General features: G+C 36.6%; 1 pseudogene; it reads left to right on the top strand.

Moving 5' to 3' along the window:
- The first annotated feature begins 24,085 nt into the window (after nt 1-24,085).
- LOC113177699 (organic anion transporter 7-like) lies at nt 24,086-61,350 on the top strand (annotated as a pseudogene).
- The last annotated feature ends 10,739 nt before the right edge of the window (nt 61,351-72,089 follow it).

Here is a 72,089-nt window from a genome sequence, read left to right as displayed (position 1 = left end):
AATAAATAAAAAATAAAGGTGTTTATTCCAACTACAACTAAAAAATAAACATTAAAAAAGACGCATAAATAGGTGACCCCCAAATTTCTACCCCTTTCCAGGAAGGACACAAATATTTCTCTTCTTTATTAGCCAATCCTTTCTCCTTGTTCATTTACTTTGATGTTCAGGTGTTGAAAAGTTGATCCAGAAGCTTATTTTCCACATCTCCTATTTTGGCTAAGAACAAAAACCTGCTTTTCTGCTTAGTTGACACTTAGTATTATTTGTTCCATAATTCCAAGAAGGAAAAAGACCCAGTCTGGGGTTAAAATTTGGTAACAGATTTGGTTTCAAGATGATACATCATATGATCAACAAGATATTTCTGCTATGAGACCAACCCCCACTCCCCCAGGCCTCAGGGTGCCATCTGGAAAATTGAAAGACATCATAACAAACCCAGGGCACCTGACAGTGATTTGGAAGCCAGTGACACTATAAGAGCCTTCTTTCAACTTTTCTGACCTCAGGATACGAGCTTGGTTTCATATATTTCTGGTTATCATGTTTATCTACATATTCTGTTTTAAATGTGGTGTTTTCTTTTTGCTCTATTCAGGAAACTTTCTTAATCTATATGTATTAATCTTTTTTTTGTCACTGTGACCAAAATATCCAACAAGAAAAACTTAGAGGTTAATTTTATTTTGGCTCATAGTTTCAGAGGTCTCAGTTCACAGTCAGCTGACTCAGTTGCTCTGGGTCGTGATGAAGCAGAACATCATGGAGTAAGGGTATGGCAGAGGAAAGCTGTTCAGCTCATGGCAGCCAGGAAGGAGAGAAGGAGAGGGAGAGAGGAAGAGAGAGAGATGTTAGAGCCAAGGACACAATGTCATTCCCCACTTCCTTACTTCCTCCAGCCATGCCTCACCTGCCTACAATCAGCATCAACATCTGTTTTAATTTTAATCCATCAAATGAATTAATCTACTGAGTAGGTTATACTCCCATAATCTAATCATTTCACCTCTGAGCCTGGCTACATTCTCCATCATATGAGCTCTTTAGGGGACACCCAATATCTAAGCCACAATACTATCTGATCCTCCAGATCAGCTTTCCTGTGCACTGTTTTCCACAACTTATATACTTCAAAATCATTTCTCCTCTTTTACTGATTCTACTCTCTCTTTTTGCCCAGGCTCTATCTTTGTCCCTTTTATGAAGGACCTTAGTTCCCTGAGGGGAAGAATCTGGGAGACTCCTTTTGCCTGTATCTGCTTGCTCTGACCTTAATTGCAGTACTCTGGAAAAGAAGGGAAGGAGTGAGTTTTTATATAGTTTGGTGAAAAAAAATGGGATATTCTAACCCAAAAGAAAGAAAACCTTGTTACAATGCTTAAAAGTATGCTGAAATTGTGGGGGAACTCCATAAAGAAGGTGCAGCTGACACAGTTTTTAGAACTTGTTATTGAAATGGGAGGAAGGAAGCACGGGTTTAAAAATCTGGGAGAGACTTGGTAAAGAGGTGCTTATTAGGAATGTGGCCAAAGATTTAGACAAGATTTCTGTGGAAATTCTCCTTTATGGTCTTTAATATGAGATTGTCTCAATCCATCTCAGGACAGCATAAATTGGTCAGCTTCGGATCTGATTTTTGCCTTTAAGAATACAGTTAATGGTTTTAAACACCTAACAAAAAAGTCTTCAGCCAATCACACCTCTCCCTCCCTCATCAGATCTATCTAAATTTTTAAAGTTAGCACCACTTCAGCAGGGTCCCTTGACTATAAGGTCAGCAGGAGAGAACATTGGAGATTTCAGTTATTTCTTTGAATGAGCTGATTGGAACAATCCTAAACAGCTACTTAGATCATATGAAGCATTCCTTTTAAATGTCTTAAGGAGCTTAAGTCTGCCTGATCTATGTGTGGGCAAGGTTCTCTTTGTTCAGAGTTTGTTAGAAACTCTTACTAATGAAGTCTTACTGACTAATTATTGGATTATGCTGGCTAAAGCTTGTCTTTCAGGTGGTATTTAATGTAGAAATCTAATTGGATGGAGTTTAGTGAGGAACACATGAAAGAAATCGAGCTCATGGGGATTGATGTTACTCTGGAGATGTTCACTGGAATTGGACAATTTGCTGATTTATGGCATCAGTTAAATTTTGGTTTACAAACCTGTTTTCAAATAAGTATGTGTATGCTAAAAGGGCATGAAGAGAGTTGCCTATTAAGGGAGAGAAAAATGAATATCTCTCAGATCTGCAAAGGACCTGATGAGCTTTACACAGATTTTGTTCCTTGATTATACCAATCTGTAAATCACTTAATAGAAGACCCTGATGCTGATGAATTATTAGTTAAATAGTTGGCTTTTGAAAATGCTGATAAGACCTGCCAAGGGGCAGTCTACCCTCATAGAAAGAAAGGGACAGTCTCATGTTTTATCCACCTCTGTGCAGATATAAAAATTACAAATTCTCAAAGCATGGTAATGGCTGTAGCATTGAAAGAAAAATTTCAGTCTCCCTGGAAGACTAAAAATTCCAAAAGGGAGTGTTTAAACTCTGGCAAGGTTGGAGAGGAGGCCAGAGATTGCAGGCAAAAGCCAGGATAAGGAAATAAACCAGGGCTGAGTCTGCATTGTTGTGGTGGCAAGAATTGGGTCAGTGAATGCAAATTACAGTCAGATGTGAAAGGAGGATCTTTGATCCTTCAGTTGGGAAATGGGAAAAGGGGCCTACCCAGGGCCCCTCAGACAATGGGGTATCATTTCAGAGCTGCCATACATTACAGCCCAGCCTCATGTCTCTCCATCTGAGACCTTTACAGGGCCACAAGTGGGAGCATGGCATTGGACCTCTGTTCCATCACCAAATATGTGTATTAACTTGGAGATGGGGCCTCAGGCCATTCCTATGGGAATTTGTGGCCCTTTGCCCTCTGGCACAGTGGGACTTATATTGGGAAAAAGTAGTTTGACTATGAAAGGATTTCAAGTTGATCAATTCAGATTTTACCAGAGAGATAAAATTATAACTCAAATAGTTCCATTGTTCAAGTACATCCAGAGATTATTACCATAGCTCAAATTCTTCTTTTGCCTTATTATTCAAATTAATAGCTAATTTACACTAATGTAAAGCACTTATAAACAGATGGGTGTAAAGGTAAAGAAAAAATTTTACCAGATAAACCAAGAGGTGATAAAGATCTGGGTTGTCAGACAGGGCATACTGGACTCAATTGGTTAAGCAAGAGCAGTCCCATCTGGATTTTAAAATAAATTGAATGATAATTAAGGGTGTGATTGATACAGGATCAGATATGTCTGTTATTTTCACAAGGCCTTGACCTAAAAGATGGTATTACACAGGGCCCCTGCTGACTTAGAAGGTAGGGTCATATTTCTAAACCTGCAGATAGTGCTCAGTATCTTTAATGGCAGGATGCTGAAGGTAACAAAGGCTCTTTCAAACCTTATATCCTTGAGATATATCCTCCAGTAAATTTATGGAGCTGTGATGTAGTAAGCAGCATGGGATTTTTACTGATGTGTCCTACCACAGTGGTTACTTCTCAAATGCTTAATCAAGGATCTAGCCCCATTAGGGGGTTGGGAAAAAAACCAACAAGGAAGTTATTTACCTGTGGCACAATCCTTTTGACAAGGATGATATGGATTGGAGTATTTACCTAATCCATCTTTTTGGTAGGGACATTGATTTTTTTCTCTGTCCCAGAAAACAGCAGAAAAAATTAGTTGGCTGTCAGATGATTGTGTCTGGGTTGATCAATGGCCCCTTATAAGGGTGAAACTTCAAGTGGTTCATATGCTAATGCAAGAACAGCTTCAAGTTGGTCATATTAAACCTACTTTTAGCCCATGAAATACTCATTTTTGTAATAAAGAAAAAAATCTGCTAAATGAAGATTGTTACAAGATCTCAGAAAAATTAATTGGACAATGGAGTTAATGGGTGCTTTGCAGCCTGCACTTTTTTTTATCCTGCAATTATTTTTTTTAATTGTCATTTAATAATTATAGACTTAAAAGGTTGTTTTTTCACCATACCTTTACCCCCAGCCATTTGTAAGTGCTTTGCATTAGTGTTCCAGTTATTAATTTTAAGTAGCCAGTTAAAAGATATTGTTGGAAGGTTTTGCCACAGGGAATGGCCAATAGTACTACTTTATGTCAGACTTCTGTAGCTCAAGACATTGCTCCAGTGAAAGAGTAATATTATTAATATTATTATTAATATGAATGACATACTTTTGGCACATCCTAATTCAGATATGCTTTTAAAAAATGTTTGCTCACTTAGAAACCTCACTTATCACAGAGAGTTTATGCATAGCAACTGAAAAAGTACAAAAGGCTACTCCTTTTGAGTATTTAGGCAGCTTAATTGAAGGATGCATGATTCATTCACAGAATTTACAAATCAGAACTGATGTTTTACATAACCTTAATGCTTTTCAAAATTTGTTTGGGGACATCAATTGCCTGAGGGCCAGTCTAAAATTATCCACTGTAGATTTATTACCTTTGTGGCACTATTTTCAGTGCAACAACAACAACAAAAAAATTGGCTTTTGTAATCTTCAAATTCTTGGCAAGTAGCTTTTGATAATTTTCCTGGCCAAGTAGAAAATCATTATCTTCATGATAAGATTATTTAATTGGCTACTTTAGCCTTATTTATTTATTTTTACCATATGATTTATTTATTTTTTTTAGTCATACATGACAGCAGAATGTGTTTTGACGTATAATACATACATGGAATGTACATACATCAATCATATTGTCTATTCTATTCTGTTGCCCTTTCTATCCTCCCTACTCCTCCCCTCCTCTCCCATCACTTCTCTCTATACAATCTAATGTGACACACTTTTTTTTTCTTTTTCTCATTACAACATCATATATGTATTCTGTATAACAATGAGGGTCTCCTTCCATCTTCCGTGCAACTCCCCTTCTCCCTCTTTTCCCCTCCCACCTCTCTTCCCTATTTAATGGTAGTCTTCCTTTCATGCTCTTCCTCCCTATCCCATTTTGAGTCACCCCCCCTTATATCCGAGAAGACATTTGGCATTTGTTTTTTAGGGACTGGCTAACTTCACTTATCATAATCTACTCTAATGCCATCCATTTGCCTGCAAATGCCATGATCTTGTTATTTTTTAGTGATGAGTAATATTTCATTGTGTATAAATGCCACATTTTTAATCCATTCATCTATTGAAGGACATCTAGGTTGGTTCCACATTCTAGCTATTGTGAATTGTGCTGCTATAAACATTGATGTGGCTGTGTTCCTGTAGTATGCTCTTTTTAGGTCTTTTGGGTATAGTCTGAGAAGGGGAATAGCTGGGTCAAATGGTAGTTCCATTCCAAGCTTTCCAAGGAATCTTCATACTGCTTTCCAAATTGGCTGCACCAATTTGCAGTCCCACCAGCAATGTATGAGTGTACCTTTTTCCCCACATCCTCGCCAGCACTTATTGTTGTTTGACTTCATAATGGCTGCCATTCTTATTGGAGTGAGATGGTATCTTAGATAGTTTAATTTGCATTTCTCTGATTGCTAGAGATGGTGAGCATTTTTTCATGTATTGTTGATTCATTGTATATCCTCTTCTGAGAAGTTTCTGTTCAAGTCCTTGGCCCATTTGTTGATTGGGTTATTTGCTTTTTTGTTGTTTAACTTTTTGAGTTCTTTGTATACTCTAGAGCTCTATCTGATGTTTGAGGGGTAAAAATTTGTTCCTAGGATGTAGGCTCCCTATTCACCTCACATATTATTTCTCTTGCTGAGAAAAACCTTTTAGTTTGAATTCGTCCCATTTATTGATTCTTGGTTTTAACTCTTGTGCTATGGGTGTCTTATTAAGAAATTTGGGGCCTGCCCCCACGTGATGGAGATTAGGGCCAACTTTATCTTCTATTAGACGCAGAGTCTCTGGTCTGATTCCTAGCTCCTTGATCCATTTTGAGTTGACTTTTGTGCATGGTGAGAGAAAGGGATTCAATTTCATTTTGTTGCATATGGATTTCCAGTTTTCCCAGCACCATTTGTTGAAGATGCTATCCTTTCTCCATTGCATGGTTTTAGCACCTTTGTCTAATATAAGGTAGTTGTAATTTTGTGGATTGTCTCTGTGTCCTCTATTTTGTACTACTGGTCTATCAGCCTGTTTTGGTGCCAGTACCATGCTGTTTTTGTTACTATTGCTCTATAGTACAGTTTAAAATCTAGAATCACGATACCACCAATTTAATTCTTTCTGCTTAGAATTATGTTAGCTATTCTGGGTCTCTTGTTTTTCCAGATGAATTTCATGATTGCTTTTTCTATTTCTGCAAGAAATGTCATTGGGATTTTGATGGGAATTGCATTGAATCTGTAAAGTGCTTTTGGTAATATGGCCATCTTAATAATATTAATTTTACCAATCCATGAGCAAGATAAATCCTTCCATCTTCTAAGGTCTTCTTCTATTTCTTTCTTCAGGGTTCTGTGGTTTTCATTATATAGCTCTTTCACCTCTTTTGTTAAGTTGATTCCCAGGTATTTTATTATTTTTTTGAGATATTGTGAATGGAGTAGTTGTCCTCATTTCCATTTCAGAGAATTTGTCACTGATATACAGGAATGCCTTTGATTTATTGGTATTGATTTTAATATCCTGCCACTTTGCTGAATTCATTTACTAGTTCTAGAAGTTTCTTGGTTGAATTTTTTGGATCTGTTAGTATAGGATCATGTCATCAGCAAATAGTGCTAATTTAAGTTCTTCTTTTCCTATATTTATGCCTTTAATTTCTTTTATCTGACTAATTGTTCTGGCTAGTGTTTCAAGAACTATGTTGAATAGAAGCCGTGAGAGAGGGCATCCATGTTGTGTTCCAGATTTTAAAGGGAATGCCTTCAATTTTTCTCCATTTAGAATGATTCTGGCCTGAGACTTAGTGTATATAGCTTTTACTATGTTGAGGTGATTTCCTGTTATCCCTAATTTTTCTAGAGTTTTGAACATAAAAGGATGCTGTATTTTGTCGAATGCTTTTTCAGCATTTATCGAGATGATCATATGGTTCTTATCTTTAAGTCTATTGATATGGTGAATTACATTTATTGATTTCCGTATATTGAACCAGCCTTGCATCCCAGGGATGAATCCCACTTGGTCATATACATATCTTTTTGATATGTTTTTGTATCCGATTTGCCAGAATTTTATTGAGGATTTTTGCATCTAAATTCATTAGGGATATTGGTCTGAAGTTTTCTTTCTTTGAAGTGTCTTTATCTGGTTTTGGAATCAGGGTGATGTTGGCCTCATAGAATGAATTTGGAAGTACTCCTTCTTTTTCTATCTCCTGAAATAGATTGTAGAGTATTGGTATTAGTTTTTCTTTATAGTTCTTGTAAAACTCTGCTGTATATGCGTCCAGTCCTGGGCTTTTCTTGGTTGGTAGTCTTTTGATGGCTTCTTCTATTTCCTCACTTGATATTGGTCTATTTAGGTTGTTTATATCATCCTGACTCAATCTGGGTAGCTCATATGCCTTAAGGAATTTATTGATGCCTTCACTATCCTCTATCTTATTAGAGTATAGGGTTTCAAAATAATTTCTAATTATCTTCTGTATTTCTGAAGTGTCTGTTGTGATGTTGCCTTTTTCATTCCATAAGCTAATAATTTGGGTTCTTTCTCTTCTTCATTAGTGTGGCTAGTGGTCTATCAATCTTATTTATTTTTTCAAAGAACCAACTTTTAGTTTTGTTAATTTTTTCAATTGTTTCTTTTGTTTCAATTTCATTGATTTCAGTTCTGATTTTAATTATTTCTTGCCTTCTACTGTATTTGCTGCTGATTTGTTCTTCTTTTTCTAAGGCTTTGAAGTGTAGTGTGAGTTCATTTATTTGTTGGCTTTTCCTTCTTTTAAGGAATGAACTCCATGAAATGAATTTTCCTCTTAGTACTGCTTTCATAGTGTCCTGGAGATTTCGATATTTTGTGTCTGTGTTTTCATTTACCTCTAAGAATTTTTTTATTTCCTCTTTGATGTCTTCTGTAACCCTTTGTTCATTCAGTAGCATATTGTTTATTCTCCATGTGATGTAGGAATTTTTCTTATTTTATTATTGATTTCCAATTTCATTCCATTATGATCAGATAAAATGCATGGTAGTGTCTCTACTCCTTTGTAGTTGCTAAGATTTGCCCTGTGACATAATATATGGTCTATTTTTGAGAGGATCCATGTGCTGCTGAGAAGAAAGTGTATTTGCTTGATGTTGGGTGGTATATTCTGTATATATCAATTAAGTCTAAGTTATTAATTGTATTATTGAGCTCTATGGTTTCTTTATTCAACTTTTGTTTGGAAGATCTGTCCAGTGGTGAGAGAGGTGTGTTAAAATCTCCCATGATTATTGTGTTGTGGTCTATTTGACTCTTGAACTTGAGAAGAGTTTGTTTGATGAACATAGCTGCACCATTGTTTGGGGCATATATATTAATGATAATTAAGTCTTGTTGGTGTATGGTTCCCTTGAGCAGTATGTAGTGTCCTTGTTTATCCATTTTGATTAACTTTGGCTTGAAGTCTATTTTATTTGATACAAGTATGGACACCCTGCTTGCTTCCGAGGTCCATATGAGTGGTATGATTCTTCCTAACCTTTCACCTTCAGTCTGTGTATGTCTTTTCCTATCAGATGAGTCTCCTGTAGGCAGCATATTGTTGGATCTTTTTTAAAAATCCAGTCAACTAGCCTATGTCTTTTGATTGGTGCATTTAATCCATTAATATTTAGGGTTACTATTGAGATATGGTTTGTACTTCCAGTCATATTTGGTTATTTATGTTACTTAACATGGTTTGTTTTTCCTCTTTGATTAGTTTTCCCTTTACTGTACTACCTCCTGCTGTTAGTTTTAATTGTTATTTTTCATTTCCTCTTCCTGTAATGTTTTGCCAAGGATGTTTTGAAGAGCTGGTTTTCTAGCTGCAAATTCTTTTAACTTTTGTTTATCGTGGAAGATTTTTATTTCATCTTCAATCCTGAAGCTTAATTTCGCTGGATACATGATTCTTGTTTGGAACCCTTTTTCTTTCAGCGTTTGAAATATGTTGTTTCAGGATCTTCTAGCTTTCAGAGTCTGTGTTGAAAGATCAGCCATTATTCTGATTGGTTTACCCCTAAATGTAATCTGCTTCCTCTCTCTTGTGGCTTTTAAGATTTTCTCCTTATTCTGTATGTTGGTCATCTTCATTATTATGTGTCTTGGTGTGGATCTCTTATGATTTTGTATATTTGGCATCCTGTAGGCTTATAGTATTTGAATTTCTTTTTCATTCTTTAAGTCTGGGAAGTTTTCTAATATTATTTCATTGAATAGATTGCTCATTCCTTTGGTTTGGACCTCTATACCTTCCTGTATCCCAATGACTCTTAAGTTTGTTCTTTTTATATTATCCCATAATTCTTGATTTCTTAACATTCTTGCTGAGCTGTCTATGTTCTTTTCAAGTTGAAAAACTTTGTCTTCGTTGTCTGATGTTCTATCTTCTAAGTGTTTTACTCTGCTGGCAATACTCTCATTTGAGTTTTTAATTTGGTTTATTGTTTCCTGCATTTCCAGGATTTTTTTTTTAATATCCTCTATCTCCCCGTAGAGTTGATCTTTTGCTTCTTGGATTTGTTTATGTAATTCATTGTCAAAGTGATCTTTCATTGTCTGATTTTGCTGTCTAATGTCTTCCTTGAGACTCCAGATCATCTGAAGCATGTATATCCTGAACTCTTTATCTGACATTCCATCTGCTGCAGATATTACCTCATCTAATGTTGAATTGATCTGCATTGTTTGTGGTCCTTTATTTCGTTGTCTTTTCATACTGCTCACGTTTCTTTCTAGCTTTGTGAAACTGTTGTTAATGGTTTTCCCCTTATATATTTATATTGTTCTTGTATAGCTCCAAAATCCCTCTTTTGCGGAGAAAGACAATGTTAACAGTTCCCAATATCAACAGTACTTCATCTAAGCACAAGTTTTTATTATTTATACATTTATAGTTAGAATCTAAGTCTACAGATATTGGTTTTAATTATTATTTTAAAATATAGTCATTAGTTTCATAAAAGGCATACCATATCTGGTGGGATATAGAAAACTGAATTTCAGACGAAGGATGTTATACTTAGAGGGAAAGGAGTGAGGGTATGAGGTTAAACTAACTTAGCAACTTTGGAGAACTCTAACCAATAGACTTTATGGAAGAATTTATAGACTCAACCTCCTATTTGTATTTATATAGCTACCGTATATATAGATAGTACAAGTTAGGGGTTGAAAGTGGGATAGAGGGAATACAAATGAAGAAAAGAAAAAAAACAAGGTAGAAAAGAGAAAAAAGAGAGAATGAAAAAGAAAGTAAGAAAGAAATAAGGAAAAAATGGGGGGAAGGTGGGGCATATGCAATTCCTCTATATTATGTTATTTTGGTGATTCGGTTTTCATGCACAGTTCTTGGATTCACATATGTTGAGGTTGTGAAAGAGAAAGAAGAAAAGAGAGAAAGAGAAAAAAAAGTCTCTCAGAACTCTGTTTTCCTTTCTTCCAGTAGGTGGCATTGTATATTCCTAGCTTGAGCCTCTGTGTTCAGGGTGGTGGATATAGCCAGTGTGAAAGGATATGAGCTTCCACCTGTATCCTCCCTACTCTAGTCTCTGAGGTGGAAACTAGGTGCCTGTTTAGTTGTTGCTTTGCATTGATAGCTACACTCCCCAAAAGCTTGTGGGAAATATTCTGAGTTATCGCAGCTAAGGGTGTGGGAGTTGGAAACCAGGTACGTGGATCACCTGCAGAACCATGCTGGTAGCCATGCCCCCTTTGATGGGATTTAAGGGTTGATGGGCTTCCTCTGGACTAGTGCGGGGCAGGGTCGAGCTTCCTCTTCCTGTCTGGCTTGGCGCCGGGCCTCCTCCTCTGGCCTCGCCTTATTTATTTTCCAAAGATTTTATGTACTCAGCCAGTAGCTGGGGCAATCAGTGTTTACTTGCTGGCTCCAGCTCAGGGAAAGCTCCTTTCTATAGCCATGCTCATTGTAAAGTGGTGCAGACTCCCTATACTTCTGCATAGCAAGCAGAGATTCAAGCTCTTATTTGTGCCTTACTTCATTTTTCTAATGAGCCAATTAATATCTTCAGTGAAAGTGTCCATACAGTAAGAGTTTAATTCTGATTTTATCATCGTGATGAAGATATGTTTGGTAGACAAAATTAACTGATTTTGTTCAAGTAAATTTTTGAGTGAATAAAAGAATGTTAAGGGCTTATCTCTAATTATTTTTTATGGGTGACTAGATAAATATGAGTTCAGTTAATAAAGACATCAAGAAAATGAAGCAATAATAAGGTCCAGGGCCGGAAAAGAAGATAAAATCATTGATACTCTTGAAATATTCTAAATATATATTTTTTATTAATTTAAAATCTATTTTAATTAATTATACATGACAGTGGAATGAACTTTGATGTATCATGTATAATGGGGTATAATTTCTCATTCTTCCGGATATATATCCCACCAGTCATACAGTTACAAATGCACATAGGGTAATAATGTCTAATTCATTCTACTATCCTTCCTCCCCCCACACTCTCCCCTCCCTTAACTCCCTTCCATTGAATCTAAAGTAACTCTATTTTTTCCCTAGTGTCCTCCCTCCCATCCCCCATTGTGAACTAGCATCCTTGAATTAGAGGAAACATGGGCTTTTGGTTTTTGGGATTGGCTTATTTCATTTAGCATGATATTCTCTAGCTCCATCCATTTACTGGCAAACACAATCATTTCATTTTTTTTAAAGGCTGAGTAATATTCCATTGTGTGTGTGTGTGTGTGTGTGTGTGTGTGTGTGTGTGTGTATCACATTTGAAAAACTCATTCATCTGTTGAAAGGAACCTAGTTTGGTTCGGTAGTCTAGCTATTGTGAATTGAGGTGCTATAAAAATTGATGTGTCGGAATCATAGTAATATGCTAATTTTAAGTCATTTGGGTATAAACTTAGAAATGGTATAGATGGGTCAATTGGTGGTTCCATTTCAAGTTTTTTGAGGAATCTCCATACCACTTTTCATAATGGTTTCATCAGTTTGCCTTTCCATCAGCAATGTATGAGTGTACCTTTTTCTCCATATCCTCACCAACACTTATTATTGCTTGTATTCTTGGTAATTGCCATTCTGACTAGATTGAGATGAAATCTGAGGGTAGTTTTTATTTGCATTTCTTTAATTGCTAAAGATGTTGAACATTCTTTCATATATTTGTTAATTGATTGTATTTCTTCTGTGAAGTGTCTGTTCTGTTTCTTAGCCCATTTATTGACTGGGTTTTATTTTTGGTGTTAAGTTTTTTGAGTCCTCTATATATCCTAGAGATTAATGATCTATCTGAGGTGCATGTGGTAAAGAATTTTTTCCATTCTCTATGCTCTCTCATCCATTATTTTGTTTTCTTTGTTGAGAAGAAGCTTTTTAGTTTGAATCCATTCCATTTATTTATTCTTGATTTTACTTCTTGTGCTTTAGGAGTCTTGTTAAGGAAGTCAGATCCTAAGCTGACATGGTGAAGATTTGGGTCTATTTTTTTCTTCTATTAGGCACAGGGTCTCTGTTCTAGTGCCTGAGTCTTTAATCCTCTTTGAGTTGAGTTTCATTCAGGGAAAGAGATAGGGGTTTAATTTTATTTTGTTACATGTGGATATCCAATTTTCCCAGCACCATTTATTGAATAGGCTATCTTTTCTCCAGTGAATCTTTTTCATTCCTTTGTCTAATGAGATAACTATTTGTGTGGGTTTGTCTCTGTGTCTTCGATTCTGTACTATTGGTCTATGTATTTGTTTGGTGCCAATACCCACTATTTTTGTTACTATGGCTCTGTAGAATAGCTTAAGATCTGGTATTGTGATTTCTCCTGCTATTCTCTTCTTGCTAAGGGCTCCTTTTGCTATTCTGTTTTTTAAAAAATTTTTCAAATGTATTTCATGATTGGTTTTTCTATTCCTATGAATAATGTAATTGGGACTTTATCTTGAATTGCATTAAATCTTGCTTAATGCTTTTGGTAGTGTGGCCATTTTGACAATATTAATTCTACCTATCCAGAAGCTTGGGAGGTATTTCATCTTCTAAATTCTTCTTCAATTTATTTCTTTAGTGTTCTATAATTTTCATTGTAAAGGTCTTTTACCTCTTTTGTTAGATTGATTCCCAATTGTTTTATTTTAATTTTTGAAGCTATTGTGAATGGGGCAGTTTTCCCAATTTCTCTTTCAGTATATTTTTCACTGATGTATAGGAATGCATTTGATTTATGGGTGTTGATTTTATAACCTGCCACTTTGCTGAATTAATTTATGACTTTTAGAAGTTTTCTGGTGGGATTTTTTGGCTCTTCTAAACATAGAATGATGTCATCAGCAAATAGTGTTACTTTGAGTTCTTCTATGCCTATTCATATACCTTTAATTTCTTTCTTCTTTCTAGTTTCTGTGGCTAGAATTTCAAGGACAATATTAAATATAAGTGGTGCAAGAGGGCATCATTTTTGTGTTCCAATTTTTAGAAGGGATGCTTCCAATTTTTCTCCATTTAAAATTATGTTGACCTTGTGTTTAGTATAGATAGATTTTATAATATTGAGGTATATTCCTACTATCTCTAGTTATTCTAGTATTTTGAACATGAAGCAGTGCTGTATTCTGTCAAATACCTTTGTGCATCCATTGAGGTGAACATATGATTCTTGTTTTTAAGTCTACTGATGTGATGAATTACACTTATTGATTTCCATATGTTGAACCAACCTTGCATCCATGGGATAAACCCTACTTGATTATGGTGCAATGTTGCATTCCTCATGACTAAAACACTCACGATCACTCCAGGTGAACTGGGCTGCATGAAATAATCATACAAGAGACAGAGTTGCCTTTTTCTTTGGGGTCCTGTGACGGCTCCTCTGACCTGAGGGTGTCACAGAAAGAGAGCAAATGAGCATGTGCTGACCCCTTTTATTGAGGAGATGCCATTCAAATGAGGCAAGGGGTCAGGTTTTAAGGGGTTGAGTCTAGCTTCATGATGACTGCTGTCAGCAGGTTGACTTAAATCTAGGAAGGCCACACCCAAAGGCAGAGCAAGAGAAGGAGACACACAAAGGGAGTTTCTATGGAACATTCTATTCTAAACAGGCCAAAGGGGTTGTATTACAAAGGAATAGGAGAGTGTAGCTCAACCCCATGGTGACATGCCTACATCTGAAGACATGCCCTCAACTTCCTGAACTGGGACATCACCCAAGTAACTAGTAGTGATTGGTCAGAGCCTCTTGTTTCAGGATGGAAGGAGCGGGTCATTAAGAGTGGCTCCTCACAGTGCACTATCTTTTTAATATTTTGTTGTATGTGATTTGCCAGAATTTTATTGAGAATTTTTGCATCTATGTTAATCAGGTATATTGGTCTGAAGTTTTATTTCTTTGATGTGTCTTTGTCTGGTTTTAATATTAGGGTGATACTGGCCTCATATAATTGGTTTGGAAGGGTTACTTCCTCTTTTATTTCAAGGAATACTTTGAGGAGTTTTGGTGTTAATTTTTCTTTGAAGGTCTGGTAGACCTCAGCTGAGAATCCATCTGGCCCTGGGCTTTTCTTGATTGGTAGGATTTTAATGACATTTTTCTATTTCATTACTTGTAATTGATCTCTTTAAATCATGTATGTCCTCTTGATTCAGTTTGGGTAAGTAGTATGTCTCTAGAAATTTGTCAATGTCTTCAAGTTTTGCTATTTTACTGGAGTATACATTTTTAAAATAGTTTCTAATTATCTTCTGTATTTCAGGAGTGTCTGTTATGATATTTCCTTTTTCATCACATATTTTAGTAATTTGAGTTTTCTCTCTTTTTATTTTTATTAGCATGGCTAGAGTTTTATAAATTTTATTTATTGTTTCAAAGAACAAAGTTTTTGTTTTATCATTTTTAAAAATTGTTTCTTTTGTTTCAATTTCATTGATTTTAGTTCTGATTTTTATTATTTCCCATCTTCTGCTAGTTTTGGTGTTGGTTTGTTCTTTTTCTAGAGCTTTGAGTTGTAATATTATGTCATTTGTTTGTTGACTTTTTCTTCTTTTAATAAATAAGCTCAATGAAATAAACTTTCTTCTTAGCACTGCCTTCATAGTGTCTCAGAGATTTTGATATGTTGTATTGGTATTCTCATTTATCTCTGTTTTTTAAAAATTTCACCCATGATTTCTTCTGTTATCCATTCATCATTCAATAGCATGTTATATACACTCCAGGAGTTAGAGTAGCTTGTGTTTTTATTCTATCACTGATTTTTAATTTTATTCCATAATGATCTGATAGTATGCAGGGTGTTATCTTTATTTTTTAAAATTTTCTAAGAGTTGCTTTATGGCATAAAATGTGGTCTATTTTAGAGAAAGATCCATGTGCTTCTGAGAAGAAAGTATTTTCACTCACTGATGGATGAAATATTCTATATATATTTGTTAAGTCTAAATTATTGATTGTATTATTTAGATCTAGAGTTTCTTTGTTTAGTTTTGCCTGGAAGGTCTATCCAGTATTGAGAGAGGTATGGTAAAGTCACCCAGTATTATTGTTTTGTGATTGAGTTGATTCTTGAAGTTGAGAAGTGTTGTTTAATCTACATAGATGCTCCGTTGTTTGGGGTATAAATACTTATGATTGTTATGTCTTATTGAAGTATATAGTTCCCTTAAGGAGTATGCAATGTCCTTTTTTATCCCTTTTGATGAACTTTGGCAGAAAGTCCAGTTTATCTCATATGAGGATAGAAACTCCTGATTGTTTTTGTGATCTGTGTGATTAATATGTTTTCCCCATCCTTTCACCTTCAGTCTGTGGATGTATTTGCCTATGAGGCAAGTCTCTTGGAGAGAGCATGTTGTTGGGTCTTGTTTTCTAATCCAATCTGCCAGTCTATGTCTTTTGATTGATGAATTTAGGCCATTAACATTCAAGGTTATTATTGAGATATAATTTGTGTTCCTGGCCATTTTGGTTTATTTCTGGTTTTTACATTGGCTTAGTTTCTCCTTTGTTTAACCATTTCTTTAGATTTGTTCCTCTATTTGCTGGTTATCACTTCATTCCCATGGAATATTTTGTGGAAAATATTCTATAGTGCAGGGTTGCTAGTTGTGAATTCTTTTAACTTTTGTTTATCATGGAAGGTTTTTATTTCATCTTCAAATCTGAAACTTAATTTTGCTGGATATAAAATTCTTAGTCGGCATCAATTCTTTCAGAGCCTGAAATATAGTATCTATATTTCTAGCTTTGAGGTTCTGGACTGAGAAATTAGTTGAGATCTGAATTGGTTTTTCCATATATGTAATTTGATTTTTTTCTTTCATGGCCATTAAGATTTATCTTTATTCTATGTATTAGTTATTCTCGCTTTAATGTGTCTTGGTGTATGTCTGCTGTAATTGGATTCTGTAAGCTTCTTGTATTTGAGTTCCATTTTATTCTTTAGATTTGGGAGATTTTCTGCTATATATCATTGAAAAATAGTGTATTCTTTTGGTTTGTGTCTCTGCTCCTTTACCTATACCAATAACTCTTAAATTTGGTCTTTTCATGTTATCCCATAATTCTTGGATGTTCTGTTTGAAAGGCCAAGGTTCGTCGTCGGAGATTAAAATGCACACACACAAACAGCAGTGACAAAGATGAAGCACTTTACTGCAAGCTGGTTCTAGCTTATATAGAAAGTGAGAGTCAGTTATCTTACTTAAACCAGGAAGCTCCCGGGGCCAATCATAGTAAAGGTCAGGTCATCACCTTACTGTGCACGCACATCCGCCCTGCATAAGATTCACGGGGGGCACGAACTGTCCACGTGTACGGAAGGTGGGAGGGCCAATTAGAAGGTTTTCAAAACAACTTGTTATCCGCCCACTGGCAACTTGCCTGCAACCATGTTGCATTAGGGGCTCCTTATCTGAAAGGCCCTGGGGAGTTCTAGCTGCCCACTGGCAATTTGCCCACCACCATGTTTGAAAGGCCTGGGGAGTTCTCAGGGAGACTCCCAACATTGTTCATAGTTTTTTACTTTCTTCTCTGCATGGTCAACTCTGTTTTCAAGATTTTATATTTTGTCTTCATTGCCTGAGGTTCTGTCTTCCAAGTTGTCTAGTCTGTTGGCGATGCTTTCTATTGAATTTATAATTTGGTTTATTGATTCTTCATTTTGAGGATTTCTGTTTATTTCCCCCACTATCTCTAACTCTTTATTGAAGTGATCTTTCATTTCCTGTGTCTTTTTCTTTGATTTCATTCCTTATGCTATTCTTTAATTCACAGATCAATTTAACTATGTATATTCTAAACTCCTTTTCTGACTTTTTTTTTATTGTGTTGTCAGTGGATTCTGTCATTGTAGCATCTTGGTTTGTTTGGGGTACTTTATTCCCTTGTTTATTCATGTTGTTTTTGTGTTTGTCCATCTAGCTATATGGACCTAGGACAGCACAAATTCTACCTCATAGACCTCTAGTGTCACGGAAGTTCCAGCACCTTGTCTTTAAGGGGGGAGACCAACTCAACAGCACCCAATGCAAACAACACACAGCTCCAAACCCACTAGATTCTATCAAGAATTCCACAGTTCTCACAACACACAGAAACAAGTTTAATTACTGTCCACACTATACACAGCAAATTTGCCAAAATGTTCGCAATCCCAAATGTTGAACAAAGAGATAACAGAAGTGGTACAGGACATGATGCTTATGAGGGAGCAGAAGAAAAGCAAGAAGCAAAAATCTGTAGTAAGAGTGGAAGAAGAATTGACAGAGACTGACCACTAAGGGAGAAAAGAGAGAGAATCCAGGAAAACGGACAAGCAAGAGGAAAAATATATACAACAAAAAATTAAAAATATAAGAATACACAACAAAACTGCAAAATACCATCCATACACCACAGTTCTCAACAAAGTGATGCATGAAATATACCAGGTCCCCAAATCAGTAGAAATGCTAGAGAAGAGAAAAAAATCAAATCAACACAAAACAACAACAAAAACAAAACTCAATGGAAAACTGAACAACTAAACAGTTGTTCAGAGTTCAAAATTTTCTCAGTCCTATCTCTGATTTATGGGATTGCCTGGCCCACACAGACCCAGTCCCTATACCAACAATCTGGGATCAGATACCCCAGGCTTGGCCAAGTTGCAGTTCCAAGATCTCAATGCTGTTCCAATTAGCAGAGAGATCCCAGGAGGTGCACTCACATAGAGGAGAGACACTGAAAAGAAGACGGAAGATGGAGTCATCAGCACTCCCAACAGGAAGACTCCAGGTGCAGCCAACCCTGCAGCCATTCCAACACTAGACCTCTAGGTCCTAGCTGATGTCCCCAAACAGAGGCAGCTGGCCTTGAGATGATAGAGGTGGCAAACTGGTCGCACCCTGACCCCCTAGACCTGGCAGGTATCCCAAGATGGAGGTGGTTGCATGTAACCAAACTTGCAGACACTCTGGCAGCAGACCTCTGGTTGGTGGCAGCAGTGGGTCAGCAGCAGCAGTGGCACCCAGAGAACAAGTTGGTGGCAGCAGCACCTGTGATAGTGGCACCCAGGGAGAAGAGCTCCAGGTGACAATAGCAGCAGCTGTGAGGGACAGTGGCATAGGTGGTAGCTGGGTGGTAAAAAGACCTTCAGGCACCAGGAAGCTGCATGAAGAAAAGACCAAGTGGGGGCAGTGTGATGAGATGGCAGTGGTATAGGTGGCAGCCTTAGATATTTATTTTTGTCACAAACATGCATTCACAGACAAGGATATGTGCACACACACTAATAATATTGAAGTATAATTATTTATGTACCTCTCTCTTACCCATTGAATTATAAGTTCCTTGAAAATTGTCTTGTACTTACCACATTTCTGCTATTAGAACAGAAAAGAGGCTCATGAATACTATCTGAATAAATGAGCAAGCCAGTTAAAATGTGAGGATACCACTGGATGTACCCTCTGTCCTCCATCACTGTCATACTCCCACCACTCTAAGCAATTTTCTTTCAGTGGTAATTGGTGATATGATTTTAAAAGTCAATTTATTTTCATTTTCTTATATTTATTAGTGTGTATTAACTAAACAGAATAATGGGTTTTATTGTGACACTTTTACACATGCTTATAACACACTGATCTCCCGGACTAGGGAGATCCAACTCCCTAGCAGGCCTTCTACTTACATGTCAGTTTTTTCTTTCTTGATTCCACATGAGAGAAACATGTGATGCTTGCTTTAGTCTGACTTATTTTGATTAACATAATGATTTTAATACCATCAATTTTCCTACAGATGACATAATTTTATTCTTCCTTATGGGTGAATAATACTCCATTTTATAACTATAATGCATTTTTGATGCATTCATCTATTGATGGGCATCTAGGCTGATTCCATGCCTTGGCTGTTTTGAGTAGTGCAGTAATAACACGGGTGTGCATGTATCTCCTTTGTATGCTGGCTTCATTTCCTGAAGATATACCCAGAAGCGTTATGGCTGAATCATACGGTAGTTCTGTTTTTAGTTTTTGAGGAACTTTCATAGTGGCTATACATTTTCCCCAACAGTGTGTAAGGGTTCCTTTTAGCAGCACCCTTACCAATATGTTCTTTTCTTTTTTATTTGTTCTTATTAGTTGTACATGAAAGTAGAATATTTTGATATATTATACATATATGGAGTATAGCGTCTCATTCTTCTGGTTGGACATGATGTAGAATTACATTGGTCCTGTAATCATATGTGCACACAGGAAAGTAATGTCCAGTTCATTCTACTATCTTTCCTATTCCCATTCCTCCTCCCCTTATTCATTACCCTCTGTACAATCCAAAATACTTCTATTCTTCCCTACTCCTTCCCTTATTGTGAGTTAGCATCTGCATATGTGAGAACATTTGGCATTTGTTTTTTTTTGGAACTGGCTTATTTCATTTAGCATGATAATCTCCAGCTTCATTCATTTACTAGCAAATGCCATGATTTCATTCTTCTTTATGGCTGGATAGTGTTCCTTTGTGTATATGTAGCACATTTTTTATTAATTCATCTGTTGAATAATGTTCATTATCTGTTTGGTTCTATAGTTATTGTGAGTTGTACTGTTATAAACATTGATGTGGCTGCATCACTGTAGTTTTGATAATAGTCATTCTGATTGTGGTGAGATGCAATCTCACTGCATTTTTGATGTGAATTTCTCTGATGCCTAAAGATACTGAGCATTTGTTTACATTTTTATTGATCATTTGTAAATCTTCTTTTGAGAAGTGTCTGTTCAGCTCACTTACCCATGTATTGACTAGGTTGTTTGTTCTTTTGCTGTTATATTTTATTTTATTTTTATTAGATCTTTATGATATACATAGTAGTTGAGTGGTGTTGTCTTTTTTGAGCTTTTATATATTCTGAATATTAATCCTCTGTTAGATGAATAGCTGGCAAAGATTTTCTCCCATCCTTTTGGATGTCTTCCCTATGTTGATTCATTTCCTTTGATGTGCAGAGGCTTTTAATTTGATGTAATCCCATTTGTCAATTCTTGCCATTATCTCCTGAGTTCTTTTCAGGAAATCACTGCTTATACCAATATCTTGAAGCATTGACCATATATTTTTCTCTAATAATTTCAAAGTGTCAGGTCTTATTTTAAGACCTTTGATCCATTTTGCATTGATTTCTGTACTGGAAAAAAAGACAGGAATATAGTTTTAAAATTTACAGGAAGAATTCCAGTTTCCCCAGAACCATTTGTTGAAGAGGATTCTTTCTCCAGCATGTTTTCAGTAACATTGATGTAAATTAGAAAATTATAGGTGCATGGGAGTATTTCTGGACCCTTGATTCTATTCTGTTGGTCTACATGACTATTATTGTACCAATACCATGTTGTTTTTGTTTTAATAGTTTTATAATAAATTTTGTGATACTTCCATCTTTATTCTTTATGCTCAGAATTGCTTTGGTAATTCAGTCTTCCATATGAATGTTAGGATTGTGTTTTTAGTTCTATGGAGAATGTTATTGGTAATTTGAAGGGCCTTGCATTGTCTCTGTTCATGGCTTTTGGCAGTATGAGCCATTTTAACATTAATTCTGCCAACCCATAAACATGAGAGGTCTTTACATCTTCCAGAGTTGCCTTCAATTCTTTCATTCAGTTTTCTGTAATTTTCTTGTAGACATCTTTTACCCTCTTGGTTAAGTTTACTACTGTGTATTGTTTTAAGCTACTGTGAATGGAATTGTTTTCCTGATTTCTTTTTCAGTGGGTTTGTTATTGGAGTATAGAAAAGCTATTTAAAAAATATGTTTATTTGTGTCCTGCTGCTTGGTTGAATTTTCTTAACAGGTCTAAGTCTTCTGGTGGAGTCTTCATGTTCTTCTAAGCATAGAAGCATATCATCTTCAAACAGGGACAAATTTGACATTGTACTTTTGTATTCATATCCCTTTTATTTCTTTTTCTTGTAAGATTGCTCTGGCTAAGTTCTCCAGTACTGTATTGAATATACATGGTGAGAGTGAATACCCTTGTCTCCTTCTGATTTTAGGGGAAATTCTTTCAGTTTTTTTCAGCATTTATTAAAATATTGGCTGCACATTTACCATATATAGCCATTAGTGATATATTACATTTATTGATTTGCCTATGTTGAACCAACTTTGTATCACTGGAATGAAGCCAACTTTTTTGTGGTGCATGATGTGTGATATTTGATGTGAACCCGAATTTTATTTGCAAGATTTTTTGAGGATTTTAACATGTATGTTCAGCAAGGATATTAGTTTGTAAAGTTATTTTTGATTGCTGTGTCTTTATCAGATTTTGACTTCACATAATGAATTTAGAATAGTTCCTCCCCTTTCTATTTTATGTAATATCTTGAGGAGCATTGGTACTACCTCTTTAAAAGTCTGGTAGAATTCATCTGAATGCATCTGGTTTGGAGCTTTTCTTTCTTGTTAGTTTTTTTGTTTGTTTTTAAATATTGACTCATTTCTTTATTTGTTATTAATCTCTTTAATCTTTTTGTATCCAAGGCAAAATATCCAAGACACAGTGTCATCTCCTCTCACTGCTTCTGATCAGGAAAAAAGAAATGAAAACACAATTTGTGCTGAGGCATCCTTTGGAACAAAATAATCCACCAGTTCAGGCCATGATGATCACAGACCTAGACCACCTTGAATCCACACATAGTAGTCTCCATCTCCATGATAGAGGTAGAACTGCTTATTTAAGTGGAGCATCTTCAGCTTCCCTCCACATTGCACACTGGACTTCCTACTGCATAAAGTTCTCAGTAGATCTGGGTCATGCTCACTTCACTGGGCTGAAACTGGCATTTGGGGTAGGAGCCCATTGACTAGTGAGAAGAAGATGCTGTGAGCTCTTCTGATACAAAATTTTAGGGACTTCTGATCAGCCAAGCAGTAAGTTCAGATGATGGGACCCTTTCTAAGAGGGCTCTCTGACGGGGCACCTTATGAATATGCTGGGAAATGAGAATCTCTTCCCCACTAGTGGCATGCTGCAGAAATCCCAGGACTCCTATCTGCTTCAATTGTTTGTTTGCAAGGCTCCAGATGCAAATAGACAATGATGCACTTGTGGAGATTGCCAGGATTCTCTCTATTCCACTGTGGGGTACTTCCCCTCTTCCTACCAAGAAGCAGAGCACTCAGTGTTGGGGTGCTCCATTTCCCTTACAGAAATATTTCTGGGGGTTTCCTGGTCACTGATTTTTTTTTACTGCTGCCTTCTAGTTATTTTTAAATAGTCTTCTACTGCAACATGAAGCCACAACTCCTGTTGTTTTAGCTCAATCTCATGGAGAAGCAGGTGAATGCTATGAGCCTCTAATACACCATCTTTCCTTCAAGAAGCTGCCCAGTTTCCAGTTATATTACTTGAGCTCAAGCAGAAAGTTACTAAAATGTAGGACCATACTTCATGTGTTAATCATCTTTTCATCACTTTGACCAGAATACCTGACAAGAACAGCATAGAGAGGAAAAAAATCTTATTTGGGGCTCACCACTTCAGAGATATAATACATGGTTGGCCAATTTGATTGCTCTGTCCCTGATATAGGGCATACCATTGTAGCAGAAAAACAAGGCAAAGAAAGATTCTTAGCTTCAGCAGCCAGGAAACAGAGAGAGGGAGAGAGGAGGGGGTTAGGGGGGTGTGCACTAGGAGCCAAGGAGAAGATGTTATCCCCAAGTGCATGTCCCAGTGATCTATGTGTTTCAGCCAAGGCCTATCTGCCTAAGTTACCTCCCAGTAGCCACTCATATTATAAATCCATCATATAAATTAACCCACTGATGAGGTTAGAGCACTCATAAACTAATCATAGCAGCTCTGAATATTCCTGCATTGCATAACATATGAACTTTTGTGGGGTATCTTGCATCTAAAACGTAACACTTCACTGAATTAATTTTACTTGGAATGATTTTCCTCTCACCATCTCTCCTAGAAAAATTAAACACTTCAATCAGTACTGCAAACTACCTATTCTGTAAAAAAATCATAAAACATGTAACAGCATTACTCTGTTTTTTTTTTCCTCAGAGAATTTGGAGATCAATGTTCAAAGTTGACTGCAGTTTATTTTCCGTGACAAGAATTTTCATAAAGTACAACATTAACAGATTTAATTGCAGAAAGCAGATCAATAAAAATATTTCTATCATTGATTTAAAGAAACCAGTCACCTAAATAACCTGATGATTAGGGGATATTAGTTCCATGGACTTGCCACAGAAGTGAAGAGGGGACCATTAAAGAGAAATTGAGGTAAGGATCAACACCTTTTTCTGTGTCACAGTGAAAGAGGATAGAACAATTTTTTCTTTGAACTTATCCAGATAAGTTCACTTTGCCTTTAGTTGGGGAGAGACATAGAGACACCATGGCCTTTCAGGATCTCCTGTATGAAGTTGGTGGTCTGGAGAGGTTCCAGATAATTCAGATGGCTTTTCTTCTTACCTACAATGCCATGGCACAGACTCATATTATATTGGAAAATTTCACTGCAGTCATCCTTGGTCATTGCTGCTGGGTCTACCTCCTTGACAATGATGCTATCTCCAACAGGGACACTGGGACCCTTAGCCAAGAAGCCCTCCTGAGGATCTCCATCCCACTAGATTCAAACCTGAGGCCAGAGAAATGTCATCACTTTATCCACCCACAATGGCAGCTTCTTCATCTGAATGGAACCTTCTCAAACATGAATGAAGTGACTGGGTATATGACCAGAGTTCGTTCCTCTCCACCACCGTGACTGAGGTAACAGGCTTAATTTTCCACTTGTGAGTGCTTGACATGTAGAAACAAAGAAAATAATGAACATGTTTTGAGATTTTAATTGCTGTGTGGATGCTGGTTCTTCTTTTTTTTCCCCAAGAAGCTATTGGTTCTTTATGCAATATGGGACACATACGTAGTGTAATGATAAATAATAAATAGGAATCCAGCTCTGTCCTCTGAAGGTGATTGCACATCTGCTATGTTTCTGCCTGTGGATAACGGAGGTGTCCATATTGCTCTGTTCAGAGCAAAAGAAACAAATTTCTTTTTTCCCTTATATTTTTGCAAAAACTGCCTAAATAGGAGCCGCTGCCTGTGCCTGCAAGGTAGGCAGACCTGCAACTGACTGGCAGAACAGGCCCAGCAGCTCGCTGGCATGGTAGACACATCACCCCAATTGGAGGAAGGGCCCAGCAGCTGCCCGCAAGGTAGGCAGACTGTGCATGCTGGAGAAGGGGACCAGCAACCCGCCGGCCTAGTTGAAAGATCACCCCAATTGGAGGAGGGGCACAGTTGCCACCTGCGCCTGCAAGGTAGGCAGACCTGCAACCTGGAGAACAGGCCCTGCGGCCCACCTGCGTGATAGACAGATCACCCCAATTGGAGGAGGAGCACAGCCGCCTCTCGTGCCTGCAAGGGAGACTTTGCAAATATACAAGAGCAATATAAATATATAGGGGGAAGATTCAATAGCACAACAGTTTCACCAAGCAGAAAGAAACGTGAGCAGTATGAAAAGACAAGGAAAGAAAGGACCAGAAGCAATGCAGTTCAACTCAACTTTAGAAGAGGTAATATCTGCAGCAGATGGGATGTCAGATAAAGAATTCAGGATATACATGCTTCAGATGATCTGGAGTCTCAAGGAAGACATTAGACAGCAAAATCAGACAATGAAAGATCACTTTGACAATGAATTACATAAACAAATCCAAGAAGCAAAAGATCAACTATACAGGGAGATAAGGTTATAAAAAAAAAAAAACAAAAAACAAAAAACAGAAATCCTAGAAATGCAGGAAGCAATAAACCAACTTAAAAACTCAAATGAGAATACTACCAGGAGAGCAGAACACTTAGAAGATAGAACATCAGACAATGAAGACAAAGTATTTCAACTTGAAAAGAACATAGACAGCTCAATGAGACTGTTAAGAAACCATGAGCAGAACATCCAAGAAATATGGGATAACATAAAGAGACCAAACTTAAGAGTCATTGGGATACAGGAAGGTATAGAGGTCCAAACAAAAGTAATGAGCAATCTGTTCAATGAAATAAAACTTCCCAGACTTGAAGCATGAGACAGAATCCCAAATCCTAGAAGCCTACAGGATGCCAAATGTGCAAAATCATAAGAGATTCACACCTAGACACATTATAATGAAGATGCCCAACATACAGAATAAGGAGAGAATTTTAAAAGCTACAAGAGAAAGGAAGTAGATTACATTTAGGGGTAAGCCAATCAGATAACAGCTGATCTTTCAACACAGACTCTGAAAGCTAGAAGATCCTGGAATAACATATTTCAAATGCTGAAAGAAAGTGGGTTCCAACCAAGAATTGTGTATCCAGTGAAATTAAGCTTCAGGATGGAAGATGAAATTAAAACCTTCCATGATAAACAAAAGTTAAAATAATTTGCAGCTAGAAAACCATCTCTTCAAAACATCCTCGGCAAAGCATTACAGGAAGAGAAAATGGAAAATAACAATGAAAACCAACAGTGTGTGGTATTACAGAAAAGGGAAAAAAATCAAAGAGGAAAAACAAACCATGTTAAGTAACATAAATAAACAAATATGGCTGGAAGAACAATCCATATCTCAATAATAACCCTAAATGTTAATGACTTAAACTCACCAATTAAGAGACACAGGCGAGTAGAATGGATAAAAAAAAAAAAGATCCAACAATATGCTGCCTATAGGATACAAATTTGATAGGAAAAAACATACATAGACTGAAGGTGAAAGGTTGGGAAAAATCATATCACTCATATGGACTTCGGAAACAATTAGGAGTGTCCATACTCATATCAAATAAAATAGATTTCAAGCCAAAGTTAATCAAAAGGAATAAAATGGGACACTACATACTGCTCAAGGGAACCATACACCAACAAGACATAACAATCATAAATATATATGCCCCAAACATGGTGCAGCTATGTTCATCAAACAAACTCTTCTCAAGTTCAAGAGTCTAATAGACCACAACACAATAATTATGGGAGACTTCAACACACCTCTCTCACCACTGGACAGATATTCCAAACAAAAGTTGAATAAAGAAACTATAGAACTCAGTAATACAATTAATAACCAAGACTTAATTGACATATATAAAATATACCACCCAACATCAAGCAGTTACACTTTTTTCTCAGCAGCACATGGATCCTTCAAAAATAGATCATATATTATGTTGCAGGGCAACTCTTAGACATTATAAAGGAGTAGAGATAATACCATGCATCTTATCTGATCATAATGGAATGAAACTGGAAATCAACGATAAAAGAAGGAAGGAAAAATCATGCATCACTTGGAGAATGAACAATAGGTTACTGAATCATCAATGGGTTATAGAAGACATCAAGGAGGAAATTGAAAAATTCTTAGAGATAAACGAAAACACCGACACAACATATTGGAATCTCTGGGACACAATGAAAGCAGTTCTAAGAGGAAAATTCATTGCTTGGAGTTCATTCCTTAAAAAAAGAAAAAAAATCAACAAATAAATGATCTCACATTTCATCTCAAAATCCTAGAAAAAGAAGAGCAAAACAACAGCAAAAGAAGTAGAAGGCAAGAAATAATTAAAATCAGAGCTGAAATTAATGAAATCGAAACAAAAGAAACAATTGAAAAAATTGACAAAACTAAAAGTTGGTTCTTTGAAAAAATAAATAAGATCAACAGACCCTTAGCCATGCTAACGAAGAAGAGAAACTCAAATTACTAGCATACGGGATGAAAAAGGCAATATCACAACAGACACTTCAGAAATACAGAAGATAATTAGAAATTATTTTGAATCCTTATACTCCAATAAAATAAAAGATAGTGAAGGCATCGATAAATTTCTTAAGTCATATGATCTGCCCAGATTGAGCCAGGAGGATATAGACAACCTAAACAGACCAATATCAATTGAGGAAACAGAAGAAGCCATCAAAAGACTACCAACTAAGAAAAGCCCAGGACTGGATGGGTATACAGCAGAATTTTACAAACCCTTTAAAGAAGAACTAATACCAATACTTTTCAAGTTATTTCAGGAAATAGAAAAAGAGGGAGAACTTCCAAATTCATTCTAGGAGGCCAACATCACCCTGATTCCTAAACCAGACAAAGACACTTCAAAGTAAGAAAACTACAGACCAATATCTCTAATGAACCTAGATGCAAAAATCCTCAATAAAATTCTGGCGAATTGGATACAAAAACATATCAAAAAAATTGTGCACCATGATCAAGTAGGATTCATCCCTGGTATGCAAGGTTGGTTCAATATACGGAAATCAATAAATGTTATCCACCACATCAATAGACTTAAAAATAAGAACCATATGATCATCTCGATAGATGCAGAAAAAGCGTTCAACAAAGTACAGCATCCCTTTATGTTCAAAACTCTAGAAAAACTAGGGATAACAGGAACATACCTCAACATTGTAAAAGCTATCTATGCTAAGCCTCAGGCTAGCATCATTATGAATGGAGAAAAATTGAAGGCATTCCCTCTAAAATCTGGAACAAGACAGGGATGCCCTCTCTCACCCCTTCTGTTCAACATAGTTCTCGAAACACTGGCCAGAGCAATTAGACAGTTGAAAGAAATTAAAGGCATAAAAATAGGAAAAGAAGAACTTAAATTATCACTATTTGTAGGTGACATGATTTTATACCTAGCAGACCCAAAAGTGTCTACAAAGAAACTATTAGAGCTAATAAATGAATTAAGCAAAGTGGCAGGATATAAAATCAACATGCATAAATCAAAGGCATTCCTGTATATCAGCGACAAATCCTCTGAAATGGAAATGAGGACAACCATTCCATTCAGAATATCCTCAAAAAATAAAGTACTTGGGAATCAACCTAACAAAAGAGGTGAAAGACTTATACAATGAAAACTACAGAACCTTAAAGAGAGAAATAGAAGATCTTAGAAGATGGAAAAATATACCCTGTTCATGGATAGGCAGAACTAACATCATCAAAATTGCAATATTACCAAAAGTTCTCTATATGTTTAATGCAATGCCAATCAAAATCCCAATGGCATTTGTTGTAGAAATAGATAAAGCAATCATGAAATTCATATGGAAAAATAAAAGACCCAGAATAGCAAAAACAACTCTAAGCAGGAAGTGTGAATCAGGCGGTATAGCGATACCAGACTTCAAACTATACTACAGAGCAATAGTAACAAAAACAGCATGGTACTGGTACCAAAACATGCGGGTGGACCAATGGTACAGAATAGAAGACATAGAAACCAATCGACAAAATTACAACTATCTTATATTTGATAAAGGGGCTAAAAGCATGCAATGGAGGAAGGATAGCATCTTCAACAAATGGTGTTGGGAAAACTGGAAATCCATATGCAACAAAATGAAACTGAATCCATTTCTCTCACCATGCAAAAAAGTTAACTCAAAATGGATCAAGGAGCTTGATGTCAAATCAGAGACCCTGTGTCTGATAGAAGAAAAAGTTGGCTATGATCTACGTATTGTGGGTTCGGGCTCCAAATTTCTCAATAGGACAACCATAGCACAAGAGTTAATAACTAGAATCAACAAATGGGACTTACTCAAACTAAAAAGTTTTTTCTCAGCAAGAGGAAACAATAAGAGAGGTAAATAGGCAGCCTACACCCTGGGAACAAATCTTTACTCCTCACACTTCAGATAGAGCCCTTATATCCAGAGTATACAAAGAACTCAAAAAATTAAACAATACGAAAACAAACAACCCAATCAACAAATTGGCCAAGGACCTGAACAGACACTTCTCAGAGGAGGACATACAATCAATCAACAAGTACATGAAAAAATTCTCACCATCTCTAGCAGTCAGAGAGATGCAAATCAAAACCACCCTAAGATACCATCTCACTCCAGCAAGATTGGCAGCCATTATGAAGTCAAACAACAACAAGTGCTGGCGAGGATGTGGAGAAAAGGGTGCACTTGTACATTGTTGGTGGGACTGCAAATTGGTGTGGCCAATTTGGAAAGCAGTATGAAGATTTCTTGGAAAGCTGGGAATGGAACCACCATTTGACCCAGCTATTGCCCTTCTCGGACTATTCCCTGAAGACCTTAAAAGAGCATACTACAGGGATACTGCCACATCGATGTTCATAGCAGCACAATTCACAATAGCTAGACTGTGGAACCAACCTAGATGCCCTTCAATAGACGAATGGATAAAAAATGTGGCATTTATACACAATGGAGTATTACTCTGCATTTAAAAATGACAAAATCATAGAATTTGGAGGGAAATGGATGGCATTAGAGCAGATTATGCTAAGTAAAGTTAGCCAATCCCTAAAAAACAAATGCCAAATGTCTTCTTTGATATAAGGAGAGTAACTAAGAACCGAGGAGGGAGGAAGAGCATGAGAAGAATGTTAACATTAAACAGGGACGAGAGGTGGGAGGGAAAGGGAGAGAGAAGGGAAATTGCATGGAAATTGAAGCAGACCCTCATGGTTATACCAAATTACATACAAGAGGAAGTGAGGGGAAAGGGAAAAAAACAAGGGGGAGAAATGAATTACAGTAGATGGGGTAGAGAGAGAAGATGGGAGGGGAGGGGAGGGGAGGGGGGAATGTAGAGGATGGGAAAGGCAGCAGAATACAACAGACACTAGTATGGCAATATGTAAATCAGTGGATGTGTAACCGATGTGATTCTGCAATCTGTATACTGGGTAAAAATGGGAGTTCATAACCCACTTGAATTAAAGTGTGAAATATGATATGTCAAGAACTATGTAATGTTTTGAACAACCAACAATAAAAATTAAAAAAAATAAATAAACAGGAATCCAATATCATGGCACTTTTATTCTTGTGATGATTACAGTTTAAGTAAATCATGTGTCTTGTTAAAAATGTCATGTTATTCAGTAGTTCCCTGCCATGATTGCCAATTAGAGGCATCTGGTAGGTTGATCAAAACCTACATACCAAGAATGAAATCCTAGAGTAATCATGTGGGAAGGTGTGCAGTTGTATTCAAGATTAAGTAAATTCTTCAGTAAATTAATGATCACTTTTCACACATGCTGAAAAGTTCTCAAATTTGCCACCATCATTCAAGGACTTGACTGAAGTCCCTTGTAATCCACAGGTGTAAGGTAGTCTTCCTAGATAAACATTTGTTTTATCCGAGGATTGTATGGTAGAATTCAAATGTTTTTGAAAAGGGAAGTTGTAGAAGAAGATAGGGGCCTATTATCATGAAAACTGAAGGTCTGTCATGCTGGTTTCTTTGTCTTCCATTGGGACCTGGTATATGAATCTCAGTCACTGAATTCAGTGTCTAAATTCTTCTTCATGGGTGGAATGTTAATTGGAAACATTGTATGTGGCTATTTGTCAGACAAGTGAGTGTCTGTAGTTCACAGCTCTCTCCTACCAGTGGCTACTCTTATTAGCTTATGAATTATTCATCCATTATAAAACACTTATTGCAAACTACACTGTCCTGGGAATATCTTTGTTCTTAGGGATCTACAAACACAAATGCAAAATTTAATTCAGTGTGGTGAGACCTAATTTTAAAAGTTTGAGTCTTGTGTGCAGGACAGCACCATAAGATGTGGAAGTGTTTTTCCAAAGGGTATGGAAAGAAGATGCAACATCATGGGGTTTGAATGTCACAAAGAGTGACAAAGTGTTTCTCTGGGGACACAGATGAAGATGTGTCACCACATCAGATCCAGCCTGCTAGAATATGCCGCTATGGAAAAGAAAGAACGCTGTCAGTATTGCCCAAGGGCATTGTGCTCAGTCCCTCCTGGGTACTGCACCAAATCCTTTTGGTGCCAAGAGAATGCTCATTGTGCTTGTGTGGACAATGCAGTATGGCTTGACTGTCCCATTCCTCCTGTAGAGTCCACAGTGACATGTCATTTGTGGTGTGTGGGAGTGTCGCGACCCCTTGCCCGCAAGGAAGACGCAACTCAGGAATCTTCTTTCAGCAGTTTATTTAGGTCCTTGATACTTTTTCTTCTCTCCCCTGGATGCCCCTCCCAGCCTTAATAAAGCACCTCAAGCCCCAATGCGAAGCTGCCACGTGGACTTTTCTCACAGGGTGCCAAGTCACAGCGTGCCAACTCATTCTGATAAGGAGTTGTTTGTCACAGACTACAGGGGAAACCAGCGCCATCTTGTAATGGCGGCCACAGTTCACAGAAACGGCTCACCACAGTTCCCCCTTTTTTGTTTTTATATGACAATACAGGCGAGAGTAGAGGTCCTATCCCACTGTGCAGAAGTGGCTGCATAGTATGGCTCAGCCCTAAGGAGGCGCCTTCCCCAGATCCGAGGCCATATCAGCCGACGCCTTTTTTCGTGGGGCGGGGCGTGGATAAGGTGGGGTAAGGAAGGACGTCAAACCCGCATGCAATAGGACATGCTCTCCTTGAGGTCCACTCCAAGGATCACTCAAGTGCAGTGCCTTGCCTCGCATCCTGTACCGTGACGATGGTGGACGGAGGGGGATAGCTGAGGCTGAACTGTGGCTGTGTACAATGACAAACAAGTTGACAGCACCCTGAAAGAAAGGCACGGACTTTAAAGCGATAGAGAAGCACTAGTGTGGAAACCCATCTGCGTGCAATGGCAGCAAGACCGGCAGAGTGCAAGGGCTTTCCAACACTAAGAGAATAGCGAGGAAAGACATGTCGATCCCAGTGCAATGTTATAATAACTTGGGGTGCAACGACCATGTCAAAGGTTTACTGTTTAAGATGCGAAAGCCAGACCTGTGGCGAGTTGCCGTTTTCTAAAGCAGCAAGAGCTTGTATGATCATAGCCTTATCGTGAGCACTGCGGGCCTTGAGGCGACAGAGAAACCACAAGCAGAGAAACATACCAAAGCAACACATTGCATCAAAAATGCCTATTCCCACCCACTCCTTAAAAAAGGAAAAGGCAGATGACAACCAATTGGTAAATTGACCCAAGGTCACTGGATTGACATGGGTGTTATTCAAAACAGCAATCTGAGTTAGTTGAGACTGGATCAAGTTTTCTGCTTCCATGGACCAGGTTCCGGATAGATATTCGCCGATGATGCATGAGGCATTTCTGGAATCATAAAATCTGACAGAGGTTATACATAAATGTGCTCGTTGATCAATACAACCCAAATGTACTAGGTCAGACAATTCCTCAACTTGAGCTTGAGGTAACTCTATCCTTTGATTAGCAGCCAAAATCCCAGATAAAATGTGTTGATTAATTCTACTTTGAGATTTAGAAATTACTTGATTGTATTTTTACTTAAAAGCAAATTTATACTAAACACATTTATCTCAAATATCTGTAACTGAAAAAACAGAGTATCTGATAAATGTAAATATAAAACTTAAATTATAGGTTTTCTGTTGAAGAAAAACAATTAGGCAAATATATATTAACTAATCAATTAGGCATGTGCTAATTAATTTATAGATTAACAAATATAGGTTATCTAAATATCTAAAATATATATATAAAGAATAAGAACATAACTTATAATTGTATTAACTTTATGTAACCACGTGGTCTTAAAATATTTGGATCCATTTAAATTTATTTTTAACTAGGAGTGCACTCTTTAATGTGACGTCACTTGATGTAACTGAAATAAGATCCTTGAGTATACATTTTTATTTTTATAGTTAGCAATGAAAATAAGGATTTTTTGGTCATCACAGGAACTTTGCCGGCTTGTTCCTGTGGCGAGCAAATGCATCCTCATAACCTTCAAAATTAAAAGTAAAATATAAAGAAGCATATTTGATATCTCTCATCAATAGAACATTATTTAGTAACACAACTATAAAGAAAAAGTCAGGTTATTTAACTTAGAACTAGCTTAAATTTAGGACTGTAACATAGAAACCTGTGGAATTAAATTTTGTCTGAAAAAGATATCTTTCATTAGCATTTACAGGTAGGCATTTTGTTGTAAAAAAAATACAGGCTCTGAGCAGCTCCGGTAGAAACCTGAAACACAGCAGTACAGGTTAGTGGCTGGAAAGCGGGACTAGAAGTCCTGTCTGAGTGACTGTGGAAGAACCAATCAGAAGCCCGCAAAAGTGTGGGAGGTGGGACCAGGAAGCAGCTATGCCGGCCAGGCACCCCATGGTTACCATGGTGATGCAAACAACATGGAGTCCGTTGCCCATTTTCGGGGCAAAAGTTCCCCAAGTTTTCCTAGCCAATTGCATTTTGTTTGTTTTTGTCTGCATTTTCCCCCGCCTGGCCAAGATCTTACTGCGGTAGCAGCTTGTTCTGTCTCTGCGACCTGCGGTTGCAGTTGTACATCCTGTACTTCCTGGCATTCCCCTAGGGAGTCTACAGATAGAAAGGGGTTGGTCCCTGGGAGGTGACGAAGTCGCCCACTCCCCGGGGTACCATTCCGTCCCTGGATTGCCCCATACACCTAGGCTTCCGGGGCCCGGGCCGGGCCCCTGTTTCCGTTTTGAGGGCAGCGGCCAGAACCTGTCCTGTAATATGAGCTCCATCAATATCCTTACAAGCTCGAATCATGTCATCAACACTCTTTGCTCTGGTAGATTTAATGGCATTTTGGCAATAGGAATTTGCATATTTAAGAGCCAATTGCTTAATGACCGGCATGGCTTGTTCCAAGTTAGGGAATATTTTTTCTTGCTACCTGTATCAATCAGGCAATGAAGTCAGAATAAGGCTCAGAGGGTCCTTGAGCAATTTTTGAAATTTTTGTTTTAGCATTTGAAATAGGTAGAGCCTTCCGAGCCTGAATGGCTGCTGTAGCTATCTGAGCATAGACCCCAGGATCGTAATCAATTTGCTGACTTATGATAGCATATAGTCCCAAGCCAGTTAACATTTCAAGGTTATGCCATGGGAAGCCGGTGTCCTGATTGACTCGGGCTAGTTCGCGACACCTCTCTTGATTTTCACTTTTCCACAACAAAAAATCCCCTCCGGACAACACAGCCATGCAAAGCTGTTGCCAGTCACTAGGTGTCGGCTGATTGGCAGGGGTCTGTAATTAGTAACTGCCTCCTTTAGTTGTTTAATATCCTTAAAGGCTAAAGGAACATGTATTCTGGCCGGCTGTCCATCGGCATCCAAGTTTTCAATTACTGGGAAGTTTGGGCCGTCTTAGGCTGCCACTGAACACCCCCCAGCCTTCTGGGGTTGTCCTTGTCCCAATCGGGGTTACAAGGAGGGAGCATGACTGCATCGGGGCCGTAGGTGCTTTAAATCTTGACTTTTTTAATCGACCCTCCAGTTCCTCTATCTCCCTTTCCAGTTTTTCCTCCTGCCAGCTGTTACCCTGGAGCCCAGTTAGTAACTCCCTTATCTTAGAAATGTAGTCAGCACTGTGAAGCCCAGCTGAAGGCCAGAGGCCTTGTTTACATATTTTTGTGAAAAACTAGTAAGGGAGTGTCCAGCGCCTGGAGTGCTGATTTTTTCAGACAGTAGCCAAATAAAACAGGGCAACATGAAAATAGGAAGTTTATCTACATTAAACCTTTTTGTAGAGATTTTTTTTGCTGAAAGTCCTAAAATAAGCCATGGTGAATATTCTGGAGAAGGTCAATTAAGACTTTTCTGTGGGCCTGATAGGGAGGGGGAAGATGAGAAGACGGGGTTGAGAGCGGCTAGGGTGGATCTAATTCCTCAGAACTGTCCGAGCTACTTGTGTCCTTGGGAGTTTTTAACTCAGTCAAGTCCGGATAGAGCCTTCTCCTCTGTTTAACATTCCGTACATTCCCATCCTTCTGAGATATCTCACTTCTTGCCGGAGACAGCCGCCTCCTCCCCTGTTTCATGCTCCGCACACTCCCATCCTCCTGAGATACCTCACTTTCTGCCGTCTCTGACTTCTCCTCATGTAATTGCTCTAAAACTTCCTGTCCTTTAGTAAGTGCTTCCTGACATCTGTCATCTGTGAGGCAACTACGGACCATCTTCCAAAGGGGGATCACCCCACCCTCTAATATGCCCTGCTCAGAAGCAAAGTCAAGGTCTTTGCCTAATTTATCCCAGCTAGGTATAGTAAGGCTGCCCGAGAATGCAAACCACGGTGCAGCAATATCTATCTTCTGTAAAAATCTCTCTAAAGTACTACGTTTCACTTCCAGGCCCTTGGAACGTAACAGGTCATCTAGGGCCAGGAGGAGCGGACTTGAAGACGCGGCACCCATGACACAACAACAAAAGACGCACAAAAAACAACAAGAGATACCACAAAAAACAAAAACGAGATGACACAACAAAAGAAACACAGAAAACAAAAGTGAAAGTACACAGTGCAGCTGCAATAAATATGAGGCTCTCTCTTTCTTTGTAGAGGAGCTGACCCCGCTTTGGACGCGGATCCCACTTACTGGGACTATCCCTGCTTTCATTGCAGATCCCACTTACCTGGGACTAACCGGTGCACCACCCCTGACTGACTGAAAGTTCTGGTTCCCGGGTCTCGGCACCACTTGTCGCGACCCCTTGCCCGCAAGGAAGACGCAACTCAGGAATCTTCTTTCAGCAGTTTATTTAGGTCCTTGATACTTTTTCTTCTCTCCCCTGGATGCCCCTCCCAGCCTTAATAAAGCACCTCAAGCCCCAATGCGAAGCTGCCACGTGGACTTTTCTCACAGGGTGCCAAGTCACAGCGTGCCAACTCATTCTGATAAGGAGTTGTTTGTCACAGACTACAGGGGAAACCAGCGCCATCTTGTAATGGCGGCCACAGTTCACAGAAACGGCTCACCACATGGGAGGTCTTGCCTGTCACCTTCAATTTTGCTTTTGCCAGAACAACTTTTTAAGGGTGACTTTCAACCATGTAGGGTAATTAATTTCATGACAATTAGTGTTGCAATTTGTGGTACAACAATTTTGATCCTGTACCTTTACATGTGTGCTTTAAATGATAGACAATGATTGCCCTCATACTTTATTGCCAATTAACTTAGTTTTTGAGGATATGAAGTAGTCTCTTTTAACTTTAATTGCCTTGTACTAATAACTACTATGAAGAATTTCTTTTTTAAAGTAATTATAAGTAGTTATTAAATATGAAGACTATACTTGGCATTTCAATAGTTCCTCTTTCATGTATCTAATTAGATCTTTATCATATGCTGAGGTTATAGACATCTTTTATTTTTAATCCAATGAATGAAATTTGACTTAGGTCCATTTCTAAGTATGTACAATAAATAAGGTTGCAATATTCAAAATAAAATGTTTTCAACAGTGGCACCTTATTGAGTATAATAAGCAAGTACTTCTGTGACTAGATTCATTTCTTATGAACCTCAAGCATCCTTTGTCTATATTTTGCCTAATTTTTTATTCCTTGCTTATGTTAATAAATACTATTAAAATAGAACTTCAATTTATTTGTGTACTGATTTTATGAACTGCTATGCTGATAAATTCATAAATGAAGAACAATTTTATAAAAAAAGAACAAGTTCATGAATAAAGAATACTAGGAATTATCATTTGAGGAGCTAAAAAATAAAATAAATAAAAGTAGATTGAAAACAATCATTCTGTGCAAAGAACTTTCAGAGTACCACACATTTTACCCACATATGCACTATGGGAGTATTAGAAGGAGAACAGGGAGAGTAATGGGCTGAGAAATTATTTGAAAAAGTTTTGCAATATACAAATATTAGTAGTTCTAGAAGATTTGTTTTAGATACCTAATTTTTTTTATATCACAACCATATCATCTGCAAGTAAGGATAGTTTAACTTCTTGTTTTTGCTTCTTCTGCCTTTGACTGTTTTCTCCACAGTACTAGGATCTACCTTTCAATGCTAAATGAAACATGTGAGAACTGACATCCTGATTTTCTTGATGATTTTCAGTGAATGTACTGTGCTTTTCAGTCCTGTGTATGCCATTAACTATATAGAGTTCTGATAGATTCCCTTAATAAGTTTCAGGAAGTTCCCTTTCATTTCTAGTTTTCTGAGTGCTTTGCTTATGAAAGATTTTGAATTTGATATCTGATCTCTGGAGAATAATGTGTCTTAATTGATTCTGAAGGTCTAGCAAAATACCTGATACTGGGTAATTTATAAATAGTAGAATTGTGTTTCTCACAGATCTAGAGACTGGAAAGTCCAAGGTCAAGGCATCAGCTTATTGGATAACTGGTAGGGTCTTGCTGTCTGCTGTCTTCACACAACAGAGGAAGACTAAAATGTATTCTTATATTGTGGAAGAGTCAATATCTCATTCAAATGGAAAAAAATATATAAGAATATTCTCTAAGGAAGCTGAGACATCAGAAATATTAGAAAATTAGTCACATAAATAAATATTTTACATGTGCTCAAAAATAGAAGAGATCATGAAAATAGAGATGAAGAAAGTTAGTAAAAAATGTATGGTAAGTGAGACTATCAATAATAAGATAGGAATTGTAAAGCAGGAACCAAACAGAAATCTGCAAGAGAAAAGTATAATAGCTGAATAAAAATGAACCCATGAACTTAAATGAGAATCAGTAGGAATCATCAAGTCTGATGAGCCAAAAAATAAAATTAAATAATAATTAAAAAAACTAGATTGAAGGAAGATGCTAGCATGCAAAGGATGTATGGAGCACCACGCAGTGCACCCACATATGCACTATGGGAGTCTCAGAAGAAGAAAAGAAAGAGTAGTGGGCTGAGACATTATTTGAAGAAATCTCACAATATACAAATCCAATTGTCCCAATAAAATCTAAGCAGGTAAACTCAAAGGCTGTCACTATGATATATTACAATAAAAATGTTAAATTCAAAGAGTGACTTAGAATGAAGCAAGAAAGAAGAGCATTCTCACATACAATGGCTCCTCAATAGAATATTAGATGACTTTTTTTCCTCAGAAAACATGGAAGCATCCTAGCCTCCTCTTCTCAATAAGAGTCATTCTACTGTGTTAGCTATGCATCTGTAAATTCATGTTTTACAAAATGAGACAGTTGGGTTTGTGTATCTAAATTTACATATAATTCAAATGTGCTGTCTCTTTCTCTCCTTTTGTGTACTTAGCATTATGTTTCTGAGATACACACACATTCCTATTAGTACTTGCTGAGGGACATTGCCAAGTAGGAATGACGCATCGAAATTTCCTTGCCAGCATACCCCATGCTGCTTAGAGGGCATTCGATGGGACATTGCATGTATGCTTTAGTAAGGTGACCTTGCTCAAAGACCAGGGCAGATCCGGGTTTAGAGCTGATCAGGTTTGAGGAAGTTTCCCGCTCCTTGAGTTTAAGGCATTCCCGGTTTAAGACAATAGGGGTTTTAGGGAAGTTGGAGATTGAAGATTATTGCTGCTGGGATTAGGGTGTTCCTGCTGCTTGTTCCCGTTGAGTTCTCGTGAGATTCAAATGGGATTTGGAAAAAGCCTCGTGGAGTAGGTAAATTGGGCAGAGACATTTTAGATTGCCCCTGAACCTGTGTGGAGGCGGTGTGAGTTCGGGAATAAAGGATTGCTGTTTGAATCTACAAGGTGTGTGGTGGGTCGTGATTCTGTGCCAAGCTGAGACCTTGGCAAGTACTTTTAGTTCACATTTCTTATTGTCATATAATGCTCTACAATGGAGATCCATAACAGTGTTCCTGAGCTGCTTTTTGGTAATGGACAACCGGATTATCACCGAATGCTTGCTGTCCCCAAACTAAGGAAATGGTCAATTTTTATGTGTTTTTCCTTTGAGAAAGTACATGTTGTATTTTTACATATCTGTTTTGTTGCCCAAGGCCAAAAAATCCAAACTCAGCAGATAGAGACTCTTACCCCAACCCATCAGCAACTTTGATGTACCACTTCACAGATGTTCCTATTATATCATGTTAACCATAACCTAGGCAGTTCTAGAATCCCAACGGCTGATTTTAACACTTTATACATGATGTTGACTTTCCACTATGCTAGTGTATGGTACAGTGCAAGAGATCTTTATGTTTATTAATATTTCTAACACTGTAACACATCTTATATAGCTTGAATTGGTGCCAAACTACTGGTAAAAATTGAAGAAGAAGTTTTGTTCATACAATATCTATTTACAAAGAAGGAGAGTTGATTTGAGCATATCAGCTGTTAGTTCTTTATAGATATTTCATAGGTGTGAAGTGTTTTCTTTGTGCGAATTTTTGCCACAGTTGTTATTGTTCCCGCAATCTCATCTTTCCCTTTTCCATAGGTTTGGGAGGAGGTTACTTCTCCAGTTGGCTGTCACTGACACCTGTGCTGGCTTTGCTCCCACTTTCCTGGTTTAGTGCTCACTACGTCTCCCGGCTGGCATGTCCACCATGGCCATCCTGACAAATGCTATTCTTCTCAGTAAGTCAGCACTGACTCTCGGACATTTATTGAGCTTTGACTTTGACCTTGATATTCTACCTTTGCTTGAATAATTATTCAGTGATGTTTTCTCTCAGTTGCAGAATGGACTAGTCCCAAATATCAAACTATGGGAACAACAATGACAGTCTGTGCTGCTACTTTTGGAAACATCATGTTGGGAAGCCTGGCTTTTGCTATTCTCATACTCTCCAGCTGGTCATGTCTATATCTATGTTCTTCATATTTATTTCCTCAAGGTATGAGCTCCTTTTGCTCTTTCTCTTACTGGATTGTGGGATGGGAATGTACATGGTGTCAGGACATAAAAATTTATTTTGTCTTGATTCTACACCTGAGGATATGCTCTCAGAACAGGTATCCATGTGTGATTTGAGAAGCAGGGTAAATAGGACTGTCAGATGAAATTGAGAACACTGAATAATATTTCTTTTTTTAGCAGCTAGGAGAGTTAATTGGAGAAACATATGCTTAGAAGGTGCAGCGTGGACAGAACAAAAGCTTCAGCCCTGGTATCTGAGGGAGTCTTGGCTAATATGCCTTTCTAAGTTGTTTGTCTATGTGTAATTTGAACAGCAGGGAAAGTAGAACTGTCAGGTGAAATTTAGGAAATTGAATAATCTTTCAATTTACAATAACTAATAAATATTTTTGGAAAATTATATCCCAAGTATTGCAAGAGATATATGAAAATTACTCACTGTTTATGTGAATTTCTCTTTAACTGTTATATACTGTATTTACTAATTAGGTAAAATATAAAATATCCCATTATATTAATATCACAGATATACAACAATAATTTTTAAAAATTTTTTATTTGTTTTAATTAGTTATACATGAGAGTAAAATGCATTTATGCACTTTTGGTATATTATACATAGATAGGTTATAATTTATCATTTTTCTGATTGTACATATGTATAATCACATTGGTCATGCAGTCATATATATATGTAAGTTAATAATGTATATTTTATTCTAGTATTCTTCCTATCTCTGTATCCCTTCCCCTTCCTTCACTCCCCTCTACCAAATTTAAGGTAACTTTATTTTTCTCTAGGGTCTCCTACCTTATTGTTAGTTAGCATCTGCATATCAGAGAAAACATTTGGCCTTTGGTTTTTGAAGATTGGCTTATTTTGCTTAGCATGATATTCTCCAATTCTATCTGTTTACCAGAAAATGCCATAATTTATTATTTATTATGCTGGGTAATATTCCACTGAATATATTTATACCACATTTTCAGGCTGGGGATATAGCTCAGTTGGAAGAGTGTTTGCCCTACATACATAATGCCCTGTGTTCAACCCCTAGCACCACAATATATGTGTGTGTGTGTGTGTGTGTGTGTGTGTGTGTGAGAGAGAGAGAGAGAGAGAGAGAGAGAGAGAGAGAGAGAGAGAGAGAGACATTTTCTAATGAAGGACACCAGGATTGGTTTCATAGTTTAGCTATTGTGAACTGAGCTTCTATAAACATTGATGTGGCTGTATCACTGTAGTATGCTGATTTTAGGTCCTTCAATATAGACCTAGGTGTAGGATAGCTGAGTCAAATGGGGGTTCCATTTCAAGTTTTCTGAGGAATATAAATACTGCTTTCCTTAGTGGTTGTACTAATTTTCAGTCCCACCAGCAGTGTATGAGTATACTTTCCCTCCACATCCTCACCAACATATTATTGTATTCTTGATGATTGCCATTCTGACTGGAGTAGTTTTGGTTTGCATTCCTTTAATTGCTAGAGATGTTGAACATTTTTTCATATATTTGTTGATTGATTGTATTTTTTTAGTTTTATTGATTTTATTTTTTAAAATACACAATAGCAGAATGCATTACAATTCTTATTACACATAGAGTACAATTTTTAATGTCTTTGTATATAGAGTATGTTCACATCAATTTATGTCTCTATACATGTACTTTGTTTTTTTGCATTACAATTCTTATTACACATGTATACCACAATTTTTGATATCTCTGTTTATATATAAAGTATGTTGACATCCAATTCGAGTTTTTTTAATTGATTTTATTTTTTTAAATACATGACAGCTGAATGTATTACAATTCTTATTACACATATACAGCACAATTCTTCATCTTTGTATAAAGTATGTTTGCACCAATTCATGTCTTTATACATGTACTTGTTTTTTGCAATTCAATTCTTATTACACATATATACACAATTACACAACTATATTACAAAATTTTTCATGTCTCTGTTTGTATATAAAGTAGGTTGACACCCAATTCATGTCTTCATACATGTACTTTGGATAATGATGTTCATCACATTTCACCATCCTTGCTAATCCCCTGCCTCCTCCCTTTCCCTTCCTTCCCTCGTCCCTATCTAGAATTTATCTATTCATCCCATGTTCTCCCTCCCTACCCCATTATGAGTCAGTCTCTTTATATCAGAGAAAACATTTGGCATTTTTTTTTGGGATTGGGTAACTTCACTTAGCATTATCCTCTCCAACACCATCCATTTACCTGCAAATGCCATGATTTTATTCTCTTTTATTGCCGAGTAAAAATCCATTGTGAACATATGCCACATTTTTTTAATCCATTCATCCACTGAAGGGCATCTAGGTTGGCTCCACAGTTTAGCTATTGTGAATTGTGCTGCTATAAACATTGATGTGGCAATGTCCCTATAGTATTCTGTTTTTAAGTCCTTTGGGTATAGTCCGAGGAGAGGGGTAGCGGGGTCAAATGATGGTTCCATTCCCAGATTTCCAAGGAATCTCCATACTGCTTTCCATAATGGCTGCACCAATTTGCAGTTTCACCAGCAGTGTATGAGTGTACCTTTATTCCCACATCCTCACCAACACTCATTGTTGTTTATCTTCATAATAGCTGCCATTCTGACTGGAGTGAGACGATATTTTAGAGTAGTTTTGATTTGCATTTTTCTGATTGCTAGAGATGATGAGCATTTTTTCATATGTTTGTTGATTGATTTTATATCCATTCTGAGAAGTGTCTGTCCAGGTCTTTGGCCCATTTGTTGATTGGGTTATTTGTTTTTTTTTTATTTTTGGTGCTTAGCTTCTTGAGTTCTTTATATACCCTAGAGATTAGTCCTCTTTCTGATGTGTGAGAGGTAACGATTTGCTCCCAGGATGTAGGTTCTCTGTTCACCTCACAGATTATTTCTTTTGCTGAGAAGAAACATTGTAGTTTGATTCCATCCCATTTATTGATTCTTGGTTTTATTTCTTGCACCAAAGGAGCCTTTTTAAGGAAGTTGGGGCCTAATCCCACATGATGAAGATTATGGCCTACTTTTTCTTCTATTGGATGCAGAGTATCTTGTTTAATTCCTAGGTCCTTGATCCATTTTGAGTTAAGTTTTGTGCATGGTGAGAGATAGGGGTTTAATTTCATTTTGTTGCATATGGATCTTCAGTTTTCCCAGCACCATTTGATGAAGAGGCTATCTTTTTTCCAATGCATGTTTTTGGTACCTTTGTCTAATATAAGATAATTGTAATTTTGTGGGTTAGTCTCTGTGTCCTCTATTCTGTAACATTGGTCTACCAGTCTGTTTTGGTGCCAATACCATGCTGTTATTGTTACTATTGCTCTATAGTATAGTTTAAGGTCTGATATAGTGATGCCACCTGTTTCACTCTTCCTGCTAAGGATTGCTTTAGTTCTTCTGGGTCTCGTAATTTTCCAGATGAATTTTATGATTACTTTTTTTATTTCTATGAGGAATGTCATTGGGATTTTGATCAGAATTGCATTAAATCTGTATAGTTCTTTTGGTAGTATGTTCATTTTGATATTATTAATTCTGCCTATCCAAGAGCAAGGTAGATCTTTCCATCTTCTAAGGTCTTCTTTGATTTCTTTTTTTAGGATTCTGTATTTTTCATTGTATAGATCTTTCACCTGTTTCTTTAAGTTGATTACCAAGAATCTTATTTTTTTTGTGGTTATTGTGAATATGGTCATTTTTCTAATTTCCTTCTCAGAGGCTTTGTCACTGATATACAGAAATGCCTTTGATTTTTGGGTGTTAATTTTATATCCTGCTACTTTGCTGAATAATTATTCTAGAAGTTTTCTGGTGGAGTTTTTTTGGGTATTCTAGGTATAAAATCATAGATTAATTGTTTTTCTTATTCTTTGAAGTGTCTGTTCAGTTCCTTACCCCATTTATTGATTGGGTTTTTTGTTTTTTGTTTTGCTTTGTTTTGCTAAGTTTTTTGGGTTCTTTATATATTCTGGAAATTAGTGATCTATCTGATGTGTGTATAGTAAAAATTTTCTCCCACTCTGTGGTAGCTCTTTTATTGCTGAGAAGAAGCTTTTTTGTTTGAATCCATCCTATTTATTGATTCTTAACTTCTTATGCTTTAGGGACCTTGTTAAGGAAGTCAGATCCTAGGCCCATCACGGTAAAATTTGGGCCTACTTTTTCTTCTAGTAGGCACACGATCTTTGTTATTGTGTCTAAATCTTTGATCAACTTTGAGTTAAGTTTTGTGCAAGGTGACAGATAGGGGTTTAATTTAATTGTGTTACATGTATTTTCCCCAGCACCATTTTCTCCAATGAATGTTTTTGGAATCTTTGTCAAATATGAGATAATTGTATTTGTATGGGCTCAGTGTCTTCTATTCTGTACCACTGGTCTATGTGTCTGTTTTGGTGCCAATACCATGTCTTTTTATTACTATAGCTCTGTAGTATAGTTTAAGGTTCTGGAACTAATAAATGAATTCAGAAAAGTAGCAGGATATAAAAATCAACACCCATCAATGAAATGTATTTCTGTACATCAGTGATGAAACCTCTGAAAAACAAACCTGAAAAAATACCCCATTCACAGTGTCCTCAAAACAAAACAAAACAACAACAACAATAACAAACTTGGTAAACAATCTAACAAAGGAGGTGAAAGAGGTTTAGACTGAAAACTATAGAATACCAAGGAAAGAAATTGAAGAAGACCTTAGAAGATGGAAAGATCTACCATGCTCCAGGATAGACAGAATAAATATTGTCAAAATATTAATTTTGAGTCTTGTTTATATTTACACACATTAGCAAATGAAGAAGGCCATACTACCAAAAGTGTTACACAGATTTAATGCAATTCCTATTAAAATCCTAATTACATTCTTCATAGAAGTAGAAAAAGCAATCATGAAATTCATTTGAAAAAAAAAGAGACCCAGAATAGCCAAAACAAATAATTTTTAAGGCATAGGATATAGTTTTTAAAAAGTCATATAGTATTTGGATTCAAATCAACTATGTTCATTCTAGTTATATTTACTAAAACAAAACCCCTGAAAATAAGATATCAATAAATCCTTACTTGAATATTCTGGGTCTTTCAGTTTGCCCTTGATGTAAGCCTTACATGGTAATGTGTAGAAAGAATTCCTGCAATGAGTTGACCAAAGCACAGACTTGTTGTTGGCAGAACAGGATAAAACATTTCCATTGGAAAAGGCACATGTCACTCAGAAATAAATGAACAAATAAAATCCAATGGTACAGTGTCAGATCACTGTTCTCTGTTTCCACAAGCCTGGAAGTTAGACACATAAATGCACACAGTTGACACTACCTCTTCTTCAAACTCCAGTGGAGGGCTCTTTTGGTCCATGGGAAGCGTGTTTGTATTCTTAATAGATGCCATTTTGACTGAAATGTGATAAAAATCTTAGAGTAGTTTTGATTTACATTTCTTGAATTACTAGAGATGTTAAACATTTTTTTCATATATTTGTTGATTGATGTATGACATCTTCTGAGAAGTATCTGTTTAGTTCCTTGGCCCATTTATTAATTGGGTTATTTTTTTTTTTTGGTGTTAAGATTTTTGAGTTTTTTTATTTCTTTTTAATTGATTTTATTTTTTAAATACATGATGGTGGAATGCATTACAATTCTTATTACCCGTATAAAGCACAATTTTTCATATCTCTGTATATAAAGTATGTTCACACCAATTCATGTCTTCATACATGTACTTTGAATAATGATGTTTATCACATTCCACCATCATTACTAATCCCCTCCTACCCATCTGCCCTATCTAGAGTTCCTTTATTCTTCCCATGTTCCCCCTCCCTTCCCCACTATGAGTCAGATTCCTTATATCAGAGAAAACATTCGGCATTTGTTTTTTAGGGATTGACTAAGTTGGAGTGGTGTTCTCCAAGTTCCCTCTTGTAACTTGAGTCTTGTTTATATTTACACATGTTAGCACATGAAGAGTTCAGTTTGGGATATCATTTACTGTGTTCACAAGGAAAAGTTTCTTCCATTATCCCTACTAATGGAAGAACTCATTATCCCCAGAAATTTGAAACCAGAAGTAAATTATTAAATTTATTTCTCTAAAATTATATGTATTCTGTTCAAATAAGCAATGGCATAAAAATAAAATTGTTTCAATATTTCAAAAAAAAATGAATACAAACAAAAATATGTGTGGGCTAGGATGTGGGAGAAAAAGGTACACTCATACATTGCTGGTGGGATTGCAAATTGGTGCAGCCAATATGGAAAACAGTATGGAGATTCCATGGAAAACTTGGAATGGAACCACCATTTGACCCAGCTATCTCACTCCTCAGTTTATACCCAAAGGACTTAAAAACAGCATACTACAGGGACACAGCCACAACAATGTTTATAGCAGCACAGTTCACAATAGCTAAACTGTGGGACCAACCTAGATGCCCTTTAGGAGATGAATGGGTAAAGAAATGTGGTATATATACACAATGGGATATATTACTCAGCAATAACAGAGAATAAAATCATGGCATTTGTAGGTAAATGGATGGTGTTGGAGAAGATAATGCTAAATGAAGTTAGCCACTCCCAAAAAACCAAATGCTGAAGGTTTTCTCTACAGGCTGATTCATATTGGGGATGAGGGGAGCATGGGAGGATTAGACAAACTCTAGATAGAGCAAAGGGGAGGGGAGGGGGCTTAAGGATAGGAAAGATGGTGGAATGAGATGGACATCATTACCCTAAGTACATGTATGAAGACAAATGGTGTGACTCTACTTTGTGTACAACCAGAGATATGAAAACTTGTGCTATATATGTGTAATATGAATTGAAATGCATTCTTCTGTCATACATAACAAATTAGAAAAAAAATATTAATAATAATAAAAAAGAAAAAAAATTCCTGCAAAAATATTTTCCTTTGGAGATTGGTGACTCAGAGGATCTAGAGAAAAAGTAATGGAGATCCAACATGGCAGCGGGCGCGGAGAGATCAAGTCTCTGACCTCTTCAGCTGTGCGGGCATAGGGAGTCTTAAACAGTCTAAATTCTGTTTGCTCAGGATCACTAGGCAATGCTGAGCTGACGTGGATCTGGGGCGAACAGTCTGGGCCTCTCAGAAAACACACTGAGCCTGGATTGGCTGAATTCAAGCTCCCGTTCGCCTGCTTCCTACAGACAAACAGCTGTGACTCAGCACTAATCCATCCGGCTGAAACAACTGGTCAACCCTTCTGATCCTATGGAGGTAAATGCCAACCGAGCCTTCATAGGTAGTGGCCACAGGTTTGAAACGGGGCTTGGGAGAGACAGTAAGGACCCACCCGTTGCATTGGTCACCCAGCAAAGGGAAACGGACTGTCGCCATTTGCAAGAGGTACCACCATGGCAGAGAACTGACGTCACCAGACTGCAGCGGAGGAGATAACTTCATTGAAACCTGCGGTTACAGGTGTGTAATTCCCTAGCCTTCCCTCTCCACACATCGGGGAAACCTTAAGGGCCCCTCCCAGCTCTCCCATAAGGGCCCCTCCCAGCTCTCCCTTGAGCGCGATAGCCAGACCAAGGGAATCAGAAGTGGCGCGGGACCCGCGGCGCAGAACTCCCGGCTACCGCTCCCACCAGTGCTGACAACTGAGGTCTCTTGCACCAGCTACCAGGGGCATGGCTACCGGAGGGCAAGTAAAATTCGTTGAGGATTCTCAGCCCCAAGCTCTACAAACTTAGGGTCTGAGGGAATGGCATACAGGGAGAGTGTGCCCAGTCGTTCATGAAAACAGGGCTCCCAGGAGCAGCAGACGTGGCGTGTAGCCAGTATTGTGGTGAGTGCCACCGGTGAGAGGGGCCTGGCTAGAGGAAAAGTGGGGAAGTGACTAGACACAAGAGGAGGCCCTAGGCACTCAGGATTGGAGACTCGCCCAGTCTGGGAGGAGGAACTGCTGCACAGTGATTGGTTTCCGCATATTGACAGGAGAAGCTTGGCCTAGTGGGCATAGCTCCACCTACTGAAAGAGAAGTTAATCAAACTCTAAGACTGCATTTATTAGTTTTTTTTTTCTTTTTTTTTGATGTGGGTTTTTTTTTTCATTTTCATTTTTCTTTCTTGTTGTTTTTTAATTTTTTAAAAATTTTTAAAATTTTTTTCTTCTAATTTTAATTTTTTAATTTTTATTATTTTTTAAAATTTTTTTCTTTTTTATTTCCTATTTTTTTCTTCTTTTGTCTTTTCATTTCTTTTCAATTTTCTTATTCCCCCTTCCATGAATTCTACCTGCTTACTCTCATTCTCTTTAGTGACTTCTTCCCTTCCCTTCTAATACCTTTCCTCCCAAGCATCAAATAAATTTATAGGAGTAGGATTCATCCCTGGGATGCAAGGATGGTTCAATATACGGAAATCAATAAATGTTCTTCACCACATCAATAGACTTAAAGATATGAACCATATGATCATCTCGATAGACGCAGAGAAAGCATTCGACAATGTACAGCATCCCTTTATGTTCAAAACATTAGAAAAACTAGGGATAACAGGAACTTACCTTGACATTGTAAAAGCTATCTATGCTAAGCCTCAGGCTAGCATCATTCTGAATGGACAAAAGTTAAAGGCATTCCCTCTAAAATCTGGAACAAGACAGGGATGCCCTCTATCACCACTTCTATTCAATATAGTTCTCGAAACACTGGCCAGAGCAATTAGACAGATGAAAGAAATTAAAGGCATAAAAATAGGAAAAGAAGAACTTAAATTATCACTATTTGCAGGTGACATGATTCTATACCTAGAAGACCCAAAAGGGTCTACAAAGAAACTACTAGAACCAATAAATGAATTCAGCAAAGTGGCAGGATATAAAATCAACATGCATAAATCAAAGGTATTTCTGTATATCAGCGACAAAACTTCTGAAACGGAAATGAGGAAAAAGACTCCATTCACAATATCCTAAAAAAAATAAAGTACTTGGGAATCAACCTAACAAAAGAGGTGAAAGACTTATACAATGAAAACTACAGAACCCTAAAGAGAGAAGTAGAAGAAGATCTTAGAAGGTGTAAAAATATACCCTATTCATGGATAGGCAGAACTAACCTTATCAAAATTGCAATATTACCAAAAGTTCTCTATATGTTTAATGCAATGCCAATCAAAATCCCAACGGCATTTCTTGTAGAAATAGACAAAGCAATCATGAAATTCATATGGAAAAATAAAAGACCCAGAATAGCAAAAGCAATTCTAAGCAGGAAGTGTGAATCAGGCGGTATAGCGATACCAGATTTCAAACTATATTACAGAGCAATAGTGAGAAAAACAGCATGGTACTGATACCAAAACAGCTGGGTGGACCAATGGTATAGAATAGAGGACACAGAAACCAATCCACAAAATTACAACTATCTTATATTTGATAAAGGGGCTAAAAGCATGCAATGGAGGAAGGATAGCATCTTCAACAAATGGTGTTGGGAAAACTGGAAATCCATATGCAACAAAATGAAACTGAATCCATTTCTCTCGCCATGCAAAAAAGTTAACTCAAAATGGATCAAGGAGCTTGATGTCAAATCAGAGACCCTGTGTCTGATAGAAGAAAAAGTTGGCTATGATCTACGTATTGTGGGTTCGGGCTCCAAATTTCTCAATAGGACAACCATAGCACAAGAGTTAATAACTAGAATCAACAAATGGGACTTACTCAAACTAAAAAGTTTTTTCTCAGCAAGAGGAAACAATAAGAGAGGTAAATAGGCAGCCTACACCCTGGGAACAAATCTTTACTCCTCACACTTCAGATAGAGCCCTTATATCCAGAGTATACAAAGAACTCAAAAAATTAAACAATACGAAAACAAACAACCCAATCAACAAATTGGCCAAGGACCTGAACAGACACTTCTCAGAGGAGGACATACAATCAATCAACAAGTACATGAAAAAATTCTCACCATCTCTAGCAGTCAGAGAGATGCAAATCAAAACCACCCTAAGATACCATCTCACTCCAGTAAGATTGGCAGCCACTATGAAGTCAAACAACAACAAGTGCTGGCGAGGATGTGGAGAAAAGGGTGCACTTGTACATTGCTGGTGGGACTGCAAATTGGTGTGGCCAATTTGGAAAGCAGTATGGAGATTTCTTGGAAAGCTGGGAATGGAACCACCATTTGACCCAGCTATTGCCCTTCTCGGACTATTCCCTGAAGACCTTAAAAGAGCATACTACAGGGATACTGCCACATCGATGTTCATAGCAGCACAATTCACAATAGCTAGACTGTGGAACCAACTCAGATGCCCTTCAATTGATGAATGGATAAAAAAAATGTGGCATCTATACACAATGGAGTACTATGCAGCAATAAAAAATGACAAAATCATAGAATTTGCAGGGAAATGGATGGCACTAGAGCAGATTATGCTTAGTGAAGCTAGCCAATCCCTAAAAAACAAATACCAAATGTCTTCTTTGATATAATGAGAGCAACTATGAACAGAGCAGGGAGGAAGAGCAGGAAGAAAAGTTTAACATTAAACAGAGACATGAGATGGGAGGGAAAGGGAGAGAAAAGGGAAATTGCATGGAAATGGAGGGAGACCCTCATTGCTATACAAAATTACATATAAGAGGTTGTGAGAGGAATGGGAAAATAAACAAGGAGAGAAATGAATTACAGTAGATGGGGTAGAGAGAGAAGATGTAAGGGAAGGGGAGGGCGGATAGTAGGGGATAGGAAAGGTAGCAGAATACAACAGTTACTAATAGGGCATTATGTAAAATTGTGGATGTGTAACTGACGTGATTCTGCAATCTGCGTTTGGGGTAAAAATTGGGAGTTGATAACCCACTTCAATCTAATGTATGAAATATGATATGTCAAGAGCTTTGTAATGTTGTGAACAACCAATTTAAAAAAAAAATAAAAAGTAACCAGGAACAGAATATACAATAGTGGGAGCACAAATATGGGAATTTGAATGGAAGAAGTTTTTGAGATGCAGGCCAGTAATGTGGAGAAACTCTTTGGGAAACAATAACAGAAAAATTTCCTTGGAAATGAGTTGGAAATGAGTTGGACATTCAGATATAGGATGTATTCAGAATCCCAAATAGACAGGATTAACAGAGAATCTCTTCACAACATATTATAATTAAAAGACCTAAAATATAAAGCAAGAATGGAATTTTAAAATCCTCAAGAGAAAAACACCATGTCACTTTCAATTTCTTAGCACAAAAGCTAATATCCTGGACGGCTTGGAACAATGTTAAATAAAATAACTGTTAACCAAGATTGTTATATCTCAAGAAAAGCTACCATTCAGAATTTTTTAAAAAACAATTCAAGATAAGCGGAGCATAACATAACTACCAAGAGAAAACTACAAAAATACTTAAATACTGAACATAGAAGAAATCAGAAACAATATTCAGAACTCAAAAATGGACAAATCTCACTTAATAAACAGCTAAGAAAATGAAAAATAAGACCAAATTAAACATTAGAAAAAAGAGAAGTTAATAAACATCTCTCTAAAATAACATTGAATGTAAGTAATCTCAACTCTCTAAGTAATAAAAGACATAGATTGGAAGAATGAATTACAAGACAAGAACCATTTATATATTGTTTGCAAGAGACTCATCTTACAGAAAAAACAGCAACATTCTTAAGGAGAAAGGATAAAAAATTATATTCCATTCATATTGAGCCCCCAAACAATTAAGAGTAGCAATGCTCATATCCAACAAATTAGACTTTAAGCAAAAATTATTAGATGCAAAAGAAGGCCTCTTCATACAGGTAAATTTAACAATCCAACAATAATATATTAAATATTAAATATTTGTGCTCCAGATTCCAGTGTACCTGAATATATAAAACAGGCACTAGTAGTCTAGAAGAATCAGATAGACTCCAATAAAAAATACTGTGTGGTTTTAAAACACCTCTCTCTCTCCAGTAGATAGGTGACCTGGACATCAACTCAGCAAAGCTTCTTTAAATCTAAAAAATATTATAAGTCAAATGACCCTAACAGACATCAGTAGAATATGTCATCCATTGGTGTCTTCTCTCTTTCTTTTGGCCAAATTAATATTCTCCCCAAATACTCTATGCACACTCTTTGAAATGGTCCATATTTTAGACCACAAAGCATCTCTTACAAAATACAAAAAAATACAATCCCTTCATCTTAGTAGATCATAATGGAAAAAAATTAGAAATTAATACCAAGAAAAACTACAGAAACAAGTAGATATTGAATATTACACTGCCAAATGATAAATGGGTCAAAGGAGAAATTCAGGGGAAAATGTAAATGATTCCTAGAATCAAATAAGAATAGATATACAAAATATCAGTTCATCTGGGACACTATGAAGGCAGTTCCAGGGGTAAAGTTTATTGTATGTTCTACAATAGAAAATCTGAAAGATTCTAAACAATCCAATGATGCATCATAAGGCACTGGAAAAACAAGAACAAACAAATTCCAAAACCTATAGAGAAAGGAAATATTATCAGAGCCAATTCAATAAAAAATAAAAAGTATTGATGAAAAGAAACATTGATACTTAAAAAAATAAACAAAATGATAAACCCTTAGCCAAGCTAGCTAAAAGAAAGAGAGAAGACACTAAATTAATAAAATTAAAGGGAAAACAAAGATATTACCAAAAACATCACAGAAATCCAGTAGAGATCATTAGGTACAATTTTTAAAATTTATAGCCTAGGAAATTGAAATCTAGAAGAAATGAATACATTTCTATTCACATATGACCAGTCAAAGTTTAACTGAGAGGATACATAAAACCCAAACAGATCAATAACAGCTAAAGATATTGAGGTAATAGTAACAATCTTTCCAGCAAAGAAAAATTCAGAACCAGATGGGTTTTCAAATGAATTCTACTAAACCTTTAAAAGAAATAATGCAAGCTCCTCAAATTATTTCATCAAACAGAAAGGGGAGAAACACTACCATGTTTATTCTGTGAAGTATATATCACCATGATAAAAAAACCACAGAACTCATCAAGGAGTGAAAATTACAGGCCAATATCCCAGATAAACATAGAAGCAATAATACTCAAAATATATTAGCAAATTGAATTTAACAACATATTCAGAAGATTGTTCTCATGAACAAGTTGACTTCATTCCCAGAATGAAAAGATAGTTCACATATGCAAATCAATAAATGTAATCTACCACATAGAATTAAGTACAATCACCTCAATAGATGCAGAGAAAGCCTTGTATCTATTCAAAACATTGAAGAGATTATTGATAGAAGAAATTTATCTCAACACTACAAAGACTATATATGAAAAATCCAAAACCAAAGTCATACTCAATGGAGAAAAATAAAAATCATTTTCTCTAACATCAGGATCAAGGAAGGATGGCCCTCTTACAACTCCTATTTGCTATATCTTTTGAAACTCTATCCAGAGCAGTTAGGCAAAAGAAGGAAATAATAAGAATGCAAACAGGAAAGGAAGTAATCAAATTATCACTCTTTGCAGATGATATAATACTGTATTTGGAAGATTCAAAAACTTCAATTGAAAACTTCTAGAGCTAATAAAAAATTAAGCTAGATTGTAGAAAAATAAATCAACATTTTAAAAATCAACAACTTTCCTAAACACTAATAATAAATTTGTTAAAAAGAGATCAGGTAAACAACTCCATTTGATATGGGTTCAAAAACAAAGCAAAATGAAAAAAGAAACAAACAAGCAAACCAATACTTAGAATAGGCTGGGTGCAGTAGTGCATGTCTATATTCCCAGTGATTTGGGAGGCTGAAATAGGATGATCACAAGTTATAGGTCAGCCTGGGTAGCTTAGTGAGACCCTATCTCAAAAGAAAATAAAAAGTGATAGGAATAATGTTCAGTGGTATATCATGTCTTAGTAAAATCTCTATTATTCCCCCCACCAAAACAAACAACTAAACAAAAACAACAACAACAAAACCTAACATCTGAAGAATGAATGAAACTTGATCTCTTTTGTTCACCCTGCACAAAATTCAACTCAAAATGGATCAAAGACCCTAGAATTAGACCAAAAATTGTGCAGATGACAGATGAAAACATTCAGTCAACACTCCAAACTATTGATGTAGGCATAGACTTCCTTAATAAGACTCATGAAGCTCATGGAATGAAACCAAAAATCAATAAGTGGGATGGCATCAAATTAAAAAGTTTCTGAACAGCAATGAAACAATTGAACATGAAGATAGAGCCCACAGAATGGGAGAAAATCTTTGCCACATACTCTTTTAACAGGGAACTAATATCCAGAATATGTAAAATAACTTAGAACACACACACACACACACACACACACACACACACACACACACACAGCAGTGCCTAAATGGACAAGTGATATAAGCAAATATTTCTCAAGTTAAAAATACAATTGCCAACAAATATATTGTAAAATTTTCCATGTTTTTAGCCATCAGGGAATTGAACATCAAAAATACACAAGGGTTTCATCTTAGTCCAGTTAGAAAGGCAAACATCAAGAATGAAAATAACAATAAGTGGTGGCAAGGGTTTCTGGGAAGAGTACATTTATACATTGTTGGTGGGACTGCAAATTAGTATAGTTATGGAAATTAGCACAACTATGGAAATTAGCTTGGAGATTTCTCAAACACTAGGAATGGAACCACCATATGACCCAGCTATTGCAACTCCTTGGTATTTATTCAAAATTATTAAAATCAGCATTTTACATGACACATACATACCAGTATTCATTGCCATGCAATTCACACTTGCCAAGTTATGAAATAAGTCTAGTATCCATCAACAGATGAATGTATAAAGAAAATGTGGTTTATATACACAATGAAGCTTTACTCATTAATAGAGAATAAAATTATATTACCACAGTCTGGCTGGGCCAAATAACTGGGAGGTGACAAGCAACTTGAAGGTTGAAGTGGGAACTGCTTTATTGTAGGGAAAACTCAGCGGGAACTGAGTGGGAACTCAAGGTAGCGGGCACCCAAGGTAGCAGGAGCTGCCTTATTGCAAAACAGCAGAGGTATATATACCTAACTGATTACACACAGCTTGACTCAATTAGCATCATCTAGATACAGCAGTCAACCAATAAGGAATCCCCACCAACTTAATGGCTCGGTGGTGTTGCCTCACAAACCACTCCTCCTGGCAAACTGCCAGGCGCCATCTTGACTTGATTTGTGGTCCCCAACATTACATAATTTTTTTGGTAAAGGGATAAAACTTGGAAAAGTCATATTATGTTAAATAACAACATCAGAAAGTCAATGTCATGTTTTCTCTCATATGTGGAAGATAAAGAGAGAAAAAGGGCAAAATTCAGGGGAAATATAAAAATAGAAAGCAGACCAGTACAGTAAAGGAAAGGTACTTGTGGGAAGGAGGAAGGATGGTACTATGAAGTAAAATTGACAAAATTATACTTTTCTGTTTTATGCATGTATGAATATTTTTTGTTTATTCTCTTTAGTTATAAATTACAATAGAATGTATTTTGCCATGTCATACATACATGAAGTACAACTTCCCATTTTTAATTTTTTTAATATTTATTTTTTAGTTGTAGTTAGACACAATACCTTTATTTATTTTTATGTGGTGCTGAGGATCGAATCCAGGGCCTTGCAGTGCTAGGTGCACACTCTACCACTAAGCCATAACCCCAGCCCCTAACTTCCCATTTTTGTGCTTGTACATGAAGTGGAGTTACACTGGTAGTGTATTCATATATGAACATAGGGTAATTATGTCTGATTCATTCTACTGTATTTCCCATACCAACCTCCCTACATTCACTCCATTCTTCTCTAATACAGTGAACCTTCACTCCTTCTTCCCCACCATTTATTGTGAGTCAGAATACACATATCAGAGAGAACATTTGGCCTTTGGTTTTTTTTTGGGGGGGGATTGGCTTATTTCACTTAGTATGATATTCCTCAGTTCCATACACTTACCAGCAAATGCCATAATTTCATTCTTCTTTATGGAAGAGTAATATTTCATTATGTATATGTACCATATTTTCTTTATCCATCCATCTATTGAAGGTTACCTAGATTAGTTCCATAGCTTAGCTATTGTGAATTAAGGTGCTATGAAGACTGGTGTGGCCATATCACTATAGTATACTGGTTTTAAGTCCATTGGGTATATGCCAGGGAGTGGGATAACTGATTCAATGGTGATTCCATTCCAAGTTTTCTGAGGAATCTCCATACTGATTTTATTTGGTTTCACCAATTTGCAGTCCCACCACCAATATATGAGTGTACTTTTTCTCCCACATCCTCGCCAATGTTTATTGTTACTTGAATTCTTCATAAGTGCCATTCTTACTTGTGTGAGATAAAAATCTTAGAGTAATTTTGATTTGCATTTTTCTAACTGCTAGTGATGTTGAACATTTTTTCGTATATTTGTTGACCATTTATATTTTTTCTTCTGTGAAGTGTTTGTTCAGTTCCTTAGTCCATTTATACACTGGATTATTTGTTTTCTTGGTGTTAAGTTTTTTGAGTTCTTTATATATCCTGGAGATAAATTCTCCTCTCTGAGGGGCAGATGACAAAGATTTTATCCCATTTTGTAGGCTCTTTCTTCATGTTCTTATTGTTCTCTTTGCTGTGAAGCAGTATTTAGTTTGATATGATCCCATTTACTGATTCTTGATTTTGCTTCTTGTGCTTTAGGAGTCTTGCTGAGGAATTCAGTTCCTAAGCCAACATGATTAATATTTGGGCCACAGTTAATCAGAAGGGACAAAGAAGGACATTTCATAGTGCTTAAAAGAATTATACAGGGGCTGGGGTTGTGGCTCAGCGGTAGAGTGCTCACTTAGCACGAGTAAGGCCCTGAGTTCGATCTTCAGCACCACATAAAAATAAATAAATAAAATGAAAGTATTGTGTCCAACACAACTAAAAAATAAATATTTATAAAAAAAGAATTATACATAACCAATGTATATACATAACTATTGGTCTATCAGTGTGTTTTGGTGCCAATACTATGCTGTTTTTGTTACTATTGCTTTGTAGTATAGTTTAAAGTCTGGTATAGTGATGCTACCTGCTTCGTGCTTCCTGATAAGAATTGCTTTAGCTATTCTGGGTCTCTTATTTTTCCAGATAAATTTTATAATTGCTTTTTTCTATTTCTATGAGGAATGTCATTGGGATTTTGATTGGAATTACATTAAATCTGTATAGTGCTTTTGGTAGTATGGTCATTTTGATAATATTAATTCTGCATATCCAAGAGCAAGGTAGATCTTTCCATCTTCTAAGGTCTTTTTTGACTTATTTATTTAGGGTTCTGTAATTTTCATTATATATATCTTTCACCTCTTTAATTAAGTTGATTCCCAAGTATTTTACTTTATTTTTTTTCTTTTGAGGCTATTGTAATTTGGGTAGTTTTTCGTGTTTCCCTTTATGAGAATTGTCACTGATATACAGAAATGACTTTGATCTATGGGTGTTGATTTTATATCCTGCTACTCTGCTGAATTCAATTACTAGTTCTAGAGGTTTTCTCATGGAACTTTTACTGTGTTCTAGGTATAGAATCATATCATCAGCAAATAGTGCCAAGTTGAGTTCTTCTTTTCCTATGTGAATTACTTTAATTTCTTTCATCTGTCTAATTAATCTGGGCAGTGTTTTAAGAACTATGTTAAATACAACTGGTGAAAGAGGGAATCCCTCTGTTGTTCCAGTTTTTAGAGGGAATGTCTTCAATTTTTCTCCATTTAGAGTGATATTGGCCTGGGGTTTAGCATAGATAGCCTTTATAATGTGGAGATATTTTCCTGTTATCCCTAGTTTTTCTAGTATTTTGAACATGAAGTGGTGCTATATTTTGTTAAATGCTTTTTCTGTATCTATTGAGATGATCATGTGATTCTTATCTTTAAGTCTACTGATGTGATGAATTATTTATTGATTTATGTTGAACCAACCTTGCATCCCTTGGATGAACCCCACTTGATCATGGTATATGATCTTTTTGATATGTTTTTTTTATATTTTATTTGCCAGAATTTTATTGAGAATTTTGCTTCTATATTAATTAGAGATATTGGTCTGAAGTTTTTTTTTCTTTGATGTGTCTTTTCCTGGTTTTGGAATCAGGGTGATATTGGCCTCATTAAATAAGTTTGGAAGTGCTGCCTCTTTTTCTATTTCCTAAAAATATTGAAGTGTGTTGGTATTAGTACTTCCTTAAAGGTCTTGTAGAACTCGACTGTGCATCCATCCAATCCTGGGCTTTTCTTGGTTGGAAGACTTTTGATGGCTTCTGCTATTTTGTTGCTTGAAATTGATCTGTTTAAATTGTGTATATCATCCTGATTCAATTTGGGTAAATTATATGACTGTAGAAATTTGTCAATGTCTTCAATATTTTCTATTTTATTGGAGTACAGGTTTTCAAAATAATTTCTAATTATATTCTGTATTTCTGTAGAGTCTGTTGTGATGTTTTCTTTTTCATCATGTATGTGTGATTTGAATTTTCTCTCTCCTTCTCTTCATCAGCCTGGCTGATGGTATGTCAATTTTATTTATTTTTTCAAAGAACCAACTTTTTGTTCTGTCAATTTTTCCATTGTGTCTTTTGTTTCAATTTCATCTCTGATTTTAATTATTTCCTGTCTTCTGTTGATTTTGGTGTTGATTTTCTCTTCTTTTTCTAGGGCTTTGAGATGTCACATTGTAATTTATTTATTGACTTTTTCTTCTCTTAAGGAACAAACTCCATGCAATGAACTTTCCTCTTAGAACTGCTTTCATAGTGTCCCATAGCATAGCAACATCAAGATCCCTTTCCTTGGATCCTAGCTGTTCCATGTCTTACACCCATCTATAAACTTGTGCCCTTCACCTTTCTTTATCTGATGCTCACCCTCAGGAGCATTTTCTCATCTGACAATTGAATTTACCTAGTGTCTGGTAACTGTACAGGAGGCAACTGCCATGACCTGCATAGCTGTTAATTCAGAAACTGGTGAGGAGTGATGGGGGATATGTAAAACACAAACACACACAGAGAGGAAGCTGGGGCTGGGTGGTAATTCACCCTCTGAGGGAGGATGAATGACTCAGAGCTAGCTCAGCATAGTTACTATATAGGTTTTGACACCAAAAGCATTTTCTGTGAGAAGGTATCTTCAAAACAAGCATGCTGAAGGACGAAGCCCAGTTATAATTGTTTTTGCACTTATAATTCTCTACTTCTGGCATCTGGTGAACTCATGATCAAGATTGATAATACTGTGCCTTGCAGAGGACTTCCTTTAAGCAGGACATCACCATAGCAACTGGACAGTCTTAACCTGTGCTTTTGCACAGGAAGTTTCCTGCTACAAGGAAATCAGAGATCATAATTCAAACCACCTCTTCCAACAGGATTCTCAAACATTCATTCTCAAGAATAATACAACAGTTACTTCAATGAATATCCACTGGGGATTAATTGAAAATCTGAAATTATTACTCAATGAAGTAATACTAGTTTTAAAGTAATCATTAATCCTTCTCAGTGAGGAATTTTTGTGCAAACAGAAAATAAAGGATGACATATCCAAGGTCTTTTCACAGTGTATCCAAAAGAGATGTAAATTAAAAACTGATTATATTGTTATCCTTTACATTGATAACAGGATTTAACATTAACACACATTAATTCTTTGACCATTGGAGTAATAACAATCAAACAAGAATAAGCCAAGTAGAAAATGAGACATTACTGAAAATACCCAAGGTATTCTGTCAAAAATAATACTGCATTTGTGGTTAATAACAGAGATTATCCCCTACCCAAACAGCCTAAAGGATAATCGACAGTCATTCACAGTGTGTCTTCATTTAATTCATCAGTGTGGCCCATACAAGAGGAGTTGAAGAATTCTTAAGTACACAATAGATTCTCAGAAATAAGCCAAACATTAGTTTCATGGAGGCTAATGCTGTTGTTGCCATCTAATTTTAAAAATTTTCAAGGTCCCAAGTAATGCTTTATTCTACTATTTATGAAATGTGTTCTTGGCATTTTATTAACAATAAAAATGAGAAAAAAGAAGCTCATATTCATATGTTATGGGCAATAATATGCCCTTGAACTCCTCACCTGTTCTCATAATATAGCTCCAAACACTTGGGATGTGTGCACTTTGTTCAGAAAAATTACCTTCATTCTTTATAGCAATGACATAATATTCATCAGATTCATCAATTATGTTCATTTTGCTATCATTGTTTTGTTCTTGATGGAAAATGTATTCTCAAAATCAGAACTTTTCCCACAATACTAACATTTTCTTCTTGAACCTTCATGAGAATCATCTTTAACATTCATTTTTAGCAATAATATTTCCAAGGCAATTTAGGATTTAACAATCTGCATATCGAAACTCTTCCAGCCTGTACTCCTCACATAATTTAAGGAAGTGGCTCTGTTCAGTGGTGGTGCTTTGGGGAAATGATGGGATTATGAGAGCTCAGATATCTTCACTGGTTGTTTAATGGATTGCTTCAAAGTGTTGGAACATGTAGGCATCCCACATCCCATGTGGGCAGTGGGAATGAGTTTTTTCTCAGTGGAATGGGCTGGCTGAGCAATAAAAGCTAAGAGAAATAGAATGTTGAAAAAACCACAGAACACAGAAAGTAATTTCAAAATCAGGGGCAAGATGGGCAAGCTCATTGGACGGCTTGTACTTCCAGACAAATGGAGCCTGAACCTGCTTTATTTATATTGGGAAACATCATAGAGATTATATATAATATTCTTCTCCAAAAATGATTAAAAGTGGGCTGTTCAGTTCGTAACAGGTTATGCCTGTCTCCACAGCTACTACGAGGAAACTTCCTAGCAGAGTTGAGAGAACTGTTATGTGCATTGGGCAATCTATTGCCATGGGAAAACCATGGATAGTTCGCAATGCCAGGCCTAACTCTCCCTGACTTCATGCTGAGAAATGCCCATGTATTTCATGGATGTCTTCCCACATATTTCCCCTGTTTACTTTGCAAATGTAAATGATGAGTCATTATTTCAAGTTTCCAGATTCTTGTTTGGAGGGTGTGACAACCTATTATCACAATACAAAAGAGAATTAGTAGCAAACATATCATTCCAATAATATACCATGAAGAATATTTCAGCATGTTTCCAGGATTAAAGCCTTTCAATTCTTGAAGTATTTGATCCACTAGAGAGGTAAAATCCATAACATTGATTTTGCTTTTTTGAGTATACTGGATGTGGCAATAACTCCATAAGATCCAGGCTATTATTATAGCTATGCCAAATAACCATTAGGTGATTTTTAACCTTTTCCCAATCCCATTGGGAAGCAGTATATTTGGCTTCAGTGACACAGACATATTTATAGTCAGATGGCACTTAAGCCTTTCCTTAAACTTGAGAGTGGAAAGCTCATTATTAATGACAGTAGTTTTTAAGGCATTCAATTTAGTTTCAATCTTTTAATCAGTATTTATCTGATTATGGAAGGCTTTGGAATTATTTTGAGCCAAATTATTAAGAAAATTTGCATGTTGAATATTTTGAGATATAGCCAGTGAGGATGTAGCAGTAGAAGTGATGAATGAAATTAAAGCAGCCACTCTGAGAATTATGAGACCAAGAGCTCACTTGGGTTTTGTTAACTGAGAATGTATCTGTTTTAAAAGTTGAAAACCAGCATCAGCATACCATGGTTCTGAAATGTTGGCTGGCAGTAAGACAAAGGAGAGTTGGTGAAGAATTAGTGTTCCTTTTCTTCTGTTAAATCTAGTGTTGCAATGAGTTAGATTGCATTTTTTTTAGTTTTATTGATTTTATTTTTTAAGTACATGACAGTGGAATGCATTACAATTCTTATTACACATATAGAGCACATTTTTCATATCTTCATGTATAAAGTATGTTCATGCCAATTCATGCCTTTACACATGTACTTTGTTTTTTTTGTTTTGCATTACAAGTCTTCTAATACATATATACTACAATTTCTCATATCTCTGTTTGTATATAAAGTATATTGACACTCAATTCAAGTCTTTATACATGTACTTTGGATAATAATGTCCATCACATTCCAATGTCCTTGCTAATCCCCTGCCCACTTCCTTTACCTCATACTCCTCTTCCCTATCTAGAATTAGTGTTTTTGGTAGTATGTTCATTTTGATAATATTAATTCTGCCTATCCAGGAGCAAGGTAGATTTTTCCATCTTCTAAAGTCTTCTTTGATTTCTCTCTTCGGGGTTCGGTAGTTTTCATGGTGTTGAATTTTCAGCTCTTTTGTTAAGTTGATTCCCAAGTATCTTGGTTTTTTTTTGAGGTTATTATGAATGGGGTAGTTTTCCTCATTTCCTTCTCAGAGGCTTTGTTACTGATATACGGAAATGCCTTTGATTTATGGGTGTTGATTTTATATCCTGCTACTTTGCTGAATTTATTTACTAGTTCTAGAAGTTTTCTGGTGGAGTTTTTTGGGTCTTCTAGGTATAGAATCATATCATCAGCAAATAGTGCTAACTTAAGTTCTTGTTTTCCTATATATTTCCCTTTAATTTCTTTCATCTGTCTAATTGCTCTGGCCAGTGTTTCAAGAACTATGTTGAATAGAATTAGTGAAAGAGGGCATCCCTGTCTTTTTCCAGCTTTTAGAGGGAATGTCTTCAATTTTTCTCTGTTTGGGATGACTTGGCCTGAGGCTTAGCATAGATAGCCTTTATGATGTTTAGATATATTCCTGTTATCCCTAGTTTTTCTAGTGTTTTGAAAATGAAGCGGTGCTTCATTTTGTCAAATGCTTTTTCTGTGTCTATTGAGATGATCATATGATTCTTATCTTAAAGTCTATTGATGTGATGAATTACATTTATTCATTTCTGTATGTTGAACCAACCTTGCATCCCTTGGGTGAATCCCAATTGATCATGGTACATGATCTTTTTGAGATATATATATATATTTCCATTTTATTTATTTATTTTTTTGCATTAGAATTCTTAATACACCATTATACAATAATCTACCATATCTCTGATTATATATAAGATATGTTGACACCAAATTTACATCTTCATATATGTATTTTGTATAATGATGAGGATCTCCTTTCACCATCCATGCTATTCCCCTTCTCCCCCCTTTTCCCTCTCACCTCTATTTCCTATCTAGAGGCAATCTTTCTCCTTTGCTCTCCCTCCCAACCCCATTTTGAGTCACCCCCCTTATATCAGAGAAGACATGCAGCATTTGTTTTTTTGGAGTTGGCTAAATTCACTTAGCATAATCTTCTCTAATGCCATCCATTTCCCTGCAAATGTCATGATCTTATTCTTTTTTATTGCTGAGTAATATTCCATGGTGTATAAATACCACATTTTTTATCCATGCATCCACTGAAGGATATCTAGGTTGGCTCCATGGTTTAGCTATTGTGAATTGTGCTGTTATAAACATTGATGTGGCTGTGTCCCTGTAATATGCTGTTTTTATGTCCTTTGGGTATAGTCCATGAAGAGGAATAGCTGGGTCAAATGGTGGTTCCATTTCCAATTTTCTGAGGAATCTCCATACTGCTTTCTAAATTGGCTGCACCAACTTGCAATCCCACTAGCAGTATATGAGTGTACCTTTTTCACTGCATCCTTGCCAGCACTTGTTGTTGTTTGACTTCATAATGGCTGCCACTCTTACTGGAGTGAGATGGTATCTCAGAGTAGTTTTAATTTACATTTCTCTGATTTCTAGAGATGGTGAACATTTTTTCATATAATGTTGATTGATTGTATATCCTCTTCTGAGACGTGTCTGTTCAGGTCCTTCGTCCATTTATTGATTGGGTTATTTGTTTTTTTGGTGTTTAGCTTTTTGAATTTTTTGTATACCCTAGAGACTAGAGCTCTATTTGATTGTGTGAGGGGTAAAAATTTGTTTTCAGATGTAGGCTCCCTATTCACCTCACTTATTATTTCTTTTGTGAGAAAAAACTTTTTAGTTTGAATCCATCCCATTTGTTGATTCTTGGTTTTAACTCTTGTGCTATAGTAGGCTTATTAAGGAAGTTGTGGCCTAGCCCCATGTGATGGAGATTAGGGCCTACTTTTTCTTCTATTAGATGCAGAGTCTCTGGTTTAATACCTAGATCTTTGATCCATTTTGAGTTAACTTTTGTGCATGGTGAGAGATAGGGATTCAATTTCATTTTGTTGCATATGGATTTCCAATTTTCCCAGCAGCATTTGTTGAAGATGCTATCCTTTCTCCAGTGCATGGTTTTGGCACCTTTGTCTAATATAAGGTAGTTATAATTTTGTGGGTTAGTCTCTGTGTCTTCTATTCTGTACCATTGGTCTACTAACCTGTTTTTATGCCAGCACCATGCTGATTTTGTTACTATTGCTCTATAGTATAGTTTAAGGTCTGGTATAGAGATACCACCTGTTTCACTCTTCCTGCTAAGGACTGCTTTAGCTATTCTGAGTTTCTTATTTTTCCAGGTGAATTTCATGATTGCTTTTTCTATTTCTATGAGGAATGCCATTGGGATTTTGATCGGGATTGTATTGAACCTGTACTGCTTTTGGTAGTATGGTCATTTTAATAATATTAATTCTGCCTATCCATGAGCAAGGTAGATCTTTCCATCTTCTAAGGTCTTCTTCTATTTCTCTCTTTAGGGTTCTATAGTTTTCATGTAAAAATCTTTCACCTATTTTGTTATGTTGATTCCCAGTATTTTTTTTGAGGATATTGTGAATGGGGTAGTTTTCCTCATTTCATTTTCAGAGGATTTGTTACTGATATACAAAAATGTTTTTGATTTATGGGTGGTGATTTTATATCCTGCCACTTTGCTGAATTCATTTATTAGTTTGAGAAGTTTCTTGGTAGAGTTGTTTGGGTCTTCTAGGAATTGAATCATATCATCAGGAAATAGTGCTAATTTAAGTTCTTCTTTTCCTATAGTTATTTCTTTAATTTCTTTCATCAGTCTAATTGCTCTGGACAATGTTTCAAGAACTATGTTACATAGAAGTGGTGAGAGAGTGCATCCCTGTCTTGTTTCAGATTTTCTTCATTTAGAATGATGCTGGCCTGAGGCTGAGTGTAGATAGCTTTTACAATGTTGAGGTAAGTTACTGTTATCCCTAATTTTTCTAGTGTTTTGAACATAAAGGGATGCTGTATTTTGTCAAATGCTTTTTTTTGCGTCTATCAAGATGATCATATGATTCTTATCTTTAAGTCTACTGTTGTGATGAATTATATTTATTGATTTCTGTATGTTGCATCCCGGGGATGAATCCCACTTGATCATGGTGCATGATCTTTTTGATATGTTTTTGTATCTGATTTGCCAGAATTTTATTGAGGATTTTTACATATATGTTTATTAGAGATAGTGGTCTGAAGTTTTCTTTCTTTTAAGTGTCTTTGTCTGGTTTTGGAATCAGGGTGATATTGGCCTTGTAGAATGAATTTGGAAGTACTCCTGTTTTTTCTATTTCCTGAAATAGGTTGAAGAGTATTGGTATTAGTTCTTCTTTAAAGGCCTTGTAAACTCAGCTGTATGTCTGGTCCAGGGCTTTTCTTGATTGGTAATCTTATGATGGCTTCTTGTATTTCCTCACTTGATATTGGTCTGTTTAAGTGTGTATGTCTTCTTGACTCAATCTGGGTAGGTCATATGACTTTAGGAATTTATTGATGCCTGCACTATCTTCTATTTTATTGAGTATAAGGTTTCAAAATAATTTCTATTTATCTTCTGTATTTCTGTAGTATCTGATGTGATATTGCCTTTTTCATCCCGTATGCTAGTAATTTGGGTTCTCTCTCTCCTTCTCTTTGTTAGCATGGCTAAGGGTCTTTCAATCTTATTTATTTTTTAAAAGAACCAACTTTGAGCGTTGTCATTTTTTCCCAATTGTTTCTTTTGTTTCAATTTCATTGATTTCAGCTCTGATTTTAATTATTTCCTGCCTTCTACTACATTTGCTGCTAATTTGTTCTTCTTTTTCTAGGGCTTTGAGATGTAGTGTGAGGTCATTTATTTGTTTGCTTTTTCTTCTTTTAAGAAATGAACTCCATGCAATGAATTTTTCTCTTAGTACTGCTTTCATAGTGTCCTAGAGATTTCAATATGTGTGTCTGTGTTCTCTTTTACCTCTAAGAATTTTTTAAATTGCTCCTTGATGTCTTTTGTAACCCATTGTTTATTCACTAGCATATTGTTCAGTCTCCATGTGTTGCAGGATTTTTTCTTCCTTATTTTATCGTTGATTTACAATTTCATTCCATTAAGATTGGATAAAATACATGGTAGTATCTCTACTCCTTTGTATTTGCTAATAGTTGCCCTGTGGTATAATATATGTTCTATTTTTAAGAAGGATCCATGTTCTGCTTAGAAGAAAGTGTATCCACTTGATGTTGGTTGATATGTTCTATATATGTCAATTAAGTCTAAGTTATTAATTGTTTTATTGAGTTCTATAGTTTCTTTATTCAGTTTTTGCTTGGAAGATCTGTCCAGTGGTGAGAGAGGTGTGTTAAAATCTCTCATGATTATTGTGTTGAGATGTATTTGACTCTTGAACTTGAGAAGAGTTTCTTTGATGAACATACCTGCACCATTGTTTGGGGCATATATATTAATGATTGTTATGTCTTGTTGGTGTATGGTTTCCTTGAGTAGTATATAGTGTCCTTCTTTATCCTATTTCCTGCCTTCTACTGCATTTGCTGCATTGGCTTGAAGTCTATTTTATTTGTTATGAGTATGGACACCCCTGCTTGCTTCTGAGGTCCATATGAGTGGTATGATTTTTCTCAACCTTTCACCTTCAGTCTGTATGTCTTTTCCTATCAGATGAGTCTCCTGTGTGCAGCATATTGTTGGATCTTTTTTATTAATTCAGTTTACTAGCCTATGTCTTTTGATTAGTGAGTTTAAGCCATTAACATTTAGGGTTACTATTGAGATATGGTTTGTATTTCCAGCCATATTTGTTTATTTTTGTTATTTAACTTGATTTCTTTTTTCTCTTTGATTAGTTTTTTAATTTATTGTACTACTTCTCACTGTTGGTTTTCATTGTTATTTTTCATTTCCTCTTTATGTAGTGTTTTGCCAAGGATGTTTTGAAATGCTGGTTTTCTAGCTGCAAATTCTTTTAACTTTTGTTTATCGTGGAAAATTTTTATTTCATCTTCAAACCTGAAGCTTAATTTTGTTGGATACAAGATTCTTGGTTGTATTCTATTATCTTTCAGTGTTTGAAATATGTTGTTCCAGGATCTTCTAGCTTTCAGGGTCTGTGTTGAAAAATCTGCCGTTATCCTAATTGGTTTACCCTTATATGTCATCTCTTTCCTTTCTCTTGTGGCTTTTAAAATTATCTCCTTCTTCTGTATGTTGGGCACTTTATTATCATGTGCCTTGGTGTGAATTTGTTGTGATTTTATACATTCAGCATTCTGTAGGCATCTTGAATTTGGATTTCCAATTCATTCTTCATGTTTTGAAAGTTTTCTGATATTATTTCATTGAATAGTTTGTTCATTCATTTGGTTTGGACCTCTATGCCTTTCTCTATCCCAATAACTCTTAAATTTGGTCTTTTTATGCTATCCCATATTTCTTGAATGTTCTTCTCATGGTTTTTTACCATTTTCACTGTGTGGTCTATGTTCTTTTCAAGATGGTATATTTTACCTTTATTGTCTGATGTCCTATCTTCCAAGTAGTATACTATGTTGGTGTTGCTTTCATTTGAGTTTTTAATTTGGCTTATTATTCCTTTCATTTCAAGGATTTCTGTTTTTTTTTTTAGAACCTCTAGCTCCCTGTTGAGGTGATCTTTTGCTGCCTGTATTTGTTTATGTATCCTCTTTCTCTGTCATTTTTTTCCTGCTGTAGTTGCTAGTGCTTCTAATGATGTGTTGTCTTGATTTGTTTGTAGTATGTTTCTTCCCTTATCTTTTCATGTTGCTCATGTGTCTTCCTTTCCAGTTCTGTGGATCTGGTGTGTTATTGTTTTTACCCTATAGATTTGTAGTGCTCTTGTAGGGTTCCAAGATCTCTCCTTGTGGGGAAGGACAATGTTAACAGATCTCAATATCAACAATACATCACCTATGAACAAATTGTTGTTATTAAGACATTAACAGTTTAGTTTCAATGTCCAGAAATATTGGATTAAATTATTATTTAAAACATAATCAGTAGTTTCATAAAAAGGTTTACAGTTCCAGTGGTGAAAAATGAACTGGGGGTCAGGCATAGGATGATATTCTGTGGAGGAAAGATGTGAGGGTATAGATTTAATATATCTTAGGAAATGTGAAGGAGAAATCTAATAAAGAGGGTTAGTAGCAGGGGAATAGACAGGAAGTAATTTAGGGTAGACAAGTATGTGGGAAGACAGTAGAGTACATAAAACAAACACACATATGCATTTAGAAAAATACAGGATGTAAAAACTGTAAAATTTTGAGGATAAAAGAAGAAAGAGAAAAAAAGGAAAAGAAAGAAGGAAAGAAATAGAGAAGAAAAAGAAAAAAGGGTTTATGCAACTCCTCTATATTATATTATATTATTGAGGTGACTAGTCCTTAAAGTGCTATCTCATGCAAAGTCTTGGTTTTACATATGTTGGAGATGTGAGGGCCAGAGGATTGAAGGATAGAAGTGAAAGAAGAAGAAAAATAGTTTTAGAGATCTATTTCTTTCCTGCTTCTCTTCTTATTAATTAGGTGGGGTTGTCTGTTTTAAGCTGGTGTCTCTACCCTCAGGATGGTGTAAATAACCAGGGTGAGAATACTCAACCTGGTGTAGAGTGTCTGGAAGCTGGGAGTGCTGCCCACCAGTCCCAGCAGGAAAATTGAACCTCATGAGTCTCTTTTTGTGACAACTCAACTGACTTGAACCCCCTGTATTGTCTTCCTCTGTTGCCTCGAGATTTCCCAGATCCTGGTCTCTTTGTTATGCTCCAGACTTCTTCTCTCTTATCAGATCCCAACTGCAGGACCTCTCACCCCCAGGCTCACACCAGGTGGGCAGACCCTGGTTGCACCATACTCTTGTCCAGCTGAGAGCTGTTTATGTGTTGAGTGGCCACTGTGCCAAGTTATTGCTGCTGGGGAGGAGAGGGTAGTTGGAAACCAGGTACCTTGTCAAATGAAGATTTGATCTGATAGCCATGCACACCAAAAATGGCAAGGAAGCTTTTCCAAGATGGAGTCAGTCTGCTTCCAGCACCGGGGAGTCTGGTGAAGTTGGGGGAGCTGGGTGATGGCCTTGTGCTGTGGATATGTTGCAGCTGAGTGGCCTGTGTGGGAGCAGAGTGCAGTCTGGAGTTCTGCAGAGGTGCTGATATGCGATTATGCTAAGCTGCTTGTGAGCCATGCATGAGCTAGAACTGTGGGCTTTGGGTCTGGAGTCCGGAGACCTACTTGAACTCAGAGGCTCTGATTTCTGCATGGGTAGTCATTGCGCTGGTGATTTTTGTGAAAATCCACTGTACAGGGGTGTTCTCACACTCTCTGAGATGTTGTATTCCGTCTAAGTGAGACCTTGTGGAGAAGCTGCCTGCCTGTTTTCTTGGTTTCTTGCCACAGAGCAGCCATAAACAGAACCTCCTCTATTCCGCCATCTTGGATCTCCATCTTAACAAGTCTTAACCCTGGCCTCCTGTAACTGTGACCAGCTGCAGTAAGCGTGGGATTATGACGAGGGGCAGTGGCCACAGGCCCATGGTGCGGCTAGCACAGAATCTCAGGAGCTGCATGCCCTCGCCTGACTCTCACTCATCTCCTAGATTGCATTTCTTTATAGGCTACAAGATATTTATCATCCTTTTCCGCAACTTTTACATTTCCAATAATTAAAGCATAAGGAGATTGAACACAGGCCCACAAGCCATAGCAGGATCCCTCTTTGAAATTCCTCCCTACAAAGTCAGGCATAGGGCTATCTGTATAATGTCGAAAATCTGAGGCTGCAATTAAGCACCAAAGATCTTTTTGGATACTGCCTTTGCTGGAGGTTAGACTATTACCAACAAAACCTCCAAAGGTCATGGCATCCTTACACAATTGTCTTTTGTCAATTCTTGGAGACCAGTCAAAAATATATCCACTATTTCTAGAAAGTTTATATTGTACTGGAAAAACATTTCTACATTTCATAAATTTAGGAAAAGTGCCAAATTCTCTTGAAGAATGATTAGGACAATAAGGTATTGGTGGATGTTCTGTGGAAATGACTGGCTGGTTATGAGAAAGTCCCATTTTAATAACTGTTTGGACATATGGCTTTGAGTCCCAGGGGCCACTATAATTGGCTGGTCTAGTTCCTCCATATTCTGTCTTTTCCTTGACATCCATCATGCTTATAATTGGACCAACATATAGGCAGCTGGCCACTGAATTATTAAATCCAGTATAATTAAATCCAGTCACATGGATGAGTGATTATGAGTATATGTAAAATGACCTATCATAAGAGTATCATTAATAAGTACTAGAATGGATTCTCCAGTCCACACTGTTGGGTGTACTAAAGGTGGATCTGGAAAATATGTCCAATAAGTTTCTCCATGGACCCCACCTACCTGATAGCTCAACAGAACTAACATGGTCACAAACATTGTGGCTGAAGACTTAGTTTCTCCTTGTTGTTGAACCATCTGTTCAGCTTTTAGCATTAGATTCTTTAGTTGTTTCCATGATGATTCTTTTGACATTAGGTCTCTTTGGGCCTTCTTCATCCTTTTCCTCCTGTCAAGCTTCCTCTTCCTGATGGGGATTATGGCTGACATCTCTGGATCTATCTTTAGTCATCTGAATTCTAGTTCTAGGTCTTCCATGTCTGATGGCATGTTCAGGTACCCAAATAGGAGGAAAGTCACCTTCTGGAAAAAGAAAAGAATGACCTCTACCCCACATTATCACCAGATATGGTCCTTTTCATTGTCCTGTTTGTAAATCTTTCCACCAAACTTGGCCCAAGGGACCTGTTGCACTGGAATACACGTGTCTCTTAGCTGCAGTGTGACCTCAGAGTCACAATTTAAAAAGTTGAAAACAAAAAAAGTGTGACTAAGGTTATTTCATGGAGTCTTATTTTCCCCTTTTTGTTTTTGTTAGTGTAGCTTAATAAATGAGCTCATTACACAATGGCTTGACCTTGAGGATTATAAGGAATACCTGTTTTATGATCAATACAAAATTGATGGCAAAACTGCTAAAAAGATGAACTAGTATAAGCCGGAGCAGTATAAGCTGTACTAGTATAAGTATACTAGTATAAGCTTATTAGTATAAGTATACTAGTGTAAGATATCCTTTACTTTAATCTGTAAGAACATCCTAATGCTGCAAGAGCAGCTAGGAAATGAGAAATAACATGTTGAGTATTTTCTTTTACACAGGCAATGGGAAGACTAAATCTAGAATAAGTATCAACCATGACACGAACATAACAATGTTTGCTAAATTTACATCCATTTTCCATAACGGATTTGATCCTAAACACATGGATTAACCCCAGTTGGTGAAGAAGGAATATATATAACACATTGTGA

The sequence above is a fragment of the Urocitellus parryii genome, chromosome 4, assembly GCF_045843805.1.
Source record: "Urocitellus parryii isolate mUroPar1 chromosome 4, mUroPar1.hap1, whole genome shotgun sequence".
Taxonomy (NCBI): domain Eukaryota; kingdom Metazoa; phylum Chordata; class Mammalia; order Rodentia; family Sciuridae; genus Urocitellus; species Urocitellus parryii.
Note: the sequence above shows the minus strand (reverse complement) of the source record. Positions and strands in the feature narration are given on the sequence as shown.